General features: G+C 40.9%; 2 protein-coding genes across 5 annotated transcripts in view; both read left to right on the top strand.

Moving 5' to 3' along the window:
- Positions 1-10908: 10908 nt before the first annotated feature.
- On the top strand, positions 10909-41391 carry LOC122179393 (ras-related protein Rab-10-like). 3 transcript variants are annotated; one of them, XM_042870223.1, is made up of 6 exons: positions 10909-11107; positions 17340-17400; positions 18153-18291; positions 26884-26973; positions 32128-32229; positions 41034-41391. In XM_042870223.1, exons 1-6 carry the CDS (start codon positions 10948-10950, stop codon positions 41106-41108), a joined length of 627 nt encoding a protein of 208 aa, XP_042726157.1. In that variant the 5' UTR covers positions 10909-10947; the 3' UTR covers positions 41109-41391. The 3 variants fall into 3 exon arrangements, with proteins under 3 accessions (XP_042726157.1, XP_042726158.1, XP_042726159.1); XM_042870224.1 differs by lacking the exon at positions 26884-26973; XM_042870225.1 differs by lacking the exon at positions 32128-32229.
- A 7174-nt stretch (positions 41392-48565) lies between these two features.
- The window catches only part of GAREM1 (GRB2 associated regulator of MAPK1 subtype 1), a 95132-nt gene continuing 72113 nt past the window's right edge, over positions 48566-71584 (top strand). Inside the window, exons 1-2 of one of the 2 annotated variants that reach the window (XM_042870084.1) lie at positions 48566-48721; positions 68801-68941. In XM_042870084.1, coding sequence (XP_042726018.1) covers positions 48601-48721; positions 68801-68941 — 262 coding nt within the window. In that variant the 5' untranslated portion in view covers positions 48566-48600. Of the gene's footprint in view, positions 48722-68800; positions 68942-71584 lie in introns of those variants that run through there. The other variant, XM_042870085.1, reaches the window with a different exon arrangement.

Raw genomic sequence — 71584 nt, 5'->3', positions numbered from 1 at the left:
TTTTTTTTTTTTTTTTTTTTTTGTGTGTGTGTGTGTGTAGACCTGGATGGTGTTTTCATTTGTTTTGATTCTAAATCAAAGCAAACGTTCTTTAAAACAGAGCTTCTTCTTGTGCGAGGCATGTCTTCAAGATGATGAAGAACTGTTAGATGAAGATGATGAAGAACCGAGTTAGAACTGAGCACTGATCACTTCATACCTTTGTGACACAAATGCATCCCTGTTATGTCTGTCTCTTCAATGGGTACTAAATGTTCAAGTTCATATAGTTTTCTTCCCCTCCACACTTTCCCGCAAGGATTTTTTTACTTTTTTTTAGAGGGGAAGGGGAAGATAACAACTATGTTTCTTATGAAGCTGTAGAAGCCAGAAGACTATATATTTATTCCTGCTTGTTCTACAGTTACTGTTCAAATAGCTCATCAGAGAGTGTGAGATCCTTAATTACGTCTCACGTTCACAAAGTCATTTCATTTCAAAGAACAGTATGAGAATGTTGATACCCAAAGTAAGGCTAACCAGCCTGTGAATCAGTGTTACAAAAAATATGACATGGGGTGAACATCTTCATCTTCCACCTGCTCCCAAAGAATATTCCAGGCACTCTTACTCCAGATTCCCAAGAAAAGGTAACCAGACTCCCAGAATTTGAGACTTTGGAACTGAGGAAATCTGGGAGACTCTGGAGGTCTGGATACTAGAACTGCCTAGCCAAATTTCCACATTGTTCAGTTCCAAAGTTTCCTCTAGTCTGTTCCTGGCTATTTGAACAATCATCAAAAAGTCATCTACAGCAAATACTGGCTTGAAAATCTTTTTGTGGAAGAGGTCTGCCCCAACCCAGCTGGGGTTCAGTCCTTTTCTGTGAGGCTGGGCTTAACACAGTTGATGAGATCCAGCTCCTTGCCTCCAGTTGGTTGTCTACCCACCTCCTGTGCTCCCTTTGACAGCATGCCATGGATCAAACCCCTCAGAACACTGTGTCGTACAGGGATGCACCCGCAGTGTGCCCTGCCTACTGCAACAGTCCCTGCAGCAGTACCACCACATCATGACTGAGAGCTGCCTTTCTGTGGGGTTGTATTTCATGACCTGAAGAATGTCAAGGATTCAGCACAGTCCCCAAAATCAGGTCACGGCAGCTCAATCCCCTTCACTGATAGAACCCTGCAGTTACTGCCACAGTCTTGCTCTTAACTCTGGCAGCATTACCATGTACATCCTGCTAGCTCCCATTTGACAACCTGATGACGTATCCAAATGGGTCTTGGGAACAGAATCAGAAAGAAAATATTTGACATGGATGAATGTGTGCAACATTATTGCATTTCACCAGGGCAAGATGGAGGCAATCCCCTATCCCAGGCACTGGCTCTAGCCAGTACAGCTGCATAAAGGACAGCAAGAACAAAAGATGCTGGGACCAACTCTCAACTGTTACTGGAGCACCACAGTGGCTCAGCAACCTGCATATGAATCAGAGCCCGAGGCCTGTAACCCTGACAGAATTCCAAACACAAGGAGATCCCTGCACTTGCGCTGCTCGTTGCTAGCAACACATTGTTATGTGACATACAGAAAGCTACATCCATTTTGAAAAAATGCTCAGCATACCTACATTATTTTTTTTCAACTTGCAACTTTATGTCATTTTGTAAGTTAAAAAAAAAAATCTAAGACAATAGATTAACATTTAGAAATTACCAATAGATATTTTACAGCTTTGAGAAGCTTAGTAATTTGTTCTATCTGCTTCTACAGGTAGCTTTAAATAAAAATTACCTAGGAACTGAATAATGACTTTAAAATCAATAATGGCTCCCTGGGAAATACTTGCGACTTAAAGTTGTTTCAATGGAAATGTTATCATACATGAAGTGAAGTGATTGCGTTTGTTCTCGCTAACAAGGCACTGTCTCAGAAATATCAATTGTCCAAATGGTGCAGGTGGTGATTACAGAGAAAAACAGAACCCCCAGACAGCCAAACCTAACTAGGAAAGAAGGGAGACAATACCAGAACAAAAACGAAAGAGGAATTAAATATGTTCCACACAAATACAAAAATGTATTTCAAAAGGGGAACTTCTCACACCTAGGACCTCTGCTTCAGACCAGTGAGGAATGACTGAGGGATACAACTAGGGGGTTCCAGAAGAGTTAATTTCTACCTTTCTATCAGATTATAATTTCATTTTTACAGAACTGTCAAATTCTTCAAATTCCTCTGTGATGACAAAATGCATTTCTGTTTAGCTGAATCATGCAGAACAATCCCAATACGTCTTTTTTCCAGGGCTGGTTTTTGCAGCCAGTGCTTTTATGGGACTTAGATGAGTTTTTGGTGATTCATAGTACTTAAACTGCTCAAGAGCACTTTTTCAATTGGAAAATTCACTTGAAGTAAATGCATCATCAGCATGATTGTCCATGCGTGAAAGAACTACAAGCAAAACAATGAGCACCATTTTTTAAAACCTACACTTAAACCAAGAAAAACAGTTATCATGAACTATTAAAAGACCTTATTTTTCAGTTTTCATGAATCTCTCATGGAAAACGTGGGTTATCCTCGTCTTTGCATCTCTTATGCTGAGAATTCTAAATTGCAAATGAAAAAAAATGTAATGTGCACATTGTTTTAGAGTCGTTAAAATGATACATAGCAACATAAATTATATTATCTACAACAGATTTAGCTGCTACTGATTCAGCCTTATTCTTACAGAAGCCTTTTCTAGGAAGAACCTTACACTGTTCTTTGTAGAATGCAAAATAAACTGCTATTTTATTTTTTAAGGATTAATGGAGGATGCTTTGGTGTCTGCCAAGTGCACTGTGGATTTGAAGAACATGTCATACACTTATGTGAAAGCAGACTTCTGCATTCTTGACATTTATCTGAAGAAAAAAACTGCAAGAGTACTGTGTGTGCATGTGCCTATACGGCATTTTCACAGATGACTGGGTAGTGGTACTTCCAAAACATTTTTACTTCAAATACCATCAACGCAATCTTTCACTCTTAATCCATCGTGGCAGTGTTTATTTATTTATTCACTTAAATAGATTTATATGGTACGTTAAAAAGGTCTAACCACAAATGTGTGCTTTTGATATATAGGAAAATACAGTCCGACTGGTAAACACGGGCGTAAAAACAGCAGCCCGTATTAAATCAGAGAACAGTCACCTCAAAATAAAATGAAAAGTACTCCATGCTCCAGACAGCCAGACAGCCTGCACTGATCAAGACCACTATAACAACCTGAGAAGGTGACTTCAAATCACACAAGCTTTTGAAAAAGAAGCCCAGAAAACGCCAACTTTGAATGCACCCTGTCCAATCCCCGCTTTCCTCCTTCCCTTTTCACGACTGTCAAGGACTGGAGATGGGTGCAGCTGCTCTGACAGTTAGTGGAACCTGTTCCTTTCACCTTTGTGTGGTGCAGACCTAATGTGAGGTCTCTTTGACAGCATCATTTCTTTCTGGCCAAAAGTGAAGGGATGCGTGCTCATGTTGCACTTTGGGTAAAGTCTGGGGGCAGCTGTATTCTCTCAGACCCAGAAAGATTACCTTCTTGCCACCTGCTGACCTGCTTGTTACATGAGGGGCAGAGAAAGGCATCTCCAGTAGATACAGGCATCACTATTAGAAGAATGCTGCTCCACAACTGACAACAAAGCTGAGGCCTGCCACAGCAAAAGAGTCACCTTGAAGCTGGGGTGACAATCCATCTCAAGCACCACGCTGAGAGGACAAGGACCTGGCTGGCCTTTCATGCAGCCTCGGTTTAGAAGTTGGCTCATCCTGACCACGGCTTCCCCACCTCAGCTAGGCATCTCACCAGCAGCTGCCACTTGGCAGCACTACTGAGAAGGGACCTGGGCAGAGTACATGTTGCTGAGGAAGGGGACAACCAGACATGGCTGCTGGCAGGACTGGCCACAGCAGGGCACACACACTACAGCAAAATGCTGAGTTTGGTTTCACTCCTGCCAAAATCCAAGTGACAGAAACTGAAGGTTAGGTAACATTGATGGGTTAGACAACTTTTCCAATGTTTCTGATAAAAATATGTTACAGCGATTTCTATGATATATATAGAGGGTAAACACATTTTCTAAGGAATCAGCTTCTAATATGTAATTTTCTAAGTTTCTGTACGTAGGCAACAAAATTAATTTCAGAATTTCTGAAGATCCAGCAGCTTCCATTTAGCATTTGTGCAGCTGGATAACCTTTTAGATTCCTAAAATTAATTTAGAAATGAAACATTAAATAATGATTTTGAATTTTTTTTTCACAGCTAACTAATTAATGGCCCCCAAAAAGCACAGTTTAGAGATCAGGGAAGTCCACGTGACTGGAAGAAGAGTGAGTAATTGAAGTTCATATTTCTTAGGCTGCTCAGTAAGCAAGGCTGACAATGGACGACTGACAGCTGTTCATCACTGAGATACCTGGGCTACTGATATTTCAGTATTAGAGATGATGTAGGTGCAAGCTAATGAAGAAAATAACATTTGCACCCCTGGCATAATGTTGTGATTTTCTCTGAGTGAACTTCAGGTATAATCAGGATTTTATTACCTATACAGATGGCAGATATGATACTACCTAAAAATACCCCTAAAATTCCTTCTGCTGCTTCAGATTCAGAAAAAAAAAATCGTACAACACAAGAAGAGATGCAGAAGAAAGATCAACTTTTCCATCATAGAAAACGTAATACTTTTGTTGAAGAGAGGTGTTCTTGAAGCTGCTGACAGCAACTTGTAGCTAGCAACCTTTGTGGGCCCAAGAGCAATGATGCTGAGACAGACCTGAGTGCAACATTCTTTGGTTTCAATTCTGAGTTTTTGAAGCAGACAGAACCCCTGATGTAAGGCTTACAAGATTTTATTTTGTTCTGCTAATATTTGACCTTCTTATCACTAGGCAAGAAATGTCACTTTGAACCAATAGGTACCAAAAGTTAAAAGCCCATACAACTCCAAAAAGGGTCACGAACAACTAAAAAGAAAATGTACCTTATTGAAATCATTTCTTCAGCAAAGAGTATTCATCTGCAATCTCACACTTGAATTATTCCAATTCAGAGAGATGCACTCTTCTCTGCTAACATTCTTAAAATTACACTCCAATTATACTCCAGTTTAACACTGAATCCTGTCTCTTAAATAACGAAAATACTTTATGGTTGGCCTAGAAATTCATTTAGGGATTAGTGAACCCTGTTTTGCCTAACATGAATGATTTGCCTCACTTTTGTCCACTCGGAAGTAATTTTATCTTAACACTAATGAAACCAAAGAGTTTAACTTTTGTCACTTAACAGAATCTATTCAGTGAGTAATTTTGGCATGACCAGTGACTTATAACTGAGAATTTAAAACCCATATTAAACCTTACTCTTTCTGCTCATTACCGTTTTCAGCTTATACCATTCAGTTCAGGAAAATGTAAATGAAGATGCTACTAACAGTTTTAACTTAATTAGTATTCTAATATTTCACCAAAATAATGTCAAATGGAATTGTATTTAACCCCTTTGCAATATTTGGTAAGATTTATTTCATTAAGGAGGTCTGTGGCATCTGTAATGTATTCATCATGTTTCAGAATCAGTGCTTTACTTGAAAGCTGCAGTTTTCTGAGGCTTGGCTTATAGTTATTTTGGTCTCTTTCACTGTTTGTTTTTTTATAATGGTCACTTTCAAGAATATCCAAAGCAAGCTCAGAGACAAGATTATGCTGAATGATTGGCATGAAATATACTGCTGAAGAATATTTCCAGGTTCTTAATGCATTCAGAGTAATTTACAGTACTCTTCATGACTGCAGTGACGAGTGAATCCACTTTTTGCAGGGATTTGGTGATATGAAAAATCAGCTGCTGTAACAATTCATCGATGCATCATCAGAGTTTGGTGCTGGACTTCAGCATTGTCTGTCTTCCATTATATTCTCATAGGCAAGCTTGAAGTGTCGACTGGATGAGTGTACAGATAGTTTGATTTATTAACTGGCTGGCTGGCAGAGCTCAGAGGGTTATGATTAGCGGCACAGAGTCTGGTTGGAGGCCTGTAGCTAGTGGTTTCCCCCAGGGGTCAATACTTGGACTAGTATTGTTTAACTTATTCATCACTGACATGGGTGAAATAATAGAGTGCCTCTTCAGCCAGTTTGCTGATACAAAACTGAGAGGGAGTGACTGATACCCTGGAGTGCTGTGCTGCCATTCAGAAGGATCCTGACAGTCTGGGGAGATAAGAGATCATAGAATCATAGAATCATAGAATCACTAAGGTTGGAAAAGACCTAAAAGATCACCCAGTCCAACCGTTCACCTATTCCCAATAGCTCCTACTAAACCATGTCCCTCAACGCAACATCCAGTCTTTCCTTGAACACCCCCAGGGTCGGTGATTCCACCACCTCCCTGGGCAGTCCATTCCAGTGCCTGACCACCCTTTCTGAAAAGTAATACTTCCTCATGTCCAGCCTGAATCTCCCCTGGCGTAGCTTGAAACCATTCCCCCTGGTCCTATCACTAATGACACGAGAGAAGAGGCCGACCCCCAGCTCACTACAACCTCCCTTCAGGAAGTTATAGAGAGCAATAAGGTCTCCCCTGAGCCTCCTCTTCTCCAGGCTGAACATTCCCAGCTCCTTCAGCCTCTCCTCATATGGCCTGTGTTCCAGACCCCTCACCAGCTTTGTTGCCCTTCTTTGAACACGTTCCAGGGCCTCAATATCTTTCTTGCAGTGAGGGGCCCAAAACTGGACACAGTACTCAAGGTGCAGCCTCACTAGTGCTGAATATAGGGGAACAATCACCTCTCTGCTCCTGCTTGCAACACTGTTTCTGATGCAAGCCAGGATGCCATTGGCCTTCTTGGCCACCTGGGCACACTGTCGGCTCATGTTCAGCCGAGCATCAATCAATACCCCCAGGTCCATTTCCTCTACGCAGTCCTCCAGCCACACCGCCCCAAGCCTGTAGCGTCGCCTGGGGTTGTTGTGGCCGAAGTGCAGGACCCGGCATTTGGCCTTGTTGAAACTCATCCCATTGGCTCCAGCCCAGCTCTCCAGCCTGTCCAGATCCCTCTGTAGGGCCTCGCTACCCCCAGGCAGATCCACACTTCCAGCCAATTTGGTGTCATCTGCGAATTTACTGAGGGTGCACTCGATGCCCTCATCCAGGTCATCAATAAAGATATTGAAGAGGACAGGCCCCAGCACCGACCCCTGGGGAACACCACTCACGACTGGTCGCCAGCTGGATTTAACTCCATTCACCACCACTCTCTGTGCCCGGCCCTCCAGCCAGCTCCTTACCCAGCCAAGAGTGTACCCATCCAAGCCTCTGGCTGCCAGCTTCTGCAGGAGAATGCTGTGGGAGACAGTGTCAAAGGCTTTGCTGAAGTCTAGGTAGACCACATCAACAGCCTTTCCTTCATCCACCAGATGGGTCACTAGATCATAGAAGGAGAAGGATGAACATCTTGAAATTCAACAAAGGTAAGAGAAGGTCCTGCACCCAGGGAGGAATAACCACATGTGTCAGTACAGTTTAGGGGCTGATATGCTGGAAAGGAACAGTGAGGAGAAGGACCTGGGTGTCTGGTGAACAGCAGGCTGGCCATGAGCCAGCAGTGTGCCTTTGTGGTCAAGAAGGCCAATGGGATGCTGGGGTGCATTAACAAGAGTGTGGCCAGCAGCTCAAGGGAGGTGATCCCCCCTCTGCTCTGCCACATCTGTAAAGCCGTATAGAGACTACTGTGTTCAGTTCGGGGCTGCTCAGTTCAAGAGAGATGTGAGGCTACTGAAGAGAGTCCAGTGATGGGTTACTAAAATAATGAAAGAACTGAAGTTCCACTCCTTTGAGGAAAGGCTGAGGGAGCTGGGCTTGTCCAGCCTGGAGAAGGTTTGGGGGGAACTGATCAATGTCCACATGGATCTGAATGGCAGGTGGCAAGAGGAAGGTTCCAGACTTTTTACAGTGGCTCCTAGCAATAGGATGAGAGGAAATGGGAACAAACCAGAACACAAAAGACTCCCTCTGAACATAAGGCTGTATTTCTGTGCTGTGTAGGTGATGGAGCATTGGCGCAGGTTGCCCAGAGGCTGTGGAGTCTCTTTCACTGGGGTTATTCAAAAGCTGCCTGGACACAATCCTCAGTAATGTGTTGTAGGGGACTCTGCTTGAGCAGGGTGTTGGGCCAAGTAATCTCCAAAGGCCCCTTCCAACCTCAAGCAGTCTGTGATTCAGTGATTCTGCAATTAGTGCACATTCTGTCTAATAGGAGCTGAATTCCAAAACTTGTGTAAGCATTCTCAGAAAAAATGCCAGAAAACTGCTGTTCCTGTAAGAGTAAACTAACAGACTCCTAAACTGTACATTTCATATAAGAAAAAATATAAGTTCTGTGTGTACAAAAGTAATACTAACCATTCACAAGTATTCAATGAAAAATGTCATAACAACGTCATAATGTCAAACACAATGTCATAATAATCTCCTTATAAAACTAATTTCTAATAATTCTAGTCATTTTTCTGCGTTGAAATGAAAAAATATCCCATTAAAATATGACTACAATCCTGCTGATGATATTATTATTACTATTTATCATGTTACTGGAAAAAGAGAGACAAAGATATGCAAACAGTTGATATATATAAAAAAAAGATAAATAAGAAGCAAGGAAACCTTTTCCCAAGACTATATCAATGTACATCATGGTAACTTTGTGTTTTGCACTGATTTTCTTGTAGCCACACACTCATCATTTTCAAGTAATCAGCTTCATTAACTTATTTAGTTCTGTAAATTCAATAACTTCACATAGGTTAGAAAGATGGGAATTTTTTTGCAATCATGAAACATGTGTCTTAAAATAAATGAAATTTGATTCATTGAATGGTAGCTTTTCAAGGAGCTAATTTTTAAATTGCTGTAGTCAGTGGTAACAGATGGAAACACTGTCCCCTTGTGGATAGGAATATGAGGAAAGTGATATCGTATCTTACTGATAGCAACAGTTAACTTGGGCATTAGGAGCTTCATTAAGAAATTAATTAGAATTCTGCCTATATACTGCTCATGAATTAAAAAAAATGAATGTACAAAATATCTGGAGGTCCTTTTAATTTAAATTGGTTGCCCGACAAACAACACAGGGTACAGACTGAGCTAATGTCTCAGTATAATCTCTGATAATACCATCAGTCCGCACTGTCATCTAAACCTAACTGCTCTAGGCAGCTGCAGCGTTGCCCTCATTTGAAGAAGGCAGTTTTGTGAAAAACATATTCAGAGAAGAGAACTGGAGAGAGCTTCAGTGACTGGAGGGGTATTGATTCATAGCTGACTGGAGTCATAGCTGTTGTTTCAAATGTTAAATTATCCATAAATATTACAGATTGTCCGTACGAATCATCATCTCTGATCCATAAGAACTACCAGAAGATGCTAGAACTTTCATACCTCAGATCCGGGATAATCAACAGCAGCTTCACATTTCTGCATGAGGAAGCAGAACTTTCTAGAACTGCTTAGAAATTAGGGGACATTTCTCATAGGAAGTATTCTGGTTTACAAAGTCAGTCCTTCCCTGCAGCAGTCATAGCTTCCCTAACCAATTCATCATGTTATGTCTTTATCAAGATTTGTCTCTTGATTGTCTCAACTGAATGAACGTTCTGAAATGCCACTAGAAACCTCATAATTCATAGCTCAGATATATTCATGGTCACTGTATATCTATTCCTTCCCTTATTCTTTTGTTTAAATACCTTTTTCTTCTCACTGTTTAATCTGTGATAGACAGCAATGCTGTTCCTCTGAGCCTTCATTTTGTTGAAGTAAGTGAGCCACACACTTACAGCTTCATTGTACAGGAAGAGCTCCCCAAGTGCTTCCATAAAATTAATGTTTTTAGTCTTTTAGTCTTATCAGTGCACAGTATTTCTCTGTCCCCAATGGGAATACTTTGACCGATATCTTCTTTGGCAGTAGTGTTTTTTTTTTACACTGTAATGTCTCACAGATATCCTGAGATGAGCTAACCCACTAGTGATCTCACCCTTCATTTGTAGTGATTATTCACCAATTTATTGCGGATTTTTTTTTTCCCATCCATGTAGGAAGCTGCACTGATTTAGAAACAAGCTGATGCTATCCTTCGGAAATCTGCCACCACAAAGTCCTTTGTGGCTAACCAGTTTCATATTGAGATGCGGGTTTGTATGTGGCTGAGAAGGGAGTGATGGGGCATCTGATAAGAGGACTTCCCTAACTGTGATAAGTGGAACTTGCAGGGTTCTCCACACAGCATGTCAAATCCGCTGCTCTGTCTATATGAACTGATTGAAGAGCTGTTTGAAGGGTTGAAGATGGAAATGTCGTGAGAGTCATTGCAGAGTTAGACAAACATTTGTAAATATCTATTCATACTTTGAATTCAAATTATGCCCCATTCCTAAATCCCTCATGTCAGATGAGTTCAGAGAGCACATCAACAGATGGCTAGGGGACACTGTGGAATTCCACTAAAAACACCAGATACGGCAGATACACGTTCGTTTGGTTTTCATGCCACAGGTCACCGTGACAGTCAATTACAAATCAAAAGTGAAAAAGAGGAAATTCTTCAAGCTTGTTTCCTCTGTCTCGGTTTTTAGCGCTAGGAAGTAAAGAAGAAGCAGACTGCGTATTTCTGTGCTCCTGTGGCCTCCAGCCTCTCCGAGCCGCTCCCCGCCGCCGCAGCCCGCCTCAAAAGGGGAAGCCAGCTAGCCAACGACACGGCCTCGCCCTCTCAGCGCGGCCCCGCAGGGCTGGCGGCCCCGCGGGCGGAGGCGGCGCCTACCCCGTGACATCGGGGCGGCCGCGGTGCTGAGGTCCCAGCCCGGCCCGGCCCTTCTTGCCTCTCGCCCGTCATGGCGGTGCCGGGACAGGGCGCGGAGGGGAGGTCGGCGCTGCTTCTGAAAGTCGTGATGGCCGGGGAGTCCTGCGTGGGGAAAACCTCCATCGTGCGGAGGTACACGGAGCCCAACGCGGCTGCCGCCTTCTCCTCCTCCTCCTACCTGCCCACGATCGGTGAGTGCCGGCTCCCCGCGGGCCGGCCCTGCCCGCGCTCTCCCGCAGCCCTGGCTCCGTCCCTCCCGCTCCCCTTTCACTCCTCTCCTTAGGCTGTCCGTGCCTGCCCGGCTTTGCTGCAGGTGCCCGGTGCCAGCGTCGTGTGGGTGCCTGGAGCGGTACTGCCGGGTGGGCTGGCCGGGGTGTGAGGGCACACGGCAGTGCTCGTGCTTCTGGCTCCAAAAGCGCTTCGCTCCAGCTCCTGTCACTGTGCTTTTCCTGTGCGGAGGCAATTGTTTTGTGTTGTGCTGGTGCTCGTGGCTCCAGCTGGAGGCCTGGCTGTGGCACACCGCTGTGCCTGCAGGGAAAACTGCCTCTACTTCAAAGAGCTCTGGATTTCAATAAGACTCCCAGTTCCTCCGTCTTTCCTGGCAGAAAGACTCTTGACTTTGTGTTAATGCGTTTTGATGGTGTAAAGTCAAAGATCGTTTGCCATAAGTAGCTACATATGTCACTGCTGAAGCAGAACCACTGTTCAGTTGGAAATGATCATCCCCATTGAATGCAGAGGATGTTGCATTCCCCATCCAGCACCCCAGCAGTCCTGAGGTGGCGGCCAGCTTTCCACTGCCCCATCCTTTGTTACCCTCAGAATGGAGAGCTGACCCTCAGCATGCATGATACAGACATTTTATGGATTTCTGAGTGGGAAGTCTTCATTTTTTAAGTATATAGAGACTTCCTCACGTCAGGGTTTAAACTGCTTCCCATTCTCCTGAACCTTCTTACAAAGTATCTTCTGAAACCATCACAAACAAAAGCATAGTGAAATGGGTCCTTAAGCAGGCAGTCTATTATGAACTTTAACAAGGACTCTCAAGGAAGATCCATGAAAATATACATCAGCTTTAACAATGCAGTTTGTTAGAACTTGCATTCCTAGACTTGAGATTATTATTTTGAAACAGATTCTTTTTTACTTTTAATTCAGACGACCATAGAGTCAAAAACTCTGATGTACTGATGACGCTGAGAATATGTTTGTACTGTTGTAGGTTGAAAGAGTTTAAAGAGTAGCAAAGATAAAACTTTTGTGGACCAAACATAACCTTATGTAGTTTTATTACTGTTCCTATTACTGTTCCTATTGAGTGATTTAAAAACTTGTTTAGCATATGGTTATCTGAAATGGAAATTAATACCTCACGTGTCATATTTGTTACTTGCATGTGATCTGAAATACTGCATCCCTCCTACTTCCATTTTACAAAACACGTTAGAGCTTGGACTCTTAAACTCAGTGGGACTGTGGATGATGGTTTCAACAATAGTCATGTTGAAGGTAGAAGTTCTGTGCTCTCAAGGACAGACACAGCTGAGAAAATGGAAGTTTCAGTCTTTGCAGCACAGCTGTGGTCAGTAATGGTGTAAAGGAAGAAGATGCATTGCAACATTTCAGATTTTTTTTAATCATCGTGTCTTATTCCTCTTTGTCGACACTATCAAAATAAATGTTTTCAACTGCATGCCAGTTTCACACAGGCTCAGCCCAGTGAGCCCTATCTGCTGTGCAGCCTATTGAGTGCTCATATGATGCTTTCCTCTACCTGTTGTCCAGCTGGAACACTTTTAAGAGTAGCAGAAAGCTTATCCAGGCTGTTCAAACATCTGCATTTCCTGACAAAATTGTATGTCACCACCACCATCAGCGGCAAAGGGTCACAGCTAAAGAAGCTGAAAGGTTGTCTTGTGGCTGTGAAGAATCCTGTATTGTCATGACTCACGGGTTTGTGCTACTAGAAAAAATCTGAGTCTTATTGCAGGAAAAAAAAAAAATCCAGCTAGGCTCCAGTAGTGAAATTTTCTAAATTATGTATTTTATGAAAAAAAAAAAAGTGTCCACAGTAAATTTTCATTGAAAGCCCTTTATGTGACACTTAAACACTCAAGGATGGGTGCCCTTCCTCCTCCTCAATTATGCAGTTTGGGCAAATTATAAGCAGTTAAAGTTTTCTAATTAAACTTATACGCATCATAAGGCAGATGCATTGCATTGTGAATGGTAGGCTGTAGTAGGCTATAAAGAATAAATGTTTTTGTTTAAACAATGGCATTGCATATAACGCCGCAGGGAAAGTTTATGAACAGAAAAAGCCCTCTTGGATATAAGTGAATAGGATTGTAGGCTCATGATCTCACAGTCCGTAAGGCTTTTATTTTGCTGGACTGTGGTCCCAAAGGCATGTTTTCTGTGGGAAAGTCTGTAGAGGTGTAAATCCTCCCTAACCTACTGTAGGGAACCTGCATTAGCAAGGGGTTGGACTTGATGAACCCCTGAGGTCCATTCCAACCCCTAAAATTCTGTGATCTCTGTGAATACCTCAATACTTACTCAGGAAATAGAATTTGTCAGCAAAAATTAATGATATCCTAGTTGTAATCCTCATCTTAATTTTTTTTGTTTATTTTCTGATTGGATTTCTGCACTCTTTCTTAGCAAGCGGATTTCTGCACTCTTTCTTAGCAAGCTATCTTACCCCATGAGTTGTTTTTTCTTAGCAAAACAGTGATTTTTGGTGTTTGTGACCACTCAGATACTACTCACGTTCAGATATTCCTTGATGTGCAGAGGAAAGAAGTGTCTGGTTGAAGTGATGCACCAACATGGTAAGGGCTCAGTGCTGGATAGGAGAATCACAGTTGATACTCGATTCAGGTAAGGTGGCTCTGGGGCCAGAAAAGTGAGTCCCAGCTGTTTCATGGGCTGAAGTCCACCACCAGTCATGAGCACTCACAGCACATCTGTGGATTTCTTTTCACCAGCTGCTGTTAGATGATGAGATCATTACAACAGCAACTTAGTTATTAAGTCTCATGCTTGCCAGGAGCTTCCAGCTCTTCCTTTCAGCTCTACCCTTGCTATTGCTGTGCAGGACATCTCACCAGGATCTCAGCATTCTGCTGAATTGCTCAAACTCCCTTTCCATTTGGACAGGAATATTTTTGAGCATTTTATATCAGGACCATCTCAGCTGTATTAGGGTGAAAAGTGTGTTGTGGTTTTCATAGAATCATAGTATCTTTTGAGTTGGAGGCACCTTAAAGGTCACGTAGTCTAGTTCCCCTGAAATGAACAGGGACACCCACAGCTGTCATGTTGCTCAGTCATGTTGCTCAGAGCCCTGTCCAGCCTGACCTTGAATGTCTCCAAGGATGAGGCATCCACCATTAATTTGGGCAACTTGTTCCAGTGTCTCACCACCCGAACTGTAAAAAACTTCTTCCTTATGTCCGCACTAAATCTCTCCTCTTTTAGTTTGAAACTGTTACTCCTTGTCCTGTCATCACAGGCTCTGCTAAGGAGTCTGTCCACTTCCCTCTTATAGCCCTCCTTCATATACTGGAGGGCCGCTATCGGGTCTCCACAGAGCCTTCTCTTTTCCAGGCTTAACAGCCGCAGCTCTCTCAGCCTGTCCTCATAGGAATGATATTCCATCCCTTGCAACATTTGCGTGGCCCTCCTCTGCACACACTCTAAAAGCTTCCTGTACTGAGGGCTCCACATCTGGATGCAGTACTCCAGGTGAGGCCTCACCAGCACAGAACAGAGGGGCAGGATCACCTCCCTCACCCTGTTGGCCACGCTTCTTTTGATGCAGCCCAGGATACAGTCGACTTTCTGAGCTGTGAGGGCACACTGCTGGGTCTTGTCCAGCTTATCACCCACCAGTACCTCAAGTCCTTTTTGGCAGGCCTATGCTCCATCCTTACATCGCCCAAGTTGTACTAATAGCAGGGGCTGCCATGACCCAGCTGCAAGACCTTGCACTTCGACTTATTGAACCTCTTTAGGTTCATCAGAGCCCACTGTTTAGTAGGCAGGCTGCACAAAACCTCTTGGAAGAGGACTTCTGTAGACGATCAGAGACTGTTTCATAGATATTGAGGGAGGGGATGGGCAATTCACAACTGAATTCCTATATGGCTGACTATTTTAATGCTTCTTAGGCCTTGCAGTATTTAAAGTGCTTCAGTCCTCATGTGGGCATACTTAATATTTTAAGTATAAAGAAAATAAATTAATGTCATGGTTATAAAACTTGGACATAACAACTAGAATTTGAGTTTTTACCCAGTGTACCCATTCTTTGTATAATTTGACAGGTTAAGAGAAGCAAGTACAAGCTGCTGCATTCAAATTACGTTTATCTCAAGAGCAGTAATCAATGCTAGCATTGTTATGTTGTTCATCTTACATAGTACATGGGCTTAAATGCATCTGAAATCTGTGAGCTGTCTCTTTGGCATTGTATTTCTCATTTTTCTTTTTTGTCTTTCCAATTTGCTAAGTTTGCATAAAATTTCATATAAAGACATGAACAATTCATGCATGCAGAACGTATCGACTTCTGTTTTTCACTAACATTCATTGACCTTCTAGGTCAATAAATTTTGAAGTTGACTTAAGAAGTCAATATGCCTTATTTTAATTTAGATTAAGGTTTAGCCTGATTCAGCACTCTGCTTCCCTTCTTATAAACAAAAAAAAGCTTATATCAATTTATTATTAAAATGTACATCAAATCAGAACTGTTTCCTATAGGGCTGGGGATCCCTCGCTGGAATATAGTTTTTCTCTGTGTTCCCAATGCATCGTTTGAAAGTGACATTCCAGCCTTCCAGTGCTTGCTTGGTCCCTCTCAAGTGCTCTGATATCAATTGTAGAAAGCTATGCAGATAATTAAACAAAACTGTGCGAATTTCAGGAGCAAATGTTTTCCATAACGTTCAAATCTCAACTTACACGAGCACACAGACAAATCTGGCTTAAATTTCATTTCCAGCTAACATTCTTCATTCCATCAAGGAAGCTTTGTATGATATTAATTACAGACACCGATTATATAATTTCATCTTCCCTTGTCATTGAAGCTTCAGTAAAAATTCATCAAATGAAGGACATGATTATCATAATAATTTTAAACTCTTTTACCACATATACCCAAAAATGTTATTACCCTTGGAATCTTGTATGAGAGCACATACTTTTCAACATTTTGCACGCAATACGTTCAGAAATTTAAAAAAAAAAAAAAAAAAAAAAAGGAAGGGAAAGTATTTTTCATTGCATTTTTATTTTGTTGCCAGCAAAAGCCATTTAGCAGTAACACTGCTTTTTCAGTTTCTGTAGTTGTTTCGAATGGCATCATTATGAAGTTCTGTGGCTGTACTTTGACCTTGTGGATTCTTGACCATGGGGAAGGCTGTGCTACCTGCTATGGCAATGATACCTTACCTTTACTTAACGTAGCTGACAGAAATAACCTTCATAAATTGTAGGGGGAAAATCTGAGCAGGGAAACCAGTAAAAAGTATTTCAAAAGTATTTCAAATATTCAGCAGTAGAGTAATTGGAGAGGAGCATTGTTCCTCTAAGGCAGCAGTGATAGCATGCAGATTCCAGCCTTATTTTGGAGCTGCAACAGCCTACAAATCCAGGAATCATTTACCAGAACTGGAATAGTAACTGGATAGTAGAGTAGATGAGAACACTACAAATAGTAAGAAGTATCTTTAAGGAAAGGTGTGTAATGTATGTAGAGACAATGTGTGGCACTGTTTTAAAGTGCTAATGCCTGATTTTAGCATTAACACCCTGTATTTGGGATAAAGAGAGATTAAGACTGTAGAGACAGATGTTGTTGATTTGAATGAATTTCAGTGTATGCTCATCTTTGCATTTAATTAATACAGCTAATTTCTGTTCCTGTTCATGCTACCATAGATTATTTTTTTTAGGAATTTGTAAGTAAAAACAGAAAAATGGCACTTTGCATGTAACAGCTTTGTAAGCACTTATTGCTAACTATAGCTGTTCTGTGATGAAACTGGAAACAACTGAAATCACCACTGCATTTGCCTAGTATTAATGCGGCTAACCCATAAGGCTGCTGTCCTGCCACATGCCTATTAATGGAATATGTACATGTACACGTAGTGTCAGAATATCTTTTGCTTTGACAAGCCCATCCATTGCTTTTATTGTAATGTATTGACACACAACTGTTTTCACCACTGAATAATTTTCTTTCCGACTTCCATTTTGAATGCTTATGGTTCCTTATTCTTTGTTTGATATGATTCCTTTTCATTTTCTGTCTTAAACTGCACGATAACTAGAGTTGAGAAACATTCTTCAAATGGAAATCCATGCTATTATCAGAAATGTTACAGATTTTCTTCTTTCTTCTAGGCATTGATTTTAAAGTGAAGTGTATAACACTGAGTGGTACAAGAGTGAAACTTCAAATATGGTAAGTTTTAATCTGTCACAAATGAAAGCCAACTAATGTACATTACAACATGAAAAAATCTCGTCTGTTTTTAATCGCATGCCTTTGTAAAGCGCAACTATTGTGTTGTAGGTCATTTTACAATTTGAGTTTAGTAAGTTAAAAAGAAAATTGTTACTAGGCCGCTTTAACAAAATTCTACTTTTGCAGCATGCAAACAATGCAGATCTACAAACCACATTAATTATTTTTAGTTGTATCAGAACACTGTGGGAGTGAGAAAGCAAGAAAATTCTGTATTTCATTAATGAACAAGTGCATGTTCAAAAGACTGCCAAGAGAAAACTATTTTGATGGACCTTTGAGAACCTACACTATTTCTGTTTGTTTGTTTTGAAGTTTTTTGAAAGGGTATTTAGGAATGCTGACAGCCATGTCTACAGGCATCCCATACAGAAGACTACCTATATTTACAAGTATCTAACATCTTGAGAAGTAAGTGTACATGAATTCACCAACCAGTATTAGACCTTAAGTTGCTCCACCTCAGGTTTTAGTACAAAAATCTTGAAGGCTTGTTGGCAGCTTTCTTAAAGCATAACTGCAGATGGAATCTCTGCATCCTCTTACATTGTGTCTTTTTCCCCAAACTTATCTTCCACCTAAACCAGCTTCCTGTCTGTGTCACAGTTTACAGAATGCTACCATTCTACAGTTTGTTCATTGGTATCAAATTCATTTCTTTATTGGGGACTTTTTGTGATTTCTTTCAGGGATACTGCGGGCCAGGAACGATTCCATACACTCAGTACAAGCTATTTTCGTGGAGCACAAGGCTTTGTTCTTGTATATGACATCACAAATCTGGACAGTTTTCAAAGTGTAACAAGCTGGATGAAAGACATACATGAGGTAAATAAATCTAACAGTGGTCGATCTTTTAATGAAGGTTATCAGTGAGTTAATGCAGTTTATGTTTTAAGTGACTGCATGAAATTTATCATTATTCCTTCAGCTGTAAGTTCCTAACCACGATTTCTTACTTTTAACTCAGCATACAGTATGATAGTAGGATTACTGTTATGTGAAACTGAAAGACTGCGTAGATTATCCAGAACAAGCCCTTACTGATGCAGGAGTGCTTTTTTGAAATAAATTGAAAATAAATCTCTTAATCCAGTTTTGCACATACTGAGTTAAAGTGCTTTTGTCACCAGCGTGACCGTTCATAACACCAACAAGCCAATCTCCATGATCTCATCCAAGGATTTTAACTAGCTTCAGTGTCAAAATTAACCAGTGATTTCCCATTCCTAATTCCATTATTTTTGCATAGTTGCTTCATCCCAAAAATCAAATTAAACAAATCAAATGAAAGATCTTATTTCCCCTTTCTGGATATTCCCTTTCAGAGGATGGTTTCAAGGTGGAGAAACTGACAAAAAGGACCGTCGTTTTTTGGTGGCTTAGCTCAGCTACCTGTAGCACTGCAGCCAGGGAAATGTGGTTTCAGGTGACATAGGAAGTGATTCAACAGTACGTGGCTGCCAGACAAGGTGTTAGTTCCCACCTACTTTGTCCTGGGTCTGAATATTTTCTCCTGCTCTGCTTCTGGAGCCTGTCAGATCTCCCAGAGCTTCACTGCACCTCTCTAACGTGGTGGAAAATTAACAGCCAAAACGGTTGGGTAGGTTTCCACTGCATTACTGGGTTTATGAGGTTCACAGAAAGGTCTGACAGATATTAGACTTGGCATAAGGTAAGCAGGAGGAACAAGAAGGCCAGGAGAATAATGCGTGAGAACAATGTGAGGAAGGAACTGAGGAGGGAGGAGCTGACAAGCCTTCAGGCATCAGGTCCTTGAGCTGATCGTAACCCAGTATGCTGAGCCTGTATTACTCAGTCCCTCTTGATATGTTTGCCATTGGATAGAGACAGGTCCATTTTCTAAGTAATAACATGAAAATTTGTAGTTACTATGATTGTGTATGATTCCAAATAAGATAATGCTTGTTGTTGATTAAAATCAAAAAAACATGCAGACAGGTGTTTGTTTTTTTTTAACAATACAACCTCCTCTGTGACTTGGTAGGAGTATGATGTAATGATTGGAAGAGCCCATTTCAGAAAGCAGGTTCAGAAAAAAACCCATCAAATTGAATCCTTTTTTCTTGTCACCCATTCAGTATGCAGATGAATTAATGAACAACACACAGTCATATATCCAATAATATATACTTAGGATATTAATGCTGTTGGTAAGACATTGCATATACATTACTTCAGTATGAAGAACATTACTATGGTAATGTAGTGCATCATTATCCCTGACCTTACAGCTATCTTGGAAGTCTTAGTGTCAACAGAGCGTAACTTCAATAATGTGCTACAAAGGAAACCTGATGATAAAATATTCTTACTGGCTTGTCTGAATGCACTTCAACCTAAAACACGTGTTTTATCATTTTGTTAAGAAAAGTGCATGCCCTTCTGTCAGGCAAACAAGTCATAGAATCATAGAATCACAAGGTGAAAAAGGACCTACAAGATCATCTAGTCCAACTGTCCTCCCATTACCGTTGCTACCACAAGCTTGTGGTACGGTTTCATGATTAGCTACAATTTAACTCAGCATGATAGTAGCTGAAAGTGTAGATTACCCATGTATATCCCCTGACATGATATATACATATATAGTATGTATATACATAGCTATATTCTGAAAGTAATGCCTCCTATTTATTTCCATGGAAATAACAGATAGAAAGAATGCAGTAGCACTATTCAATAAAGCAAGTATTCAGCTACTGTAGGGGAACTGTTAGGTCATAACCTGAACTGATGATAGAGCACCTGGTGAAAGAGGTGGCTGGCCCAGGAAGCACAGGTGCAAACATTTTACCTGCACTTCCCATGTGACCAGAAGGGGGTTTATGGCTCTCCCCTCCCTCCCCCCTTTGTCCTAGGCTCATTTAAGGGCTATGCTCTGAATGGAGAACATTTCATGGATAAAGGTTGCTTTTTTCAAGAGTGTTTTACAGCCAGAGATCCTCATCACTAGCTGAGTGAGTCATTTTTTTTTTTTTTCCTTGTGTATGACTATTTGTATACCTAACAGTACTTTACCTTGTATTGCAGAGAACTTGTCAGAAGCAGTTTTGCTGCTTCATAGGATAGACAGCTACAAAACACTATTTTTTGACAGTTGCCACCACTAGCTCTGCATTTTCAGCAGTGATGAGCAAGATTCTGTATGTCATGCTTATAAAAAGCTGCACCAGTGGAGGTGGCCCACCATCACCACTGCTGAAACACACCACACACCACCTCACTGTGCTCACATCCACTGTTGGCTCTCCAAAAATACTCAGCGTCGGTGAATATCAGTAGGTGCAATTTTTTCCCCTTGCAGGACTTCAGTGACGTGTTATTGCTTCATACACATTTCTATATCGGTTGCTGTTTTGTCAGACTGCTCCTCTTCTGTCTGTCAGATGGTAACAAAATGTGACGGAATACTGATGGGAAACTTTGATCTCTGATGTCATGGGCCAATATAATAAAATAGGAGGTATTACTTTTGGAGCAGCCCACACGCGTATCGTATGAAATATAGCCCTGACTTCATGCAGTCATTGGAGGGGTCATTTTTTGTCCTATCATCTTTAATTACAAAAATGGAATGGTTGAGTCACTGGGCTACTACGTGCAAGCATAAACACACTACAGCTGGGCTATGAGGCTGGGGTGGAGAGAAGGATGGGACTGGCCCTCGTGGCCACAGTGCTGAAGAGGCTTAGATTAAATCAGCATAACTCAATCAGGAAATCATACCTGCGTGACCCTTTTTTCTGTTTTTGGTGCTTAAAAGCTTCCATGTAAGAATACTCAAGTTATTGATACTAGATTTGTTTAATCTTTCTGCCTGAAAGTACTACCTTAGTTTAAAATATTAAAAACATGCAGAAATACTCAATTTAGGCAATTTCTTGGAATGTAAATTGCATGATTGATTGTACCAATCTCAAAGCTAGCAATTAGTGAATGTTGTAATGAAGCTAGATAATAATAAAAAATTTAATTTAGGCCAAGTGTGATATCAATTTCTGAAGTGTCTTGGTGAAAATATATGGGACCATTCATTGCAAAAGAAGTGTTTTTAAGCAATAACTGTTAAAACACAGGGCGTATCATGAAAATTAATTACTTGCTTCAGGATGGTGATGTTCCCTGCATTTGCTTTGATCTGTAAATGCAAACCAGTATTTCATACCCCAGAAATGACCAGTATTAGAGTGGCTGCTGTTACAGCACCCTTAAAAATGTGCAAGGGTTTAAAAAAAAAATAAATAAATAAATAAATCAAGAAAGGAAACAGAGACCAGTTTTATTAAATGCCAGACTGATGAAGTTTACACCTGAACCAATCAAACAGGATTTTTTTAAACGAGTCAGTAATTACACTGCACTTTCTTCTTTTAATTCCATACACAGAGGTTTTAAATGGAAAAAAATTTTAAAAATCTCTTCAGTGCAAAAGCTGTTGCTATTTTCAACTGTTGGAAAAATCTTAGCAATTCACCATTCCTAGAAAATCCATTGATTTCTTAAAAACTTGCTAGTTTTTAATGCTTAGTGCTATGAGATTGCCAGTAATGTTCTCATAAGGTAAGGGGGAGGAACTAATTGAAATATGAAGAATATATTTTAATTATTTTAAATGTGGAATACAGCTCTTTCCTATTAAAAATGAATTATTAAGGATGTTCAAGACAGAAATACGTGGTAGCAGATGCCTTATTCTACCACTTGTATTCAGCATTAGAAGAAACTAATAGGATTGTTTATAAAAATGCTTACTAGAAAAATACTCTTTCAGCTGAGTATCTTAGGACTTCATTGACAAATCCAATACAGGCATATTAGATTCGTAATGCACTCATTAGGAGCACAATTGCTGTAGGAAAATTATTATAGAGCCTGAAGCTGTTCATTATTCATAGGTGATGTCTTATTTGTTAAGGTGTCCCTCTTGTCTGTTAGCATGGTTTTTAGCTATTGAATGCAGCTGTTCTAAAAGGCTGATCCTGTTTGGCCATTAAAAATCAAATGCAATTAACCATGTGCCAAATCAGTTGCAGAAAGCAGTTCTTTCCAAGTTGTGTTGGGGTAGCTTACATACTGCCAAAAAATTTTTATGTGGTAGTGGTCAAATGCACAAAGAGGTACAAGAGAGGATCTGGATCTCCACCCATGAAGATGCTGAAAACTCAGTTCAGCAAGGCCTTGAGCAACTGTCATAACTTTAAAGTTGGCCCTACTTTGAGCACAGAGTTAGACCAGATGACTTCTGTAAGTCCTTGCTAACCTAAATCCTCGCATGATTCACACATGGTGTCTGGGTCACCGGAAACTAACATAGATGAGAGGCTGTAGATGTTTTTCAAATTCGTTGGGCTGGTTTTCGTTGTGCTAATATGGCCATGAAGCTGGCATTATGATATCCTAATGATTACCACCATGCTGGAAATTTTCTGCAAGCACTTGCTGACGTAATGTACTGCTGTGGAATATATTAGCTTTCTTGTGGTTTCTAAAAGAAGTGACCCGTTAACCAGGGTATTAAATGTTACTGCTTATTTTGCATTGTGCCATTTTCTGCTTCTGTGCAATTCAGTGTAGCTGAGAGTTGGGATCTGTGACAGTATTTCTGCATTATGCTTAAATAAAAGCACTACAGCAAAGTGCTTTGCAAATATAAATTAATCTGACTTCAAACTGTTCTGAGTTTTAATTTCTCAGATGGGAAAGCTTGGTGCGAGAAGGATTGAATTGTTCCAATTCATAGGTGGGTTTTATTGTTAGCACTTTTAGTGGACCTGAAAATTTCTTGTCCTTGTCACCTTACTAAATTGGTATGTCTCTAAACCCAGATTTGTTTGAGGATAAATTGTTCTAATCAAGTGAAAGTTTACTAAGAGACAAATTCCATCACTTGTACAATTCCACTGAAGTCCTGGAAACAAGACATTTGTAATTGAGATCTTAATGTGGCTATTGGAAAAGTACACAGGAAGATGTATCTGTGAGAATCATGTATGAATGCTACGTGTGATGCTGTGGGGACAAGGTATTCCTAACAAATTATTCTTCATTAGTACAAAGGATGCATTTCTGGTGTCATTGTCTAGCGAGCCAGAGGAAGAAACTTCCAGGCTTTGTGACCTTCTCCAGCTTTGCCTTTATCTCGCAATATGCCAATATGTATTTCTATCTCATCTTTGTTTCTGAAAAATAATGCTGCACTTTTTCCTCTACTACAGTCATTAGATTTCGTAGCATTAAAATAGCATATTTATCAGACTTGCATTCTCAGGTTCACCATTTGCACCCCAAAACAAACTTCTGTTCCCATTTCAAATGTAATCAGTGATCATAAAAATAGCATGGCCCTGAATAACTGTGCTGTGGAAATATGGTGGAAGGCAAGGTGGTGTTTCTGGAGGAGAACCTCACTTCACTGAATGAGTTTTATACAAGGAAGGGTCTGGAGCCTATGGTGCTGCTCCCTCATGTGGCCACCCGTCACAGCAGCCCAGCAGCGAGCCCAAACCTGATGGATCCAAACTCCACCAAACTGCTCAACAAACATGGGCAGCCCCAAGGAATTTCACGACTTTCACTTTTTTTTTGGAGGGGGGGGAAAGCATAGTGCTGATATTGCCATTTTGGAAATTTTCCAAAAAGATGGGTTAGGTTTTTCTCTTTTTATAGGAAGCTTCAGTAAAATGTGGACTTTGAAGGTTAAAAGCAGAGTAAAAACTCAGGAAAGTAACCAAAACTCTGAGGTACTTTTGAGAGATACCAAGGCAAAACGTTTTCCTTATTTTTATTCCCAGTGTTCAAAGAAATGTAATTTTTTTTCCCTTTTTGCCTTGATTACATTTTTATACTTTTACACGACATGGGAAAAATGTTTCCTGACTCTGTTATCTTGGTGAATGCTGGAGTACCTAATAGCATCTTAATGACTGTAAAATAATCATCTTTTTTTTAGCCATAGATTCAGCGTTTGGAAGGCTTATTTCTGAGCTATAAATAAAAGAGGATGGAAATACACAATCAGCTTTTAGAAGCAGTGAACAGCCATATTTTTGGCCCATTTGAATCAGTGTACCTCTGCAGTTTTTATGCCAGCTGAGTACATGGTCAGACTTGTGCATAGTCATGCTGAGTTAATCTTTTAAGAGCTCACCTGCAGAATCAGTTTTCAGAATGAAGGTCATTTTGTGTATATCCTTTAGTTTTCTAAAAAGAAGGAACTAAATTTAACATCTTAAAAATCCAATTGACGTGGAAACTAATTATTAAATTTTATTAATGTATGAATATATATTTACTGAAAGGTAAGGCGTCTCTAGCCTTTAAATTTTGTTAATATTTGAAGTAGTGTAGAAGGAACATTCCTGCTTCAAAAATTCTTGCTCTTTGTGCAGAAATAAATTTGCAGTATGAATTTCATGTTTTTGTACAGAAAGGATGCCACTATTTCCCTTTCACATTTCACTTCAGAGTAAAGTCAAATGTCGCTGGTGAAGCCCTTCTGCTACATACAACAGTCTTTCAAATAAATTGTTGATTGCGTGACCAGATTAAATCGTCTATTTACTCTATTTTAAGGACTGATGTGTGTGTATATACATATATGCGTGTGTGTATCTATTGATGTAGGAGGACCACTGACCTTAATGGGTAAAGCTCCAATGCATTTTGATCGATTAATCCAGGTTAGACTGATTGATTATTTCAGGCCTGTACTTTATACTCTTATGATGAGCTTACTTCATTTTAATACTACATTATCTTGAACATCAGCTGTGGTTATAAAATGAGATTAGCTGACTCTAAAATGAGAGTGGATTAAAAAAATGAAATGGCGTTCCTTAATAATAAATTGTGCCTGTGCTGCTGTACTCCTCAAATGAAGCAAGTAGTTGTGAAAGAGCAAACAGACTAAAAATAATGATTCTGTCATCCCTTAGTGAATAGAGATCTTTCCTTCAATTTCTCTGAAAGGGGATACTTGTGTCCACATGCATCTGTGTGTGCTCTGGGGAACTGACATGTCTTCACCCGAGTTTGTACAGATTCTGAAAATCAGGTTTGAGGTGTTGAAGTTGTTCAGTCATAGCACAGGTGACAGCAGAGCAGTGACTTTCAGCCTGGCCAGCCTGGCCTGCTTCTGCAGCTGTAGTGATGAATTATCAGTGTGCTTTTTTTTTTCTTAGTTTGTTTTGGGTTTCTTTTTTTTCTGAGAAGAGGCATCTTCTGTCATATTCTGTGATATTGAATAGGTAGATGTGTTTGTGCATGTCTCTCCCTTTCAGTCTCTCCCCAGAAAACTTTTGAAGGTATGAGGTAGCTTTAATTCTCTCTGGAAGAGATACAGAGACACCCTACAGCTTGATTGGTGTTATAAAAATTAAGACTTTATTGGAGACCAGAGATTTCATCAGCAGCATTGCAGAGAGATCAGCAGCCTTAGATCAAACCTTCTGAGTCATCAGAGAAGCTGTGTGAGCATTTGCTTTCAAAGTACATTGTGGAAACAGATTATATTTGAGTTACTCGTCTCTAAACACAGACATTTTTTCCATTTAGGCTTCAAAAGTGGTTTTAAATACTATGTTTTTAACAGCAAACGTCAGTTTGCAATTTCCACTGTTCCATTTCCTTGTCATGATTGCAGTCATCTATAGTTACAATAGCTTATCTTAAAATAACACTGATGTAAAGCATCCAGTGCATTTCACAGTCATCCTGTATGTAACTGGATTAGTGGAACGAAGGGTGGAGACAAGGTCAGAATGCTAGCATTTTTCCTCCTTTTGAAGTCAATGAGGTTTTTAAAATTTTACTTCATTAAAAAATATATTGCCTTCTTCCAAGTGTCTCGGAATAATCCAACTTTATGCTGAGATTGAGCACTTGGACTGTAATTTTGCTGTCTGTGTGCAAAAGTGAAGTATGGAGAGGTACTCTTTCAGGTGTAGCAAATTCCTTAGTTTTTTCTTTTCAGTGCTGGGTGCAGACCTGACTAACATGCTAATCCACAATCTCATTACTTCAGGGAGGGCAGCGTCTGTGACTTTGGAGCATTTCCAGTCACTTTGAAGCCTCAACATCAAGCATTCATCAGAAGATGAAACCCATGCACCATATACTTTATTCCTCATGAAGGGTGTTCCAAATTATACCTTTTACTTTTAAGTGGCTTTTTCTTGCTCTTTGCAGTCCTCCCATTTTTCTCAGGATCTTGGTAACTGATGAAAAACATTTCTACAGATGAAAAGGTCAAGAGGAAACATAGCCTTTACTTTCAAGGGAATTGTGTTGATGGTTTGTGTGAGTTATGTTGTTTGATATATATATATATATTTTTATTTATTTATTTATTTATTTATTTTGTTAACTTGATACTTATTAATGCTGGTCCTCTTTTAGAAAGCAGGTGATGAAGTGGACATAGTACTGCTGGGCAACAAGTGTGATAAGGAATCAGAACGTGTAGTTCCAAAACATAAAGGAGAAAAGGTACCATTAATCACTGATGCTTTCTTTGGGTTCTCCTGAGTGTGTGTGACTATGAGCTGTTCACCTGACAATGAAAAAAGGCTCCTGAATTCCAAAAATTCTGTTAGGAATTGCTCCAAAAGAACAGTGGTTTTGTTTGTTTGTTTTTAGCATATAAACAGAAATACATTAAATAATGCCTGGCTGCTCTCTTCAGAGTACTGATTTTTATTTTGAAAGTTAAAATGATCTTAAATAGTTTCAGGCATTATAATTATTTTTCAAATTATAATTTCAAGTATTTTAAAATCTGCATTTTCAGAGCACTGTTCTAGTATGAAGTGCTAGCATATAATACATGGCACTTTTTGCATCACTTCATGATACCTAATGGCACTCATCAATGCCTTTTTTTTTGTTTTTTTTGCAACAGCCTAACCATATAGAACTATTGTGGCAGCTTGCACATTGTGATCTTAATTATCTATAAGTAATCCTGAAGAACACTGGACGTGTACATTTTGGGGACATCCAGGTCCTCTAGTTGAAACCATAGGTTACGCAGCTGAGGCTACAGTATAAATTAGACTATAGAAGTGTTAAGTGAGGAGTACTGTTTTAAAGGCAAATATTACCATCACTGAAAACCTGTGGAGATCCAGGAGCCATTCAATGGAAGAAGAAATTGTGATACTGATTAAATGTCACAATTGACATTTAGATTGTGTAGATTGTGTGTGTGGTGCTCCGGAAACAATGCCTCCTATATTATTATACTGGGCCATAATGCCAGAGGCAGATGTTGGTGGTATGGCAGTAGAGGTTGTCTTCTTGCCAGTATTCCATTATGTTTTGTTGCTATGATGGCTGATGGCAGCAGAGGGGCAGTGTGACAGAATGGTGTTTGACAAGGGAGTGTTCATGAAGCAAAGGTTGAATTCCGCCACGTAGAGAAAAATGGCACTCATTGGCCTTCATCGGCAGTTGCTGAATGTTCACAGAGCCCAAACAGTGGATGTGAGCACAGTGAAGGTGATATGGGTGATGCATTTTGGCAGCAGTGACAGCAGTGTGAAAGATAAGCCATGTTCAGGATGGACATGCAGATTTTTAGTGTGTGGCATGCAGGCTGGTTTTCATCACTCAAAAAAATGTGCAACTAAGCATGGTACCTCTTTTGAAAAACAGGAAAAATAATCTTGGAATGAGCCCTTCAGGTATGCAGTCAGATAGTTGAGTCAGGCACATTATACTGTGTTTGAGGATTAGCATGCTGATCATTTCTTTCTGATTATATAAGTACAGATCAGGAAAATTTTAAAAGTAGCATAAAGTGTAATGTGTATGTGTACATGGAAAAAGGTTGCTGAAAGATACAGGTATAGTTTCACTCAAAGGATATACTATCAGAAATCTGAATACTCACTGGACACGTGTGCACAAGAGGGCAGTATTAGGGTTTTGCATGTGGTATTAACAGTGACATTTTATGCATCCTTAATCACAATCAAAGCTTCTCTTTATGTAGTCGTCTTTTTTTTATTTTATTTTTTGAGGAACAAGTCTTCACCTCTTTACCAATGAGTCTGCCTTCTAGATTTCTTCTGTGTTCTGAGACAACTCCTCAGTTACACTGTTTTGTTCTTTAATGTGATTTTGAAATGCCAAAGAATCTTACTGAGACGGCTGGAGAAAGATTGCATTAGCAGAGAGTGAGCTAATAATCTCATAATCTCACTTTGAAGATGAAAATATCCATATTAAAAAGAAAAATGGTTTACAGCAAACTCTGCCACATAGTAATTCATTCCATGGTACCCTGTGAATATAAGCTGTGAGTATTGTTCTGCTCAGAGTCTTGCAAGGAAGATCAAAGGATTTTCTGGGAATCTTACTGTGTATATTGGCATTTCTATAGTAATCTGTTGTAACTGAGCAGCCATGATATGCCAGTATATAAACTAAAACAAAGAAATTACTAAAAAAAATTGTAATTGCATCATTTTGATTGCTCATTTTAACTCTGCAAGGGATTTTTTTGTATTAATAATTTGAAATGTTTAAACTCAGCCTTTATGAGCTCCTCCGCTCCTCTCTCCCCAAATCAATATATAAATGTATTACTTACTGAAAAATAAGTATAAATATTGAAGATTATATGACATTTTAGAATGTGTCCATTTTCCTCTTGTCACATCTTTCTAACAGAAATAGTCAAATAAAATGTTGGCTTTTGTTCGTTTTCCTTTTCTCATCTTCGCTTGCTTGACTTTACAACTTAGATTACAATATGACTGAAAAAGCACTCCACAGTGATACGGTGCTAGGAATATTCCAGATACATCTCTCTGATTCTACACTAAGGAACCATAGCAGGATTTTTAGGAAATAGTATATTTTGAGATAAAAACATTAGAATAAAACTGTGCTTTGGAAAAGATTATGGCGTTATTTATTTTCTTATTGTAAGTAAGATATAATCTTATTTCATGTGAGCTCTCCAACAGTTCTCAAGGATAATATAAAATTTCCAAGTAGCATTATTGCCTTCAGTTTGTACGTGTATGTATTTTATTTACAGGTATACACAACACACAGGTTCCCAAAGGCAAGAAAAAATATTCTTTGAATGTGCCTTTCCAGTTTTTTTGAGGTGAATTAGATAAAGCTGTGCTCATACTTACAACTGCATTAACACTGATTTTATTATTTTTTTCATCTATCCAAACTTGGAGATAACTTGCTTGCCACAATATTTACCAGTCTGCAAAGTGAATTTAAATAGTACGTATATTAATACATATATTTCCGGAGCTTTCCTCATTGGAGATACTCAAAAGCTGCCTGGACATGGTCCTGGGCAACCTGCTTTGGGTGTCCCAGCTTGAGCAGGGGTTGAATCAGGTGGACACACAGGTTCTTGTCAACTAGTCCATGATTCTGTGATTAATATTCTTTGTCCAACATCGTGCACAGATGGAGAAAATAAGAGTGCATTGATAGATGTATTTGACAACCTCAGAAGGCTCATGTACTTAATGTTATTTTTTTTCTTTTGTGTTGGTCTTTACATTGGACCTTCTTCCCAGACTTCTTTGTGTACTGGTGGGGCTTAGAGAGGAAGCAGATCAGCCATCAGCAGGAGAGCACGAGGTTAGAAACTGCTTAGGAAAGTTGAGTTTGTCTGTGGCATGATGAAGTTTACCCAACTGTGCTGAAGAAGCTGATCAATAAGATTGAGGCCTCTCAATCATTTCTGAACAATCATGATGCTTGTTAACTAGACAAATGCTAGTATGACATCTGTGTTTGAAACAGAAGGGAAAGAAGGAGGGTTCATAGGACTACGGTCAATCAGCCTTCAATCCATGAGAAGGATTGTGTCATCAAATCCTTTTCCATCCATTTAAAGGACAAAAAGATGATTTGGCAGAATCAACAGAGGGTAAATTTTGCGTTGCCAGCTGATTGCTTTTTATAAGACCAGAAAATGTGTGTGAACAGAGGAATAATGGTGGTATGTAATATATTTTGAATTCAGGCTTTTGTCACTTTCACATGGCACTTGGAAGCCAGGAAATGTGAGCAGGACAAATGGGCCACGAGATGGAATGAAAATTGGCTGGACTACTTGATGCAATGGGTAGCAATTTAAGGTCATGTGTCTAGTTGGTGGCTAGTAAAGGACAGAGTACAGCAGAGGTCTATGGTAGGACCCAGATTATTCAACATCAGTGACCTGATGACAGAACAAGATGTTCATTGCAGTCTACTTGAGTTTAGAAATAGTCTCTCTTAAGAAATGTATCAGGTAGCTTCTTCATTTTCGAAATTATATTTCATTATAGTATTTTGGAAAATAAACCATTTTGCTTGCTTTTTTCCTACCTTAATATCATTCTTACAATGTTTTAATTAAAATATTACACTCAAATTCTTGTACTTGCATGTCTTATTTTTGAATTCTCGTAAGGTGCCAGGTTTATTTTTATTTTTTTTAATTTTTTAGGTTATTTCTAAAGTTCATTGAAAGCAATCATAACTGGCAATTGTAGAATGGCTTAGGCTTGAAGAGACCTTAAAGACAATCTAATTCCAACCCCCTGCCATGTGCAGGGTTGCCATCCACCAGACCTGGGTGCCCAGGGCCCCCATCCAACCTAGCCTTAAATACCTCCAGGGATGGAGCATCCACGGCTTCTCTGGGCAAGCGATATTAGACTTTTTATCCTAATGAAGAGCCTTCCAAACAAATTAAGTGGTTAGTATACATTATGAGCAGTAGGAGTGTTTTCCTTGATTGGGATTGCTTTCTCTAGATGTGTACCAAGAGGGTATTACAAAGGCAGTAAATAGACACTCCCGTTATGGTTCTTCTGGTGGATATTCCTCCCACCTTGGTCTTCTCCCTTGGGAGGCAAGAGTCAGCTGTTTTTTCTCCATGTATTTAACTGTATAAATTAAAATAAGTTCAAGACCTGGAAAAGCTGTGATTTTTGTAGAGTTTTTTTTTATTCTTTATGCCAATATATTACCTAACCAACTGTAAGAGAGGAACACTGGAATTGAGTGAAAACAAGCAAATTAAATAAAATTAGCCAATATAAAATCTATGCTGCCAATTTCCTCTAAGCATTTTCATTATTCACCTATTACCATAATATATTTTCACGTGCACATCTGTTCTTTGCATGTTTGTTATCTCTGCCCTTTTCTCTCTACTTGGTGAAAAGCTGCATCTCTTTTTTTTTTTATTCCATCATGCCTGCTTTTCTGTATCTTTTCTCAAATTTTTACCTGTCCTTTTCTGCAAGCATTCTGTGAATTTCCTGTAAATACTTGCCTAGGAAGTGATTCATTTTCTAAACAAATGAAGACCTTGAGAAAAGATCCAGTAGAGAGTAACCTTACTTGCAAGTAACAAGTTTCAAAGTGAGTAACTCATTTGGAAAATACATAAATTAAAAAATATATATATTTAAGACATATCTGAAATTTATAAACTGAGAGTAAATACAGTGTAATTTATTGAGCTGACGTTTTCTTAGTCAACGTTTATTTTTAAGAACTGTCAGAAGCACCTACACATCTACTGCTATTAGTATTAACAATTTTTTTTTTATTTTTCTAAAGACTGTTCATCCCATTGCCAACTTTTTTTTTTTTTTCCTCCAGCTTGCTTGGGAACATGGGATACCCTTTTTTGAAACCAGTGCCAAAGATAACGTGAACATTGAGGATGCATTTTCAGTTTTGACTAAGGAAATACTGGAAAAGGTAGGATGAGAAAAAATTAAAAGGAAGATTTCAGGGGTGGAAGCATAGGATAGCTTTAGTGAAGAACAACTAGTGCTGGTTTTGCAGTGATATTTGGGAGGATCCTGTATCTGTAGACATACAGGGAGAGACATACAGAGAAAGAATTGTAAGAGAACAGAGGAGAACAGGTACAATATTGCTCAAGAAGAAGATGAAAACTCAGGAAAGCTGCATTTGTGGCTTTTCTTTCCATACTTCATACTAAGGGGTTACAGGATAATTCCATTTCTGTGCCAGGATAATTCCCTTTTTTCTTTAAGTTTCGTCAGAATGTGCACACTGTTATGAGGCAACATATTCATGAAAGGAGTGGACATTTTATGTTCAACAATTAAATGTTTCATCCAGAAATCATAGCTGTTTGTTTGGTTGATTTACACTAGTGCATTTGAAGTTACTAGAATCTAAAGAGTTGAGTTAATTAGTAGTAGAATCAATATTGTAGCTGTCGCAATCAGCATCTTTAACTACCTAGTTTGTGTTGGTGAAAAAGGTCCTTGCTACTCAGGGTTTCCGTACAAAAAATCTTGTGTGGGACTGAATTACTGTTAATTAGCTATGAAAATGTTTTGCATCACAATTTATTTTTAGACAGTAGAATATTATTTTAGACATTAATGGATGTTCTTCATGCAGTGCATTATCACTGCCATTCATCACCAATATCAGTTATACAAAACTAGCCTTCCATTCTGAATACTCTTGAAGTCATAATAAAGATAAACGAGCAAAATTACTGACAAAGTCGCAACTTGCAGTGTTTTCATTAAATAGCCATAGGGGATGGTCAGGATAGTAGCTGCGGGCTGGACTGCTTCTAAATGAGGGTCTTATTCTATCATACAATAACACAAACTTTAGTTTATTGGGTTGTTGTGTTTTGTTTTTGATATATATGATTTTGGTTCCCTTAGCATGAAAATAAACTTGGCAACTTAACTGCCAAGTGTTATTTAGATGATGAGGACAATGAAAAGTCTTTGAATAGCTGGAAAAAAATAAAAAATAAGATAACTGAGTTTTCTTGTAAATTAAAAAGATATTTTCTACTGTAAATAAATAATATATTTGTAGTATGAAGCATAAAAACTACAAACCAAAAGCTATGATCCTAGCTGCTGCGAAGACAAATATCTGTGAAGCTATAATCTCTGCACAGTGCATTTAGTAAGATCTGAGAGAATTGTCTGCAGCATTCAGAAATGGTGTTTGGGCATTTCTCACTCCAAGATTGCTTGCATTCATTTTACTTCAAGTGGAGCTTTAGTATTCCTACTAATCTTCATGAAAATCAATAGGGTTTTAGTGTGGCCATGCAAACACGTTTAGACCATTATACTCCAGCATGGAGTATAATTATTAGAACTGCTTGATAATGCAGTCGTACAGTCTACATGCATGCATTTGTGTTTGGAAAATACATCCTTGGGAATTTTTAAGTTTGTCTGCAGTAATATTTCACTCTAGAAATATTTGCAATCCATATTGGGACCTCAGTTACGATTACTTTGGTGTATAATTTGCAACTGTTTGTGAAAGGAATGTGTTGATTTAAACAAGAAACTCTTTAGCCCAGTTGGTTCTGCCACTGGCCTGAGAAGAATGAGTTCAGAGAAAAAAAGAAAAATCCATCATACAGTTTCATCATGGTTATCAGGTTCAACAAAATAATTTGCTTGTTCATAAAACTGTGAAATCTGAATATACCACTTAAATTTTAACTTCCTGTAACCGATGAAATTGTGAAGAAGAAAAAATGTGGTAGGAAGTGTGACTAGTAACTGTGAAAAAATGACACGACAGATGCCAGTCTAGATCACTTCAGTCACACGTTCACTCTGCAATAGTAAGATATGTTCATACAGCATTGCACAGCGCTTTGGCACAAGACAGCTGTGTCTTTGGTAGCAGGATACTGTATCTCGTTTACTTCTGCAGTAGGATCATCTATTCTAGGCTAATGAGATGCTTCAGTGGTGGAAGCTTGTCATTGCTTTACTAGTCCCATAGAGGAAACTTGTTTTAAGGAATTTCTTGGAAATTCAGCGCGGCCTTGCTTTTTGGAGGTAGGTTGAAGTCACTGAGAAGACAGGCAGACAGGCAAGCTGGCAGACAGTAAACCATTTTCAGATGCATTGTATCTACATTAATCTCAGGACATTCTGGATTTTTTATATGCAGTCTTGTTTGCTATCTACCATGGGCATTTTTTTAACTACTTTTAATAGCAAACGTGTAGATGGGGAAAATCAGCATCTGGAGTTATAGAGGTCATACTGAAATAGTGAGCTTCTTGATTCTTTTGAGATTTAGAACAAGTTGTGGTTCAAATGAGTATTCCCAATTGGAACTAAAAGGTAGATTTGTTTTATCATCATTTTGTGCTGCCTTTTTCTATTTGTAGAATAGATTTAAATCAGTAGAGCATGTTACTTTTATAAGACACTGCTATCTCTGCTTTTGAGGCTTTACTTTTATTGGGCTTAAGAGAGGAAGATTACTTCTGTATCTCAGTGATTCAGATAACTGAAGCACTATTTAATTTTTCAGATATTTATAGTCTGTGAAAACCATTCTCTGATGAGCCTCAATGCCACAGCTCTAAATTGCATGGGTAGCCTCATTAAAACAATCAGATGTTATTTGAGAACTTACACTGGTAACAGCTGTGGAGTTATACCAGATTTTGAGAATAGTTAGCTCACAGTTTTCAATCACAACAGTTACTAATAACTGTTTTTTTATTTTATTGGAAGGGCTGTAGTGGAAATGAATATTAATGGCACTTAAAGCCTTTCCTAGAGGTTTTCTTAGACCTGTTGACAAATAACATTTTAATTCATAATTCTTGCAAGTCTCAGAGAGGCCTAAACTTGCTTATTAATTGATGACAGCTGTTCCTTAGCAGTGCTTCTTGTTGCCAGTGAACTATCTGTACCTGTGATTCAGTCCTCAAAAAAAAACAACCAACCCCCCCAAATTACCACTGAGAACGCAGTTACTATTTGCACTTTAGTGTGGTTTGGCTTCATGGCTGACAAGCAGTATTCTTCTCAATCAGCTTTTTAAAAAGTCTTGCAAGCCTTTGTATTTCTCTTTGTGGGTGCAGTGGCTGGTATTTTTCTAAACTGGGAGCAGAAGGATGGAAACTATAGTCAACAAAAGGAAAAAAACAACCAACTGAAGTTCTTGCTCTCTTCTGAAGACAGCTATAAAACTAACCAAACCTTAAATTCTGTCTACCTCCCAAGAGTGATCAACTGCTAAGATTATTTTAATATTATATTAAATAAATACAGATCTTCAGAGTAGAGTCAAAATTCATTTAAGAACTTTCCTGTACTGTTTAGGTTAACATTTAAAGTTTAACAGTTGGATGTAATTTGAGATGAAATGAAAGTAGCAGACCTCAGTTCTGTTTTTCCTTGATCTCTTTAACTTCCCTTCCAAGGCAACAAGATTTTTGAGATAACGCAGTACATCCCAGAATACCCTGCAGATAGAAAGTCTCCAGCATTAGTTCATACTACATTAGACAGAGATAACTACACAGAGACAGAAAATTGCTTCAACCAGCCACTCCAGCTGGAGCTTGCAGCGCAGATACCAAATTTAATGCACTGCAAGACACAAATCCATAGGAAATCAGAATTCATTATTGCCATGGTTCTGGGAATTGTAGTTTGTCCAAAAGATCCCTATCTCAAGCAGTGCACATTCAGTATTTGTTTATTATCCTTAGTCATGTATGAAGCCCCTGGCTTTATTTGTCCTTTACTTATCTTGTACTGACCACAGAATATTAATTCTTCGTAAGGTTTTTCATAATACTCATAATGCTGTATTTTAGATCTATTTTAGATTTTTAGCTTCATAACCTTCCTAGTGACACTAAGTAGTATGTTCAGCATTGTACACATGGGAACTGTGGAACAGACATTAAAGCAAAAATGGTAAGTGGTACCAACTCACATAGAGTTGCAACAATGTAGGGCCTAATTTTACTATACAATCTTGTTTAATTCAAAAAAATCTGTTCTGAACATTGAATAAGCCAGACATTGTTCTGGAAACAGTAACATATAATTAGGCCATGTAAATCAAAAGTAAATCATAATGTTTGAGTATGCAGGATGAGATTCTTCTTAGTGTGCAACCTTAGCCAGCAAAAATGACTAGGCTGATGTAGTTGTCTGGAACCACCTACAGTCAATGGAAAGAAACATGTCAGATGATACTCTGTTCTGGAGGTGCCTTTCTCTCTCCACTGATAATAGAGAACTGTGTATAGCAGCCTTTCTGGTTTTGTATTATTAAAGTTAAATAAGTTCAAGACCAAACTAAAGTGAACACAGTTGACTTGCTTTTGGCATTGACTGACTCTGAAAGAATCATAGAATGGCCTGGGTTGAGAAGGACCTCAAAGATCGTCTATTTTCAACCCCCCTGCTATGTGCAGGGTTGCCAGCCACTAGAGCAGGCTGCCCAGAGCCACATCCAGCCTGGCCTTGAATGCCTCCTTGGATGGGGCATCCACAGCCTCTGTGGGCAACCTGTTTCTGTGCATCACCACCCTCTGTGTGAAAAGCTTCCTCCTAATATCTAACCTAAACATCCCCTGTCTCAGTTTAAAAACATTCCCCCTTGTCCTATCACTATCCACCCTCGTAAACAGCCATTCTCCCCCCTATGTATGTGCTCCCTTCAAGTATTGGAAGGCTGCAATGAGGTCTCCCCAGAGCCTTCTCTTCTTTAAGCTTAGCAAGCCCAGCTCTTTCAACCTTGACTTTGATCCTGACTTTAACCAAATGATCGGTGGTGTTGGAGTTTTTTAAAGCATAGTTTTTTTCTTAAGTTTGCAGAATAACTGCAGTACAATGTTGTCATAGTCACATGTTATTAACAGGAGAGGGAGATAGAGACCTATGCTTTGTTAGTGGGTTGGATGTCTTAAGCATTGTGGAATAGCAGGTTTTGGGAACAAAGACTTCCATTCCTATCTATTGAAGAAGGTGTTTTGCAGCAGTGTTGTCTTCTCTTTATCCTCTCCTACTCCTATCCCTGCCCCGGAAGTTATCACCTTCCCTGCTAACAATCTGATACTGCTTGTGCCTTGTTGGGAAAGGACTGGCTTGTATTTTGAACAATTTCAAGCCTAGTATTACAGAATACAGAGAAAGTAGGATGCAAGGAAATTGTAGGACTGATCTTAATAATTGAGCTGTTGTCTTCTGGCTGTGCAGGTTCGGAAGTCCCTTGATATTCATCACACAAAGTCCTCTGCCAGCTGAATTTTGTCAACCATCACTGTTAAATATAAACAGAAAGACTGCAGTCATTAACCACAATAATTTTGTATTTAGAGAGGATACATTCCCCAGAGTTTAGAGAAGTTATAAGAAGTAGTAGCTTCAGTTACAGTCTCTTCTGGTTATTTCTCTAAAACCAGTAGCTTTCCAGCAGGCACTCTGGGTTTGCCTCCACTCTGGGTGGGGCATTTAAATGTATACAGAAAAATTCTACCAAACCAGTGGTGAACTGTGTCTCCAAAATATATAAAAATACTGAGAACTGGTGCCACAGTAGGTAAATCCAGCTTGGCTTAATGCTGCTAATCTGAAAAGATTTCCAGCAAGGACCAGGCTGCTGATCTTAATTGAGCTGTATGAATTTATTATGTTAGAAACCATTCAAAGAACTTCCCTTATTTTCTGATTCTATTTCTCTTTGTATACAAACTTAGCTTTATTTACCTGATTAAAAAATAATAATTAGAGGGATACCAGTCATCACAGTCTATCTACAAGTTAGGTATCTATTGTAACATAGTGACACAACTTCTGCCTTAGAGCTGGTGATGAGACCAGATGGCTGTGGGGAGTAGCTGATCCTATCTGATTTTCTCCACTGATTCTGCAGGGAGCTTAGAATGCTTAAACAGATGCCTGTCTGTTTGGTGAGACACGTCTGCTGTGCTGAACTAGTATTTTAGCAGTAGATTGCAATGTCTTACTAGAATCACTACTGGGTAGAATAGCATCTATTTCTGCAGCTTTATTTTCAAGATTTCACTTTGTCCATGATGCTGAAGTGAAAAATTGAGCTTCATACCACTTTGGTTCCTTTCACCTTTCTGCTGTTTTGTTTGTTGGATGCCTTGCAAGGGAAGAGTTTCATTAGACTGAGCTGAAATGTGAGCTAGGAGAGAGCCCTGAGCGTGGAATGTTGCCTGCCTTGTTCTCTGAGATGGGCAAAATTTGCATACTTCCCCTCTTTAATTTCATGTGAGAAAAGTGCTGCAGCTCTTCAGGGCTCCTTCTCAGCACTATGTGGGATTGCACTCATTGCTTCAGCTCTTCATGCAGGACTCGTAGCATCTCTTCAGGTTATGATTATGCACTTAAATGTGTGCAAAGCACATCTGCTTAAATGAATCCCAAGCCCTTATCTGCCTGATGAAGAACCTGTACGAAAGGCTAATCAAACTGAAGTGATATTTTAAGTCTTCAACATTTACGTGCCTATTAAAACAAACGATTACCTATTCTTTATTTGTGGAGAGATAGTTCTTGTCTTTCTGTCCCAGGTAATTTGTTGTTAAGTACTAGCAGGTAATGATTTTACAGACAGTATGAACAACTTTGTTGTCAAGTAGGTTTTGCCGTTATTAATCACCTATAGTGCTAAGGATCCTTGCTGTATCTATACAGGAGTGGTTTACTGGCTGCCTAAAAGCACTATTCTGCAGTAAAATATTTGCAAATAAAAATCATAAGCATTCAAGGAATACACAACTTATTGTCCTTTAACTGAAAGCATTAAATGAAAACATTCAAGGCTAGACCGGATGAGGCTTTGTGCAACCTGATCTAGAGGGAGGTAGCCCTGCTTATAGCAGGGGGTTGGAACTAGATGATCTTAGAGGTCCCTTCCAACTCAAATCGTTCTGTGATTCTTTGAAATTACTTATAAACTATAACACTTTAAAATTATCTCTTTCCTTTAAAGTTAAATAAATTCATCATAAATTCAGAAATTGTTTCAGAATTTTTTTCTATATTTTTCTGTAACACTCGTACTACTTGAACTGATATTTTTTTTCTTAAGAAAAAGCAGGTGTGAAATGCAAGCTCCTCAGCTTGTGTCCGCAGTAATCAGCGCTCAGTATTGCTTCTTGGTCTCAACAAAAGTGCATTCTAAATTTCTTTTTGCACCATTATCTTCCGGATTTTTTTTTTCTCAGTGTCTTATCTCTGAACCAGAGTGACATCACGTTCTTGAGGTGACAAAGGGTTATGTTTGGTTTGATTTTTTTGGAAAGGATATCATACTTTGTATTTACAATCACTGCTCAAAGACCATAAAATACTGTCTCCATGTAGCACAAGTTCTAATGGCAGCTACTTGTATTCAAGCGTCTTACAAAGCAGGAAAAAAATGATTTCATGCATCTTCTCCAGAAGTTTAGGTCGTGTGAAGAACTGAAGGGGCATAAGACTTACTTTAACATTAGAAAGCATTTATTTTCCCCGCATTTAGATTCATCTAAGTAATTTTAGCTGAACCTTTCTGAATATAGTCAGATAATTCTGTGGCGTTGTATGTGTAATTACTGGATTTTAAATAATGACTAGCATTGGACTACATTATGCCACTTTCTTCTTCCCCCTTTTTTCCCTGCATTTTGGATATCACGGATTCCAGCTGGGACAGCTGTACTTTCTGGAAGCTTCTCTGTATTGTGAGAAGTGGTAGTTCATGACTGCTGGGTTTGGGTTGAGAGAGGAATGTGGTGATTCCAGTGGTTGCACTCACTTTTCTGTATATCACTGCATACTTGGTTAACCTACCAAGAGGGATACACAAGAATGGCAAGTAGAGTTCAGACTGTTTTTTTTTCAAGGCGGGTGACAATGAATCTTTATGTCATTGTGTTTGAGTTCAGGTTTCGATGTTCATATTTTTAGAGTTCAAAGTTGCAACATTTACTAGTACTGTATTGCACAACTGGTTTTGATTGTTTCTCTGGTCAGCAGCAGTAATTATCTAGTTGTGTTTATTGCCGAAAGGAAGAGTTCTGGTTTTGCTGATTTTAGTTTTTAAATCTGCTTTTGCAATCTGCAAATAAATGTTTTACCAGGACAGAGAGCTGCTATGATAATTCTATTGTGATAAAGACTGAGTTGCTTCCATTTGGGGCTATTTATGTTTCTTTTTTTGTAATGGATTTAAGAAAATACAGCAACTGTAGTGAATTTCACAAAATGCAATATATTTTTTATCAAGTAATAGTTTATGCCTTTTTCTAATGGGTACTCTTGACCTATATTTCTCTATTTATTTCAACTAGATCTTTGCATCTCATGCCTAATACTTCAAAGATTAAGGTAATTAATAACAAATCTGTGAAAATTAGTTCAGTCAACAGAAGAACTGGTATATCTTGACCAATTCATATAAGTATTTACATGATGGTTTCTAGCGTCTCCTCAGAAGACATTACATCCTCTGCCACCTTCAGAGTTAGAAGAGATGTTTGAGGCACCTGTAGAATGTAAATACACCAAGCTGTAACTTGCGGGAGCATCAGTCTCCCTTTAATTTATTAGAAAACTCTAATCTCTTATTTAAATATGTAAAGGGAAAGTGTATCTAGTGGCTTCATCAGGTCTTCTACATATTAAAATATGTGAAAATTCAAGTTTTTCAACTACTGCTTTCCAGTTATCTTAATTAAATGTTTGCTTTTATTTGTTTTACAGAAGTCCTGGGTATTATATGACTTAGATGTTGTGGATCTAAATGAAAGTAAGAAGAGAACCTGCTGTGCATTCTGAAATATTGTTTATTATTTCATTTCCTCTTCAGAGAATATTAACTATTACAAGGGAACATAAAAAAAAAATTTAAAAGGGAGTCTGTAAACCCAAAGCACAGAATTTAGGCATCCTTTTTATTGCAGAAATGTTGCTGGCAAATATTTTGACATGTTTATATTTTTTTATTTTTAATGTGAATTTAAAACAATCATCTGATGTTTGAATCATCTGCATACAAATGGTTGCACAGGTGAAATCTAAATGTACTATTTTTCTCGTATTAAAAACATGTACTTCAACATTTTTTGTGCTATTTGTATTAGATTTTTAATTTTCATGAACATCGGCATCACACAGGCAACCTTTCAATACATGAAATCATTTATACTGTCCATGAGATAACATATGTTTAATCAGCTTATACTCAGTGTAGTCCTGTAATTTTATGCAGATTTTTGGTTTTGTTTCTTTGGTATCCATTTCAGAAATGTATGTCTTACTGGAAAACTTTTGAACAGGGAAGTTGCAGAGATGATGGCTGAGACAAAAGAATATACCATACACCACAGCATCTGTGGGTTGCTGAGCCTCCCTTAGAAAGTAGAAAACATAAAACAATAGAGTGCATTCAGTAATAATTACCATGCTCATATAGCCTTATCGTTCCATAGAAACATTCACATTGGGGTTTAGCAGCATACCTGCATCTCCAAGAGTTCTTTTTGTCATAAATGATTACTGCGTTAAAAATGTATGCAGTGTTTGTTTGATTTGTATTATTTTCTTAGAGTATAAATACATTAGGGATCTGACTCTGCTCATTTGGATCTGTTTTATATTGATACATAATAGCTTTAATTTCAGGGGAGGATATCACATTTTAGTTAAATTTGAATGAGAGCAGAATAAAGATGCAATTTTCTTTTTCTTCAGTTAGAAGCAAGCAGGACACACAGAAAACAAATGCAAGCTGGGAATTGTTATGGTTATATTGTTTTTTTTTTGTTTTGACTGGGAGATGTGGTTCTTGATTATTAAATTTAATCATTCTACCACCATTTGCAGAAGAATAGTAGTACTAATAGTACTGTGCAAGACTGTGTGGTAAGCTATCCAGAATAATGAACTCCATTGGCTTAGTGTTCTGGAATGCCATTATGTGAAGTGGGCCTGCTTCCTTTCTGAAGTCTTTCTTCAGCTTGTCTTTTCAATCATATTTAGTGTTGAGACAGTGACCTCAGCTCTCAGGTACTTTCTGAAGGATGTGGGACCAAATATGCTGGAGCGTTCTTTCAGGTTACTGTGCCATCAGTTATTCAGTGTGCTTGCAGAAGGGGAGTGGAAGACAAGAAGGTTGACTTATTTACAGCTGATCCTGAGACTACTCTCCTAGCCGGTCATTTAAACTAGCATTTAGAGCACAATCTTAAAGAACAAAGGATAATCCCTGCCTTAATTACAGCCATAGCAAATGAAGAAAATAGTGCTGGAAGCGATTTTGAAAGGCTGTCTAGTTCCTCCTCTTATCTTTCTCAGATCAGCTGTCCCTGCTGTATTCCAGGAAGATGTTTAAAAGACCTGCGGTGAAGGAGGGGATTTCAATGTCTCCCTGAGTAATGTACAATCCTTACTGAACTGGTTTTGCAGGCAGGAAGTTTCCTAATAACCTCGCCTAACTGCTGCACATGGAAAGCAGGTTTTCTCTTTCCTCTCTATGTACGTACATACCTTTCTGTGTCCTTTTTTTAGGCCAGAGAACTCTTTTTTTTGCCATTTTCAGTGCGCTGCTTCTTATTTTTGAGTTGCTTTTCAGCTATCCTGGAGTGTAGAACTGAGAAGTTACCAGACTACTCCAGTTTAAATAACCACAGCTGGTGAGGTTAAACTGATTTTTTTTTTTTCATTATCTTACCGAAGATCTCCCTACTTATGCATTCCAGTACCAGCATAATGTAAGATAGCTTAACGTTGCTAACTGTTTAGCATGTGTGATGTGTAATCTGTCCTCTAAGTAACTGGTTTTCTGTCCTGGCACTTATTTGTGCAGTGGATTATTCCTCTGTGTGTGTAGAACTTTCTGTTTCTCCTTATTTAGTGTCATTTCATCTTTTCCAATTTGCCAGCATCCTTCTCAATTGTCATGCTGCGCTCCAGCATGGCTGGAACCTTTGCCTGTGTATAAAGCCTTTGCATGTGAATAAGTGTATTCTATTTAGTCATCCAAGATGTTGATGGAAATATCAAATAGCTCTGGATTCAAGACAGATCTCAGTGAAGTCGCAGTCAATACATCCTTTCAACTTGGGAGTACCAAATATTTCAGTATAATTATGCACTCATGCTGTATACTTCTCTAGACCTTATTTTTTCCTTTCAGTTAAGAGCAACTTACATGCAGCCCTATGACCCTCACTTTTTCCAGCCTATTCACAAAGCCTGTTACCATCTGCTAGAAGTGATCTAGGTTGATCTGGTGTTGGTTGTTACTGACAAACCCATGCTGTTACTTCTCATGTATTTACTTTCAGTATGCTTAAAAATGGTTGGATTGCCTGTTCAATTTTTTTCAAATTTTCTGGGGAAAAGGAGGCTGAGGGGAGACCTAATTGCTCTCTTCCAATATCTGAAAGCTGCTTACAGCAAGAGCAGGGCTGGTCTCTTCTCACTGGTGGTAGGTGACAGGATGAGGGGAAATGGCCTTAAGTTCCACCAGGGAAAGTTTAGGTTGGATATCAGGAAACACTTCTTTACAGAAAGGGTTGCTAAGCACTGGGATAGGCTGCCCAGGGAGGTGGTTGAGTCACCATCCCTGGGTATGTTTAAAAACCGTTTGGATGTGGCTCAGGGACATGATTTAGCAGAGGGTTGTTAGAGTTAGGGTAGTTCTGGTTAGGTTGTGGTTGGACTTGATGATCTTTAAGGTCTTTTCCGACCTGAGCAATTCTATGATTCTATGAAACCAGGATTTTTTTTAAGAGTAGAAATAAAGAGAATCAGCTTGTAGTGCTTTTTCCTTTCCACATTTTTTCCTTTTCCAGTTTTGTGGAATCTCACTCATTCTGTATTTATTCTTGGTGTTAATCATTTGCAGCTCTAACACGGCTTGTACCCTCCGGGAATTTCATCATATCCACTCTATCAAAAATCTTTTATTTATACAAGTATTTTCCATGATATTTCTTCATTCTTCTGCTTAAGCTGTTAGTCCTTTGTCAGTGGTGCTAGTAGTAAAATCACATCTGCCTTTAACTGAAGACAAAGGTTTAAGACATTAGGGTGTCTCAGTGTCATCAGCGATTATGTGATAATTAAATAGATTTCTCCCTCTGTAGAATAACAGACCAGTTATTTCCTTGGTCTTCTCACTGCACTTTTTCTTCCAGCTTCCTTGTTATCTTTTAATTCCAGTTGTTTAACATGTTTATTCATAATTCAGTAATTTGACCTGCTTTCTGTTTTCTTTCATGTCATTGAAAAATCTCATGATCCAGCTGAGTTAGTTCACTTCCTTGCCATCTTCTGTACCGACCAAATTCTGCAGTTCTGCCTTCAGCAGTTCTGAACTTTAAGCTGACCTGAACTCACGCAAGTTTTGCTACTGGTTCTTGGAGTTTGTGTCTCTATTTGGTTCTTCATCCTCTTCCCAACAATGAATATAAATCAATAAAAGAGGGTCAGGTTGGGCAGTAGGGGTTTTGTTGTTTCTCTGTATAATAGGAATTCCTTCCATACGTCATTTAATTTTACTGGGTTTTCTGTTACATTGGCTTAGGTACTATCTGGTCACTGGCTCATCTTAGGGAGGTGAAATATTTACGTTGCCAAACAACAACAAATGTATCAGGTTGCTCAAATCTCTTCAGAATACTTTGCATGAGGAAAGATTTTTATCAGTAGAGCAGGAATAGCATTCTCTTTCAAAACAAGAGATTCACAGTTGTCAACTATATCAAATATTGTTCTCTTTGAGCTCCCCGCTCACCTCAAAGGTTGGCATTTAGGATCTGATTCTGAAATGACCAAAGCATCTCCTATTGTTTTCCACCATACTTGTAAATTCAGCTAATCAGGCCTTTGATAAAGGGGAAAGTCATGAGGGAAGAAGGAATGCCATTTCATAGGTGATGAAAGAAATGCTGACATAAATGGCTTCACACGAATCTTACAGAATGAGGCTTGGAAATCCATTTAGTGTATGCTTTCTACAGTATAAAGCAAGCTAGAGGATTCACGCTAAACTTTGTTTAATACAGCTCCATTTCCATCGTTTGTGTAGATATGAACTGATGATCACCCTAAATGCTTCAAAAATCATTTTATTGGCAATTGAATAAATACTGTGGTGTTTTTTTTTTTCTTCCTGGTACATGAATATGTTAAGAAATCAACATGAGATCCAGTCAGTTCAGAATGCTTTGAAGAATAGGTTTTGGAGTTTTTGAGTCCCTTTGCCACTCCATGTGGCTTTGTGGCTACAATTTTCCATACATACATAGAAAAAAAAAATGTCTCTGCTGCCTGAAAGGTACATGCACAAAAACTGTGATACAGCATAACTGAGGCCCCAGTCCTGGAGCAGATGTGACAACATTCATTTCTCTAAAGATCTGGCGGCTAAAGATTTTGCAGCACCAGCAGCAGACTTGGGTAAGAGATCACTGAATGACTGAGGCATTGCTAAACATCAGAGAAATGGTTATATCTGAAGTGTTAATTATGCATAAGGTACAGTTAACACAAGAAAGAGTTGTGAGATTCTGTGTTCTAGTGATTTGAATACTTTGTATGCAGTAGTAAAACATACTTCAAGAAGGTTCAGCTGCAGTACAGGTAGGACACATTACAAAGTCAATTTAAGAGCTCCAGTAGAACAGTTAAATAAAAATAGGCTTTACAATTTATTTTTGCTTATAAATAACTAAATGAAATTTAAATGGTATCTCTAAGTTGCATTTAAAAATATGCATCCTGTTCCAATGGAATGGGTAAGAAGTCGGGTTTCTACTGATGGAACAAGACACTGGCATGGCTATATATGAAGACAGGCTTAATAGATGTATGACACACCTAAAACTGAAGGAGAAAGTAATCTGTAAAGAAAAATTAGCAGTAACCAAGGGGCAACCGATTGTAGGGAACCTGCTTTAACAGGAGGTTGGACTTCATGATCCCCAGAGGTCTCTACGATTCTGTGATTCTGTGGGAGAAATGTTTCTGCCCAAGCAGCAGTGCTGTGTGATGTCTGAGAGAAGCCTGTGAGGTGAGGCTGTGTCTGTCCTGAAATTAACGTGGGTTGCTTTTAGAGCCACTTCTTGACAGACCCGTGCTCCTGGTCTCAGTGAATCCCAGTCTGACCTGATCTGCTTCGCCTCACGCATAAAAACCTTGGCAAACCTAAGCAAGTTAAAACCATACTTTGGCTTTCCATATTTTGACAGCAGTGCTTTTAGCTATTATATCACTTTGCACTTCAATAGCTTAATTCACTGAAGTAGTTCAAAGCGTTCTGCAAACTTCATAAAAAGGAAGCGACTTTGAAAAAAAATAAAACCCATTGTCTCATATTTGTGAATCTAGCAATTCCAGTAAGTGGAATCTAACATCACCAGGACCGAGTTCAGAGAATGAAGGACTTTCATAGGGGTGGGAAACCCCTACCCAGACCCTTTTAAAGCAAGTTAAGTTTGTGTCACTCCCTCCGGCTTCCATAGTGGTCATTTCATCTTAGAGCATGGACAAGTCTGTCTGCAGCCAAGCAGAACAAGAGCGGATCTGTCTCAGCTCTCCTTGTTCTTGTAGTACTGCTGGCAGCAGCCACATAGCATGCAGCTATGGCTGGGCCTGATGCAGGACAGGAAGAGCGAGGGGTGGGGGGGCTGCAGGCAGATAAGGAGCTGTGGGGGGTCGAAAAACATTTTCTTTTATCAAAAAGTATCCAGAGTTGGGAGGGATCCACATGGATCACTAAGTCCAACCCCTGGTTCCACGCAGAACCACCCAAATCCAAACCCTTTGAGTGTGTTGTGCAGCACTCCTTGAACTCTGGCAGCTCGGTGCCGTAGCCCTGGGGAGCCTGTTCCACTGCCTGACCACTCTCTGGTGAAAAACCTTTTCCTAACACCCAGTTTGACCTTGTGGAGATCACACAAGACTTCACTGCATCACAGAATCATTAATGTTGGAAAAGACCACTAATATCACCTAGACCAACCGTCATTCCCACCATGCCCACTAACCACGGCCCTCAGTGCCACGTCCACACAGTTTGTGAACACCTCCAGGGACAGTGACTGCACCACCTGCCTGGGGATCCTATGCCAGTGCTTCAGCACTCTTTTGGAGAAGAAATTTTTCCTGATATCCAACTTGAACCTCCCCTTGTGCAACTTAAGGCCATCACCTCTTGTCCTATCACTGTTAACCTGGGAGAAGAGGCTGACTCCCAGTTCCTGCAACCTCTTTTCATGGGGCTATAAAGAGCAATAAGGTTTCCTCTGAGCCTTCTCCTGACTGAGCAGTCCCGGTTCTCTCAGCCGCTCCCCATCACACTTGTGCTCCAGACCCCTCACAGACTCATTAGCCTTCTCTGGATGCACTCTGGGGCCTCAGTGTCCTTCTTATGAGGGGCTCAATCACAGAGAGCATTGAGAAAGGAGAACAAGCAGCTGATTTTCAGTTTTGTTAAGAGAACTGAATAGGGTACACAATACCTATGCCTGCAGTGACAGCGGTATAAATACACCAGAGATCTTCTTCCAGTGCCTGCGTACTGCTCTCCACTCTTGAAACTCCATTTATGGTTGATGAGTGAAAAATAAAATAATAAAGTTAGTACATAATTTTGTTTGTTTGTTTGTTTTTTAATGTAGGATGGAACTTCGCTACGCTAAACAGGCGGACTGATAACGAAGCATAAACGCACACGCAGAGCCCCGCGGTCTGGTGTTAGCTCCGTGCCTGACGCGAGCCCCGAACCCGCAGCCTTATCGCCCCACGGCTCTGCGCGGCAGTTCCAGGTGCGGGGTCGCCCAGCGCCCGCGCCCACCTGCAGCCCGCGGCGGCCGCCCCGCCCCTGCACGTCGGACGAGCGGTCGGAGGGTGGAGTGAGAGGGCCGGGCTGGGCGGCGGCGCGCCCCGCCGGGCGGGCAGCCCGGCACTTTCCTTTTCGGAGCGGGGAGGAGCGGCAGCTGCGCAGGCGTTGCTCGCACCCTGTTGATTAGTCAGTGCTGGGATGGCGCTTCCTGGGCCAGGCGCGGCGGCGGGCGGCCCCAGCCGGTGCCGTGGGGCGGCGGGAGCAGCGTCGGCCGCTCGGCGGGCCTCCCCCTCTGCTTAGCCCAGCATGTCCCGCGGCGGTAGCCGGCGCTGAGCGCGGCGAGCTGCTTCCCCGCTTCCCTCCCTCCCTCTCCCTCCCTTACGCCGCCGTCCCGCCGGGTGGGAGCGACCCCCGCCTGCGCTGCCCGCCCGGTTCCCTCCCCTCCGCGCCGCTGCCCTGCCCGGGCCAGGCGGGAAGATGGACCCCGGCTCCTCGCTGGGCTTCAGCCTGAAGGACGTGAAGTGGAGCGCGGTGGCCGTCCCTCTGGACCTGCTCGTCAGCACCTACCGCCTCCCGCAGATCGCCCGGCTGGACAGCGGTGCGTGGGGCGGGCGGCGGGGCCGCGCGGGGGTCGGGCCGCTCTCAGCTGTGCAGGGGGCGGCCGCGAGGCCCCGGGGCTCCGGTGTCGGCAGTGCCGGGGGCTCGGGCTCGCGACTGAACGAAGCGTGACGGGGTGCGGGAGGCTGCTCGCCGCCAGCCCAGGTTAGAGCGGTGTGGGAGGAGAGCCGGTGCGGTGGCGCGATGCTGCAGCAGGGCCGAGGAGGGGGAATATCGCACGGCGGAGCCGGGCACGTCGCCTGTCACAGCTTGCTAGGAAAGCGGCGGAGCTGTGAGAACCAGGGGTGACGCGAGGTGCCTGCACGGCTCCCGGACAACTTCGTACTGCTGTTCGGTTGGGCGCCCACCTGCACCAATCGGTGTGCGTGTGCCTCCAGCCCAGGGGATGAGGAGCCAGCCTGGGTGGCGGCGGTGCCCGCTGAGAAGGCAACGCTCGGTGCTTGGGCAGCGCAGGGGTTTCTCCGGAGGCTCGCAGTGCTGCTTCGCGATGGCGTTGCATCGTGGCTCCCTGAAACCGTCCTGCTTTCCCATCCCTGACGGAATGCAGAGGATAACTCAAAATCTGGAAACGTGTCTGGGCTGTGCGTTTTGTTAGTATATGAAGTGGCCTTGTAGTTGCTTGCTGGAACAGATCGGAGCTCTCACAAAGTTTTCCGTTGGTTTGAAAAGTGAGAAAGGAGCGTGAGCGCTGTGTGCTGTGACTCCCCGTGTGCTAGGCAGGACTGGGACTGGGTTATTGCTTAACTGCAGTTCCCATAACCCTGCAGCAATCCCAGCCAGGGCTTTTTGACTTTGTCCCTTGGTTCTGCGGCACGCTTCCCAGCCTTTGCCCAGAGCTGCCATGCTGGAGCAGGCTGGTGAAAGCTGCTCTGCCATTTTAGCTGCAGCTGGCTGTTCTTCGTGCTGCCAAACCGATGTTGTCCTGCAATAATGGTAAAGCTGCTGTGTGAAGGAGTTCCTCCTGTGGTAGTACCTCCTGTCCCTGAAGCAGCCAAGATGGCCTCCAGTCACTGCACTTAAGGCTATCAATTCACTTGCAATTCCTGGCAGCGGTTCAGGCTCTAACAGGGCACATGTATTGATGACTTACTGATTTCCTTCTCTGTATGTCAGGCTCCTTCTCAGCCTCTCTGCTCCCTCTAGAATTGCTCCCTCTGGAGGGAGATGAGAGAGCTCTGTGGATGTTCAGAGGTGAGCAATCTTTTCCCTTCCTCCCCTACTTTGGGTGTGTTTTCTGGGGGGTGTCTTGTGCCAGATGAGAAGAACATTGCAGAGACAGAAGTACTGCTGGCTTTTTTCAAGGGCTGCTTGTCACCTGCTCACACCTGAAGCACATCACTACGTAGGTGGACGTGGGCAGTTCTGGGCTCTGTGTGACCATGTCCTGGGATGCCCAGACAGAGGCAGCTGTGCAGGGAACAGACAAAGGCTCTCAGGCCTGCCTTCCCTCATCGTGCAGATGTACCTTTTAACTTAAGGGACTGCAGATGGCAGACAGATCAATATTTTATAAAGAACTCAGACGCCGGTCTCAGTGGTACGAAGAGGATGCTTTTCCTATCTTCAAGGGAAGCTGTCTTGCATCAAGAGGAACAAGAGTCATGAATCAGTGCATGGTGTCCTGAGGAGATAAGCAGGGAACATGCAGTGTGTTGACAGGTAACTTGAGCAACTCTTGTCCTGGGAGCTTGCCTTGTGTGCCTGTCTTTGTCCTGCAAAGCTGCCAAGTAGAGCTCTGTCAGAATTTCTTGATGTGGTTCTGAAGGAAGTGCAAAATCTGTTCCAAATGTGTGTAATCCTATGCCACTGCCTAAGGCAGGTTAGGGTAGAGCTCTCATCTCCACGTCTCTGAAGGTACAGCTTGCAGGTAGTCACCAGCACATTGGAGCAGTAATGGTGTGGAAGTGGCCTGTTCTGTTCCTGAAGAGCTGAGCTCCTGTTGAGGTTGGTGGGAGCTGCATGCACTGCACATGGTAATATCTGTCTTCAGGCACCTTCTGACTTTGACAGGAAAAGAGGAGGCAGTTTTAAACTAAAAGAGGGGAGAGTTAGATTAGATGTTAGGAGGAAATTCTTTTCTCAGAAGTGGGTGAGGTACTGGCACTGGATGTCCAGAGAAACAGTGCATGCCCCATCCTTGGAGTTGTTCAGGTCAGATTGGATGGGGCCCTGGGCAGCTTGAGCTGGTGGGGGACAGCCCTGCCTATAGCAAAGGGGGTTAGACCAGTGTGATCTTGGAGGTCTCTTCCAAACCAAGGCATTCAGTGATCCTGTGTCTTCATGGCTGGCTGCTCTGTCCTAGCAGCTGATTGTTTTTCAGGCTGGGTATCTGATCATCGTGAGGTGCTGGGATGGAGTTCATTTCTTGTGTAGCACCAGGAGGTAAAGGGGGGCTGAAATGCTGGAGGTATATTTTCTTCACAGGAGACCAGCTTTGCTGCATTGTTTCTGCATTTTTTTAATGGAGGTAGTGCACCATGGGTAATGCTCTTACATTATATTCATACAAGATCTCATGTTTTTCACTGCTGCCTCACCTTCAGGCCTTGTATTTGGAAGGGGGAGAAAGGCTATGATGAATGTGGTTTCATGCTTGGAGTTAAGATGTGCATCCTCCTGGAAGAGTGCCCTTAAGTATTTCTGTTTGATTTCTTGACAGGATGAAGTTATGAAATATTGATGTGCACTAAATTCGGTCCTCTGCAAGAAGGGAGGATTTTTCTGGATGGCATGGGATAAAGGAGGGCTGGAAGGAGGTAGTCTCTTGCTGCATCAAGGTGGAGCAGTTAAGCAGCAGTGCCTACCTTATCTATCCTTAAATGATAACTTTGTTAGTATCTAGTTCTCAGGTGGAATTCTAGGACTGTTTGGTTGGGTTCCAGTTATCCTTTTGTATGCCAAGTTAAGTTTTTGAGATGGCCATTTTGAAGATGTGTGTTTGCTTTAGTCAGCTTTGTGTTTTAATATTTTTCTGGTGATTATTGTTAACGTTGACTGAACAAGTAGAGCAAATGGTGTTGCTCCGAGAGGAATGCTTTTCCAGCCTAAATGTTTCCAGAGGGCAACTCAAATACAAAGCTACTGAAAGAGTACTTAGCACTGGGAACCTGCAGCAGAAAAGGCTCATGTCTGAGCCTGGCTGTAGCCTTATGGCTAGAGGTGTGCATAGTTGGACTGAGAACATGCAGGCGGATGCACAAGGAGGCTCGGGGTGGCTGTTTTTGGATAAAGAGTAGTGAAGGCAAAAACTGAAAACATGACTGTTTTCTCCTAATTTGTACAGGTGCAGTGATGCTGAGTGTGATTATTTCAACACTTTGCTTTCCTGGTGATTGTTTTTCTAGGATAACTTTGGAGGGTAAAAGAGAAGTGCTATCCAGGTTAAGATCTGGAAAATGCTGTTTTGCATAGAGCTGACCTTCAGGCCGAGCATTCCTGTGTAAGCTCACTGCTTGCTCTTGTGCTTGGTGGGACTCCCTTTCACCCTGCTGCTGTGCAGCCAAGAAGCAGGCTGCCAGCAGAGAGCTGTGACCCACAGTTTGGCTGCAAAGAGTTCACAGAAATCCAGGCCTCGTGTATGAAGACTGAAGTTTCTGGGATTAAGAGGGCATGTGATCCTCTGGTGCAACTTCTTTTTTTTTTTTTTTTTTTTTTTTTCCACAAGGAATGAGCACATTTGTGTGTGCTTTAATAATGTTTTAGGGAAATGTGCTGTAGAGATCAGATGTGGCACTTGGCTGGGTTGGGGGAAGCCCTCAGCTGGTGGAGAAGTGATTCCCTGCTGTGTGCTATGTAAAAACAACAGTGATCTTTTTCTGGAGGATCATTACAAGCCATTAAGACTCAGAAGGGTATTCTTTTCTGTAAATGTGTGGTTACTTTAAAGTGAAATGACAGAAATAGTGGCCAGAAAGAAGGAAAGATCTATGTAATAGGCAGCAATCTTTTTATAAAAGTGATCCTTAGTCCTGGCAGAACTCTGGTGAAGAGCAGTGGTGGGATGAACAGTGAGTTTGTGCTGCTACTGCTCCTGGGGACAAAGATTTTATTTATTGTAAGTATTCAGGTACTCTTTTTCTCTCTCTTTTTACGGCCTTTCCCTTTGACATCCTTCTGCTCCAGCAGTCTCAGTGGCCTGTTGTTTCCTGCAGCACATTACTGTGGGGCTTATTCCAGTTGTAAATAAGTTGAAACCGAGCGCCCTTGCAATTTATCAAAGACGATCGTACTGGAGAGAACATCTTGGCCATGTACATAATGACAATTCCATATTGCGTCACTCCACAAATGCGGGTTGTCTGTGTGGCCAGACAATGCTTGGAAACTACAAAGAATCTTGTTCTTTTTATTCTGGGTGCTGCTGCCCCTGCTTTGATTGTCCTGAATGACCTCTTCCTCTCAAGAAACTACTGCAGAGCTCCTCGGTAGCCTGCTGTTGGTGTGAGGGGGTGTGAATCATGTGGGGGTGGGACGTGGCTTTCAAGTAGACCAGAAAAGGGACTTCAGATGTGCTGAGGCTTTGAGCAGATGCTGTGATCTGACCTCCCACTCATGGTATGGCTGGCTGCTGTGTGCTGTGTTGGTAGGTTACAGTTGTTGTGCGCTATGCAGGTAGACTAAATTTTTTTTTTTTTTTTTTTTTGTAACCTATCCATCCTGAAATATGTTATAGCCACATGGCTTGATTTCTTCCTTAGGTGCTGAGCAGCTTTGAAATTCCAGTTGCTTGTTCTGTATGTTCTGCCACTGTAGTAAAATATCAGAAACATCTTGCTTTCTCTTGTTTCCTCCTTTGCCTTATGGTCTGCTGTATTTCCACCAAGATAATCAAATGAAGATACAATTGACAGGTTGCTAACCACTGGTACTGGTTGTTGTCTTTTGTCATTGTTTTTCTTTTTCCCCTGTTGGCAGAGGTGTGTTCCAGGAACGTTTTAGTGAAAAAGCTTTTAATTCATTTAAAATCTGCAGCTACCAAACGGTGTCTGTGAAGATTACAGTGCCCTGCTGGAGACGTAGTCCAGTAGCTTGGCAACACCTGCTCCCAGGAGTACCACTGGCTTCAAATGAGACAAATAACAGTTCAGCAGCGTACCTGCTTTACACCTAAAATCCAATTTTTTGGGTTTTTTTAGCTACTTTCATATTTTGTGGTGGTTTTGTGTATATTGTGTGTTCTGTGACCTGTATGCTGTTTGCACTACACTAGAGCCGTGGTAGTGCTGCTATAGGGCAGCTAAGATGCAGGTAATTACCATCCCCTCATTTATTGCACACTTAGTAAATGTTCAGATTTCTTGCTACTGTGCATGACGTACAAATTCTAGATTGTGGTTCCTGCTTCTAAATTTCTGACTCTGTTAGGCAAAGCTTCTGTGTACGTAGCAGAGCAAACTTCCTGTGCAGTTCTGTAGTTCAGGTATTAGGTGATGAAACAACATCTGTCTTTTTATAACTGGAATTCAAGAGCTGCAATTTTAACCACAGGGGCAGAATCCTAGGGGAATCTTAGTGTCTTGGCTTTTTAAGCTTCAATTATGTGTAGCTTTTAGATATGGCACAAGATGTAGATAAAATCAAAAGAATTAAGATGTCCTAAACAATGAAACTCTTGATCTTAGAAGAGAGGTGCAGTGAATCACATGCTCTTGTTGCAAAATGTGGTATTGAGGAATGAGTGATACATGTGTAAGAAAGAAAGGCTTTGTTTCTTAAGCTTTGTAGGTGCTGTTCTGGGACTAGGTGTTCCTGCTGCAATGACTGCATGGGTTGATGCTCTCTGTAACAGCACTGTGAAGGCAACCCAAGGGAGCGTGCCAGGAAGCAGTGCAGAAGGAGTTGGACAACGTGGTGTGATGCCCCAGGATTCTGTGCATGTTGTGAGCAGTTTGTTCCCATCCTTCCTGCAGTGGTTTGTCAGCAGCACAGGGCATGGGTGTTACTGTGTTTCCTCTTGGCATTAGGAGTAACAAGTCGGCTGGTTTAGGAAAGCTTAAGTTCCTCCCCTATAGGAAAGTGTGCATCATATTAGTGTGCATTGCGTATGACTCAAAGAGCAACCTGCCTAAAACTCAGTGAGTCAATACTTTGAATCTGAAATTTGTGCTCTGAGTGGTTTTCTCCTTTGGAATGAATTTCATGTAACGTTTGCGGTCAGTTTTCTTCATGTCATTTGTAGAATGAAAAGTCTGCGGAGCTCACTTCACCGTGCCTTCATCTGTGAGGCCCATCTGCTGATTTGAGCAACTGACACCATAACTTAAAGACGTAGCTCAACTTTATATTTCTGTTCTGTGTGAGCACATTAAAGAGTGCATCTGCTGAGAACGGGGCCATGTCTGCCTTGGGGTCTTTGTGTGGGTGTACATCAAGGTAAAGTTCCTAACACTGTGGCCTTGCCGGTGCACTGGCACAGGAGGCTGAGGCCTAACACCAGCCAGCAGAGCTGCCCTGCCTCAGTGCCTCCGGCATGGCCCCATTGGGACTGGGGCTGAGGGGCCCTGCTGGGGAGGGCTGAGCGTGGAGGCCTGCCATCTCCTGTGCTCTGTCTTGGTGTTTGGTTTGTTTGAAGGAGGAATGAGAAGGCTGACATCTGGTTCCCAGACCAGGTCCCTCGTGTGGAGAGCAGTGAGTCTGAGCCTTGTGAAATGCAAGCGGCCCCTGGTTTGAGCCACGGCACAGGCCTGCACTGAGCCCTGGGACCTGCTGGGGTTGTGGGTTTGGGAGATCTCAGCAAAGGAACCCGTGGTGACTTGCCTGTGAAAAACAGCAAGCCTCATTGTGGCAGGTGAGATGGTGCACAAATCGCTGTCAGGAGTTCTGCTGTAGACAAGAGTAAGCAAAGGCCTGTGCTTTCTGCTCTCCAGGCTTTGTAGTGTGGGAGGATGCGAGTCAATTCCCCTTCTGGCATTGTCTGCCTGTTTTCATCCCCTGCTCCCAAACTGGCACAGGCTACCCGGAGAATCTGTGGATGCTCCATCCCTGGAGGTGTCCATGGCAAGGTTGGATTGGCTCTGGGCAGCCTGAGCTGGTGGGAGAAGGTAACTTGCTGGGCAGCAGTTTTAACAAGGCACTTTAAAGCACTTTTAACAAAGATGACCTGAGTCTGTGGCATGAGCAGCAGTGGCCCATGTGTGGTGCTGTGGAAGGGCATGTTGTGCGAGGCCTTGGCTCCTCTCTGTATCCTAGAGCACCTGGGGCAGTTGAAGGAGTATGTAACTGACTGGAGAGCCTAGGGAGCAATGGCCATAACCTGTTTATTCACAAGATGTTTTTTGCACTGCTGATATGGGAAAAAAAAAAAAGGAATAAGCGATTTTCTTCTGAAGGATAGCATAGGGATTTGTTGTGAGGCCTTGAGAATCCGGAGAAGATAAAATAATGTGTTCTCTCACTCTTGTTTTTGTTTCTTTTCTTGGGTTTTAGGTTGCTGTTTGAGCAGTGCATAATAGGTGCCTCTCAGGGACAGGATATTTGAAGAGTCATCAACCAGAGTGGTTGAAAGAGTTGCCTGTTATCTTCTGGGCAAGTACTATTAACCACAAGGAGTGACCCATAACTGTGTAATAGCTCTCATTCTCAAGGGCAGTTCAAGAACATATTCTCAACTCTTGCAGGTGGAGAGTGAATAGCTCCTCTGGATTATAAGAGCAGTAAATTAAACTATTCATGTTGTGCGCTATTGCGGTCTTGGGTCAGGTGTTTGTGGAGGTGCTGTAGTGTTGCGTGCTGCTGGCGTTTTTACAGGATGATTTTTCCAGAGCTCACTAGAAAGAGACTGAAGAAATGATCAGCTTCTCAGACTCAGAGAATCTTCTCGCAACATGAATTTGCCTTTTAAAAATGTTTGCTTTAAAACTTTATTGCCTCTTTCCTGAAAAGAGGCTGCATGTCCAAGATTGACCTGAAAGTACAAGCGGAGAAAGGTAGCTGTGTGTATCTTAGGCAGTCACTTCCAAGCTGTTCCTGCTGGCCTTACTGGGAGTCTGTGCCCTTTGCTCAGCTGTTGAGCCTCCCATTGTGCTGTTGGACCTGAACAGAACACCGGTTATCTGGAGGTATTTCCAGGGATGTTCGAAGGTAAAACACCCAGGACCACCTAGCAATAGCAGATGGTGCTATCTCCAGGTTTTCTTTTATCCTCCCTTGTTTGGAAATAGTACAGTCCTCCCTTCTGCCTCTTCCAGTGTTTCTGGTGCACTGCTGTTGTTTCTGTCCTGTTGCTCCCAGACAAATGATTCTTCTTTCTGCTCTAAGTGAAAAGAACCTCTGGCTATGAGGAAATTGGGGATGGGAATCAAGAACTTGTTTCTTAGACCGGACAGCATGTGGTGTTTGGCAGTATGCGTACCGGGAGTGATAGCTGAATTTGCCACCAAAGGTGAGGAAGCAGGCAGGGACAGCTGTGTTGGACACTGAGACCAGAAATTCAACACGCAGCTAGTTGCTGTGCAATGTAAGCAGGTGTTTTTGGACCCTGATGCAGAGAGGAGGCATGTATCCATGCAGGTAGCATGGGATCTCTCTCATCCTGTACTCTTTTTCTTACGTTGACATGCTGTTGGTTTAGCTTTGTTGAAGTGGGTTTTGCTGGCAGGACTTGAACATGATTTGGTAGGTTTTTCCTCTAATGCTTCCTCTTAACTGGTGCCAGATTCTTGCTTGACTTACAGAGGGTGAGTGAGCTGGTAGTAATCCTTGTTTGGGAGGTTGTCCCAAAGACATCCCACTTGTTATGGGATGTGACTAGCTGGGAGAAGAATTCAGTGTGTGTCTGTCTTAGCTGAGAGATTAGTTACTAGAACATTAGATTATTTCTTTTTCTATCTTAACAGTCCTGTTCAGGCTTCTATTTAGTAAGAAGTCAAAATACCCCTTTTTCTCTCTAAAGGAAGCTATAAAAATGTGTACTGGCTAATTTATGTGATCATGTCTGAGATATTTATCATTTTGTTATGGCAGGCTTTTTTTCTACCCTGGTCTCCAGATATGACTCTACATTATATTCATAGGAGAAGAATATAGAAAGCATTGGTGTGCATGTGAATCAGGGAGATATTAGGGTTCTATATGAATAAACAAAATGTGACTTTTTACATGTATATTATTGCAATCACTGAACCCAGGATGTGGCTGGAGATGAGTAGCAAAGCTGCTATACCATTGCAACTGAATGTAGGGCAGTCCAGAGATCAGATCATCCCTGTTGTGCGCTTTATGGGTTGTATTGTCAAATATCATTTGTGTTCCTGTCAATATGGAACAAAATATCTTGAGACTGAATAGCCTGTGGGCAAAGATAAATTATTCCTCAAGGGGAAAGTGAAGCATGATGGGTTTTCCTTCACTGTCATTTCTGTATGCTGCTCACTGAAAGCAGCTTTCCCTCTTTGCGGGAGGTGCTTTCTTCTTTTTGTGCATTCCTAAGACGATAAAAGCTATTATCAAAGGGACATTACCCTCTTATCCCTTATGTGTTGTTTTTTCTTTTAAAACAAAGGTGTTCTTTTTGTACCTTTCAGTTTGTGCAGATTTCCCTGAAACAATGAGAATTAATTGCACTCAGGATTAGGATTGTTCTTGGTCAGGAAGAAACAAGGTGCAGTCCTGCTTGCATTTCTCATGTTGATATTCCCATACTGCTCAGATTCTCTTGCTGTACAGAACGTAACCAAATCAAGCATGTGCCTAATTACCCTTGAACACCTACAGTTTCTGTGCGTGTATGTGGTCAGCCTGTGTTTGAAGAGGCCTTACCCTGTCATTAGTGGCGCTTGGATTTTACAAGGTGGAACTGGAGAGGTGGCACTGCTGGAGCTGCCATCCAGAGAGCAGCCCCCCAGCATCAATTAGTGCGCATCAATTAGCGCCTGCTCTGCATCTGACAGCGTGGGGAGCCGAGCCAGGCAGCTCGGAGAGCAGCCAGCGGGCATCCTGGCTGGAGAGCAGAGCTGAACTTCTGCTTGCTCCCAGCTGTTTTTATTATGTCCCTACCATGCTGCAGAAATCGCAGGCAAATTAAAGTGCAATGATGAGCTCTTGCAAAGCCAAAGAAAACTATCCTTGAGGAGCTCCTGCATTTTTGGCTACTTTATTTTTAATTGGGAGTTTGTCCAGGATGCCCTAAGTTCAGACAGGGATCACTGCCATGCAGCACAAAGGAGTACAGTGTCTCTTTAGGACTTGGGCAGTATAATGAGAAGGCTGAGCATGCTTGCTTGGCTACTGTTTAAAAAAATCATCTAATTATAAATCATTGACAATAGGCAGCTCCCCAGCTCTCATGCTGTGCCCAGGAAAAGTCTGAATGAATAGGCTGCTTTTCTGTCTGCCAGGGCAATCTAGAATCACATTCTGGATCTCACAGCTATGGGGTTGGCAGGGTCAAAGGTTTTTTTGTGGGCATCTTGAATCTAGGGAGCAGCAGCCAGACCTTCCTGACCAGACTCCAAACGACACACCTTGGAAGAGGGGCTCCTTGGTGCAGCTAAAATTTGGCTTGTCAGTTAAAGCAACCATTTTGTTGCTGTGCTTGGAAATAAACAGGAGGCCAATAGAAGCACACAGTGCAATGCTAACTGCTGACTTCCCACCTTTTAAGTATTAAGCTTGTCCAGCTAGGCAGCTGATGTTAAACAGGTTCTTGGAAGTGTATCCTCTGGTGGCCCTCATAGTGTTTACAGATGCTTCTGAGAAGGAGCTTTTTAGCATAAGGAATGCTTGCCTCTGGTATGGGAAAGCCTCAGCTCTTTTACTGAGGTATATAAAGGAGCTGATTTGGATGGCAGCACACTGCTCAGAAACCCCATTAATGCTTTGGTTTTCTTTTGATCAGGTAGTTCTGTTATTCCCTTTATCACTACCAAGCAGTTATTGGTCTTAATTTCTAGGCTTGGTGCTCTGGTCGCAAAGGACAAATAAACGCTTGAACCTTCTTTTCCGTGACTTTGGCAATGAGAATTCAAAATGGAAAACAAACTGAATCTACGCATTATTTCCTGTCTCTCTACAGTAGCACTAAAGTAGATTGGAACCTGTGTTGCCTGCAGTGAAAAGTTAAGCTTTCTCATTCGTGGTACTCCGGATTTGTAATCATTCTAAGTGTCATTAATGTGAGATTCTTAGAGCTTCAGATCTGTGTTCTTAGGTCACTTCAGAATGGATTTATTTTCCATGAGAATCTCAGTTGTTGGTTTTTTTTTTTTTAATTAATGATGATTCTCTGATCAAGTATCTTTTTTTCTCCTTTCAGATACCATGATAAATGAAAAATGATAATGGGCACTGTTTCACATGCTGTAGGGTACTGGAGTAGTTTAAAGAATTGTCGGGTCTTTCTGCAGTGGTTTGTAAGTAACTGGGTTAATGGATTGTCTTGTTGGACCAATCTTACAGCTAAATCTATAAAGTGGATAAATCTGTAGTTACATCTGATAATGTTCAGCATTAATAAGAATAACTATAACAGTGACAGAAAATCGCTGTGTTTTGGGATGCAAATGTGAAGGTACTGTTGTGTTTTTCCCCTGTGTAGGAGTGGAGAGCAGGCTGTGTTGAAAGATGTGCTTTGACTTGCTTGGCTTGAGATCATAAAAAGTAAGGTTTCTCGTTCTGGGTTGTTTGTTTTGAAGGCCTGAAATGAACGCAAACAAAGCTCAGTGAAATCTGAGTTGTTAGCCTTATTCTTTTTTTCCCACCAACTTTCATATGAACACGCATCAAGATGCCAAAGTTGCGGAAGTCAGTGGAGCATTCCCCGTTGAAGGCAGTGGCACCGTTCGGCACTGACATAAAATATTTGCGCTCCTCCTTCCTGCAGTGGGTTGAACAGGTTTTCTGAGACTGCTGAGATGATGTCTGTGCATTGGCAGCTAGAGAAAAGCTTGTATTGGAACAAACCGGATTTTTCAGTGGATTAATCTGTCCCATAGCCTTATAACAAGATTAGGGTTTATGCTGATTTGTTGCAACAGTACTGGTATATCCAGTTGTTCCAATGGCAAAATCTTAATCCTAAAGAAATAAATCTGTCTTCTTCCTGGCAAGCATAGAAAGGATAGGGGGATGGGAGTTGTTTCTCTTGCTGGGTATTGGCGGATGATAGCTGGAGTTCACCATCAGATGTATTGAAGCAATTTGATTGTATCTGGCTTTTGCAGAAGGATTGAAATTGCAGAAGGATTGAAATTACAGAAGCAAAGGCTTGTCTACTTTCTCTTGATTGTGAAATACTTAGTGGTCACCCAAAGCGGTGTTTGATCACAGTGCTGTGAGGCTGAAGGATTGCAGAGATGAAGAAAGCACTGCAAGCAGTGATTCTAGTCTGTGGGCAAGGCTGTCATTGCCCCTTGTTTGCAGATGTGGTCAGTTAAGCAAAATGGAAGTCCTGCTATTCAGTCACCACTGAAAACTCAGTTCCAGTGTGGTCAGTTGTAGACAGCAACAGTTGTTTCATCTGGAGAAAACTTCTTAGAGGGAGCTGGTAAGGGCTGTGCTGTAGAAGGGCAGGACTGGTGACCCAACGTTGTGAGCTGGGCTGATCCCATTGCCCATGGCCTCTGGAGGACAACAGGCTGAATCTTAGCTTGGAGACAGCACACTTGTACTAATTTTGTCTGCTTTCCCCTGCTTGAGTTGCTATTTTTACCTTAATTTTGGTAAAGAAATGAATTTGTTTTAAAAATCAAAACTTTCGTACTGTCTGGTAAGCCTTTCATCTACTGGAAGATGTGGAGTCTATTCAATTGATGGTGCTTCAAATCAATGTCACATTGTATTTCTTTCAAAAGAGGATCGTTGGGGAGTTTCACTCATGCCAAATACTGGCTCACCCGGGTGATGGGAACCAGCACCAATGAATGTGCTGCTGGAATTAAACAGTTAGAAACATATTTAAAACTACTCAGCAAATGGAGAAGTAAAACTAGAAAGTGAGATGTGTTATCAGTAGTCTCAACTGTAACTGTGATTTTTATTCCCAATCTTTGTGTCTATCCATAAAGTTGTGTAGCTGTGGACAAAGTCTTCTACTTCCATCCGCTGTGCTCAGATACAGATAAGACCACCGTTAGGCTTTCAGAATGAGTGGGCTCACTTTAAATTAAAAATTTAGCATACTGTTCTGTATAGCCCAGAGATGATTAAATGTTAATGCTTTTTTTTTTTTTCCCCCCACGTTGCTCCTAGAGATTACAGTATTGACCCTTCTAAGTCACTGGCTGCCTGCATTTAGGTTTCGTGTGATCCACCCCCGTGCAAATTGTTTTGCTTTTCTTTAACCAAAGAAATGTTTCTGATCAGCTAGATAATTCTTATGCTGTTTTTTAATGTCTGTATGGAATGACATAGTGAGACTGATAACGTGGGGAGACCTTCAAAGAAGGGCTTTTGTGTGCTTTTCTGGCAGTCGCAGTATTTTCTACAATTCAGTGCTCTTTTTACTTCTCTTCCATTGCACATTTTATGCAACAGTAACTCTTCCAAGCATCTGTTCAGTCTTAGTGACAAAAGACCAACATTTTCAATTATTGTATATCTGTTTTGTTACTGTAAGTGTGATACTTCACATGTCAAATTGCTTGCGAGGTTTTCTTTCATTCATTGGTTAAGAAAAATTACAGTAATCTTTTTTCATACAAAACCTTTGCAGCTTCACAATGGAAAATTTGGATGTTGTTCTCATCCTGTTGAACTTCTCTCTGACCTACATTTAGACCAGGGCAATTCTTATTTTTGCTGAAGCAATAGCACTAGCAGGCTGAACAGCTCATTGAGATTTGACTCAGTAACCAAACACACCACAAAAGGATAAGCAAGCAAATGACCCTAGCAACACTTAGTTTTTGACATTTGCTGAGATATCTCTGTAGGTGTGTACCCAACAGATACTCTGGAGTACGATGCAGCATGCAGGGGAAAAGAAAAAGGTTTAATTTCTTCCTTCACCCTCCTTCAGAGTTCATATGCAAGTTACTTGCCTGAGGAGGACTTTGGGCAGGCTTGCATGATCTGATATATAAAAATAAAAAATAAAGTTCATATTTAGAGTTAACAAGAAGTTTGTGTTTTATTTCCTGAAATGTAAATTCCAGACTCAGTGTTAGAAGAAAGCTTTAACCTGTGGAAGAAGAGGCAGCTGTTCTGCTAGGGTAACACAACTGCAAGTTGGAGATGAAAGACCAGATGGTGTTAGCACTGGGGCAGGTCGTGGGTCTGGTGCATCTGTTCTATGCGCTGGTGCAGCTTCAGTCTGTCTGAAACAGAATGACTATGAGGTGATTTTAGGTGAAGCTGATACTTCTGATGGAAAAAAAAATTGCCCATGTGTTCCCTTCCTGGCCTTGATGACAACTGTCTTTGGATGGTCATGCGTAACAGCAATGCAGGTATTTGATTAACTAGTAGAATGTAATTGAGTTTGAGTTGTCACATACTCACTTCCTTTGCTTCTCCTCCATGGCACATATTAAAACCAGGGAAGATTGTTTAGGAGTGCAGCCTTGTTTCCTGAGTGAAATAATTCATACTGCTCTTAATTTAAACTCCAGTTTAGACTCCAGGTGCTAAGCATTGGAGGTACTAGAAAATGAACTACCTGGAGTTCCATAGTTTAATGATGGTCATCTTAAAGGCAAAAGGATGCTGTGCTCATCACCTGGCCCTAAGAGCTGCTGATACTTCAGAGGCTGCATTGGGAAGGCTGCAGCCACCTGTGATGCTCACAGGTCCTCTTTGCCAGGCAAGCTGAAGTCTCTGTGCATAGTGCCAAAGTTAATGGGTGTGCTGGGGACAGTTCGGTGTTTCAGTTTCTGACCTGCCCTTGTCTCTTCAGGTGTGCTGTCTCATCCATGTTGGGCCCCTCTACTTCCCATTTTTATACATGAACCTCTGTGCTTGTGTTACAAGAGGAGCTCCAGCTCATACCTACTGTGAATCTTCCAGCAAGCTAAAAAAGTACTTCACCCTAGGATGCTACCCCTATAGGAACTATGACTAGCAAATGTTTGTAGAGACATAAGTTGTCTTGTTTTTGAGAAAGTCAACTCTTACTAATTGACTAGTGTAGTGTTACAGATTCTTTCTTTTAATGTGGAAGAGCAGTGTTGGCATTTATTTGTGTTAGCAGTGTGACCTCCCTCTGACCTGAAATGTCTCCCTGCACAGAGCCATGAAGGCCATAACACATAATACTGTCTTTATTAAGAATGGATTATAATTTCATTTCATCCTGGCTGGAGCTGTGCTTACGGTAGGATGATGTTGAGGTGTGTCTTAATGCATGGCTTGTTTGGCCCTCAGCCGGGAAAAGAATCTGCTGCTTGTGCAGCAGATACCACATAAGGAAGGCTCCCCAGTGCTGTGATATCATGTTGAATAAATAAGAACCTCACTTCTCTCTTCTCCAGTTTTTCTCATAGCTCTGCTTTCTGTTAGCTTCTGGTCATTGCAAAGCAAACCTTGTCTGCTAGTCTTCCCTTGTCTTCCCTTTTAAGACCAGCCACGTGCTGACAGGTCTTCCTGCTCCTTCCACAGAGCTCACCTGCCTGGGCAGCTGCCTCTGCTGCTCCTCAAATTAACCCTTCATTCTTAGCAAGCATTAGTACAAGCTTGAGTGGGAGGAAAGTTGAAGTTACTCATTTGTGTGGGGCTTTTGTAATTACCTTGCTGAGTGTCCACTGAAAGGATTTCTCATGTTGCTGAGGTTTTCCTCTGTAATGATTTGTTATGTGACTTAGAACATTAGGTGGGATAATTAAAGCCCACCACCTGCTTAACTCATCAAGGAAGCCTGGGTGATGCACTTAATTGTACAGCAGCTGTTACCTGGCTGCAGACAGTTCAGACTTGATGAAAACACATGGTATGAAGTCTTGATGAATTGTCTCTGGGGTTCAGCAGACATCTTCACCAGCTATTTCACAGCAGCAATCTTACTTTTGGCATGAGTTTAGTTTTCTGTATTTTCTTTTTGTTCCAGGAAGAACAAATTCTGCTTGCTTGATCTAACGTGCAAGGGACTGCATTTAGTTCTCTTTACAGTCTTCTGTAATGAATGGGATAAGAGGAATGTCTCCCTAACCATCCTCCTGGCAGGAGGAGATGGTATCCAGTTCATCTAGAATGTGCGAATGGTATCTGTTACGTTGCTGGAACCTTGTGTGGACTTCCTCTTTCTATTCTTATCTCCCTAGACACAAAGCTTAGGCTTTAAGGGAGTGATACAACCTCTTAACCAGGATGACAAAGTGTGTGGCATTTTAAAATGTTTATATTCCTGTAGATGGCTGCTTATTTTTAGCAGTGTAGTTTCTGTGAGTGAATGAGTCATGTTGGTCTACATGTTTTGCAGTAACTTGAACATCAGCTTCTCAAAACTAGAATGAGAATCCTGAAAGTTTGTCTTGTTTGTTTTTTTTCCATTTGTTTCATTATTTTTCTTTAGCGGTTGGTGTTGAAAAGTCACTTCTATCTTTGGCAAATGAGAATATGTGGAACCATCTTGAATTCTCTTGTATGGGAATGAATGGGCCAAGCTTTAATTGTTGATCTAGGAGGTGAACAGGAGATGGGAGAGCTCAGTGCCTTCAGAACTGGAAGGTCTACAGTTATAACAGGGTCTTTACCTTAGATGTTTGAGAACTGAGAAATGGAAGTACCCTTTCTCAGGAAGTGGTAGTGACAGCTCATGGGGATGTCAGTCCTTGCTTCAAGAGAAGTGTGCCTGTGTGCCATGGCTTTGCCATGGATAAGCTCTGTCCTGGCGCATAGCCAGCCACTATTTTCTCATCTGGTTTTGGAACACAGCAAGTGAGAACAGAAATTCATCTCTGAGCTTGTAAATTGAGGTATCCTGCTTCTGGCCTTGCTGCAGTTTTTAACTGTTCATCTGAAATTGGAATGTGCACAGTGACTGAGCCAAGATTGGATTACAAGTTCTAGGACTAGAAAGAATTGTGAAAGGAGTATCGGCATTTAATGTATGTGGCATTTAATAAGCATAAGAATCTTGATTAGGCAATTATCTTTTTCTTGTATTTTAACTACCAACATTTGCAGAATTTTCCTTTTGTTGTCATCATTCTCTCTGCAATTGCTTTTGAACAACAGTGGGCTTTTGTTTGTAGTTCTTAAGAGTTGCATGGATATGAAGTTTTGCCAATCATGTAACTGAAAAATGATGATATCTGATTGAGAAAGAACACATGAGTAGCTGTTAAAGCACTGCTTCAGTGATGGGTGGTGAAGTAGCCTGTGTCTTGGTCACAGTTCTCACAGGATGACAGCTTGCTTAGGAATACGCCGGCTTTCTTCACCATTTAGAGGTGTGAGGCTTTTATTGTAAGGTAAGGAGGGGTGTCAGTGCTTTATTAGGATTTACGTGCTGTTAGCAAAGCATGGGTTTCTTAGTCTTGGGCATTATTATGAATAAAGTTGACTCATGCTTTGGAAAAGTGTAATGAACTTAGGGAGGTGTGAGGAAACGTGATAATTCCTTGCTTCTGACTTTTATTTAGGGGAAAGAATGAACTCAAGTATTTACCTGTAGATTCTTTGTAGTGGTATAATTACATTGCAGGCATTTGGGGTGGGGAGGAGAGGGCGAGATACAGCTAATCCATATTTGATCACAAGAGACAAAATTGTTAGTAAAGACGAGTGACCTGTATTCTGTTTTCTCATGGAGTTTGATTTTATGTAAGCAGTAGTGTAGGAGTATGTTGAATAGGTGAGAGCCAAGATGCATAGTTTGTGGATGTGAAGGCTGCTGACTTCTCTCCCACATAGCTAAAATGTGATTAATGAAAGGCTTGCATAACCTGTGTTACTGAGATGGGGGAAAATCAGATTGGATGCATGTGGCTGTGTTGCAAGGTGTGGGTTGCTGGGAAAAGTATGAAGGGCTACATCTGGGTGTGCTTGGGCCAGATCCTGAGAAGCATAGCCTGGTTTGAACGTGTCCCCAGCCTGAAGAGAGGAGGCTGGTCTAAAGGCACTGGACAAGTCAGTGGAAGGAATTAGAAAGAACGTGTATCACCACATGCTGTTCTCATTCATATTTGATGCTTCCTGGTATTTCCCCACAGTGTGGAGGCTGTTGTTAGCCAGGTTTTTTGCTAATCCATTAATCCCTACGAGGAGCAGCTTCGTCTAAAGCAACCCCAGGAACTCTACTCACCCTAGGCTACAGAAGCAAAGGACATGCAGGTGCCAGGCCTGCCTGTTGTGTACGTCCACCTTTCTGCTCTGCTCCAGCTTCCAGAGAGAAATACGGAATTTGTTTCCAATTTAATCTCTTCCAGGGAATGGTTGTTGTAACAAGAGTTGTGGTTTCCAAGACTCTGCTTAAAAATTACTACTTCCAGCTGCAGAGTTAATTAGGTAGTCACTGTTAGGCCTGCCTTCATAATACCTTTTTACACTCACCTGTCCCACCCAGTTTTAGGAGTAACCTGTTTAACAGATCATGGCTTGTGAGCCATGACTGGAAGCTCCTTTTTGTTATGTGTGTATGTTATTTATTTTTACTGAGAACATCTTTCTCAGATTCCTCAAGAACGATCTATACTGTAATTATTTCCCTGCAAATCCTGGATGTAGAATTCGGGCTTTCTTTAGGTAATGGTCTGAAATTATAACTACAAATTGTAAGGCACAGTAGAACATATCAGTGGTGCTTTGGCTTTTCTTCAAAATCGGTTAGCTATTGTCAATGAAACTAGTAAAATACTAGTTCTTCCCTTAGGTGTCATTGTTTTTATTTTGCTGTGGGATGGAATAATTGCTTGTTGCCATGGGCTATAGAAAGCATGAGTTTAAGACTGAACTGAAACTTGAGTTTCAAATAGACCATATATTATCATTATGTTTCCCTCCAGAATTATAACTGTTCGCTGGAGTAAGCTGAAGAGAATTTTTGTGCCTATTGTGAGTTGCCTTTTGAGCAGAGAACAGAAGATGCTCGAAGTAGGAGCTGGTGCTTAGCAGACTGCCTGCCTGGCCGGACTGCCTTGGGACTTGGAAACCAGTTCTTGAAATGCTGTGCCTACTTGAAAGTGTGCCTGCTTGCTGTCAAAATACTTTTTTTAAAATGGATTTAACAGCTAATGGGGCAGTAGACCACGTGAGGTCCATCTCTTGGGTTCATCACAGGGGGTTGGAAGGGACTTCTGGAGATAATCAAGCCCAACCCCTTGCTAAAGCAGGTTCCCTGCTGTAGGTGACATAGGAAAGTGTACAGGTAGGTTTTAAGTATCTTCAGAGGAGACTCCGCAACCTCTCTGGTCATTCTGACTTGTGTTTGGTGTCTGCTAGGTGTTGCTGATAGTTCATTTGACTGCTTTCAAGACACCTTGAGGAAGGCTGTTGTCTCTGTGTGTACAAACAGGACTGTATGAATGTAAGAGCAGCCTGCTGTGAGTGATGATTGTAGTGTATTAACTTTTTTTTTTTTCTTCACAAGCAATAGGATTACGTTTATTTGTACAGGAATAGCTATTTACCTAGTAGCTTGCAAAGGGATAAAAAGAGCTGAAATCTCTATCTGCAGGTGAAGTACTCAGGTGCTTAATAGTGACAAGCAGAATTTGGCCTTAGGTGGCTTTAGGTTGCTGGTCCTTTAACGTATGGAAATGTGCTTTTCTCCTGATACCTCCAAAGTGTAATAACTGATTTGTGTGTGGATTTCCTTTATTTAAAGATTAAGAGCTCTCAAGTATGTGTATTAAGTAAGATAGGCAGACATAAACAGGAATGTGAAAAATCTGTTTAAGCAGAAATCTGAAAAAGCAAGTTGAAAGCCACTGCTGAATGATCAACAGCACATCTCTGGTACTTTGTATTCAGACACTGGGTTGGTTTATGTTTGTGTTCTTTAAGATAAAGTGCTTACCTTGCAAAATGAATACTGTTTAGAATTGCAACTTAGTTAACTGGATTTCTTAACTTATTTAAACTGGATTTCTGAAAAGTAAATAGTAGTAAGAACACAATGCTTATTGTGAAGTCTTCCTAATTCTGTAGACAATAAGTGTAATTTTAAAATCATATGTCTGTTTTTCAGGAGAAACTGTAGAAGGCCTTCGAGAGAGTGATTACCTCCTGATTCATTCGTGTCGGCAGTGGACAACAATTACAGCTCACAGTCTGGAGGAGGGCCACTACGTCATAGGGCCAAAGATAGAAATCCCTGTACATTATGCAGGTAAAGCTGCTGTTAACCTGAAAAACAAATTTCAAGAGAATGAATTGCCTACCACTTAAGTTAATCACTTTAGTGGGTAGAGTGAAACTAAATCTTCAGTATCAGTGACTGTGAATTATCTTTTTAGTAACACTGCAGAGCTCGGGATAGTGATATACACCCAGGGCTATTAAACAGATGTTTCATTGGGCAGCATGTTGACAGAATGCATAGCGATGTAGAAGAATCTCAGTTTTGAGTATAACAAATTGCCAGCCTTTGTCATCTGTGAACATGGTAGGGGAAGTTTGAAAATGCTTTGAAATGATCAATCAGAGATGGAATGAAGTTTGCACTTAATTACATACTCAAGCTGGAGGGAGGTTTTAATGTTTCTGTGTTGAAAGCCCAAGAGCTTTCAGAACAGCACTGCAGTATTACATTGGTGCTTTTCATTAGTTCTTTGTTGCTGTCTGCCTTTTTGGATGATGCAGTAGTACCGTTGTTCAAAGTAGGCAGGTATGGTTAGATATATGGCAGAGATATAGCTCATCAGTGTTTATTTTGTGACTTAAAAAATTAGCTTTACTTTCCAAAGAAAGTATTTTTTCATTTTTATTTTAGTACTGTTTCTCACTGCTTAGTATCCTTATTCACATGCTAAATAGAACAGTACTAAATGAATGGGAAGTACCTACCCTGCTGCAGTTACAATGCACACTTGAGCTTTTAAAATTTTTGTAAGTAAAAGAGCTGGCTATAAAGGAAATATGTGGGCTTAGTACTCTGCTTTCACTTTGTCTTCTGAATAGCCACTTGTCAGTTGAGTAATCTACATAGCTCTGTTACTGTCTCATTTTAAATCTTGCTGTAAAGAGGTTGGGCTGAATTGTACAAGAGTTGACTGAGATGTTTTAATCACAGTGCTGCTACAACAGCACCATATTGCAGTGATGGAACTTAATGTTGTTCCGTTTTTGAGCTGACTTCTGGAAGCTTAATTCTAAGATGTCTGAAAATTTCAGACCAGTGAATTTATTAATTAATTAACACATTTAACTTCTTCAGTATAAGTAGTTTCTAGAGCTTGTTCGTAGTAACAGCGTTTTTTACATCTCCTGACTCCATAAACTTCAGTGCCATGGCCAGATAAACACTTCACTTCCTTCAGACTGAATGGTGCTTTATAAAATCCTCATTGGCCTATGGAAGGAGAGCAGCAAATATCCTGGTTGTTGGCATGGAGGAAGATTGGACTCTTAAAAGGTTTCTTAAGCTTTGTTATTAATTTTTAAAGATATCTATATGAATTCAAAACCTGTCCCCTACGATACTGCAAGTGCCTTGATGTACTTTTCTTCTTGACTTTTGTTAACACAGGACAAGGGTGTGTATTTAGTTGACAGAACACATTTTGCTGTCAAACAATCATCTCTAGAAGGTTCTGTGACGTTAAACACCTCACTAATGAGATGAAAATACAGGCAAGTTCACAAATTGCTGTTTAGTGAAGATACTTAGTAAATATCTGATGGACTCTGCTGCCAAGGGAACTTCACAAGACTGATGGGTGCTAACTTGCAGTGTCAGAGCTCGTGAAATAGGTTAACTGTGAGAAAGGAGAGACTTATATAAGGATGTGAAGGCTTAGCTAGAAAAGTACTTCAAACTAGTGCTTGGATGCTAACATCTAAAAGCATTTTGGGAGATCTTCTGTGTACCAAAAAACAAATTTATGCTGACATGATGCCTGATACAGCTGTGTGAGGCGGCGCAGCGCTGCATTGTGCCTCATGGCATGCTTTTGTAACTCAGAACCCCACGTGAAGGTGACATTCTTCAGTGTTAGACTTGTACTCCCTGATGCAGTTATACTTCCTGCTCAGGAACTACCTTGGGTATCTGCTGTGCTGTAAGCAGTTTAGAAGTCTGGGCGATGGGAGCGCTCCAGAATCATTAGCTTCTCAGAGGAGGATGTGCTGCTGCCAAAAGGTAGGCTGTTCAGCTGGCCAGGGCCCTAGGAACTTGCTGGCACAGCTCTCCATTTGCATCCAAGAACTTTCCATCTTTGTAGAACACACAAGTAGAACAACTGACAGACTGTATTTATGGAGGTCAGCCCTAAGTTTTTGGTTTTACAGGTAGGATTTTATTTGTAAACTTCATTGCTGTCTGAGGACATATTTACTTATTTACTGACAAGTTTTGTATTGTATTGCTGCTGCTTCTTTTCCAGGTAGTAACTTTAAACTTCTGTCAAGTAAGACAATTTTGTGAACATGTAATTGGCATTGCTTCTTATACTGCCATCCAGAAAGGTCTGTGGAGTTTGAACATAACTGTTCATGAAAATGATTTTTTCAGTTTTAATGAAATAAATTTTATCTTTTCCCCCACAGTGAAGTTTTAAAGTAGCAGATTTCAGCATGATTTTGGTTGCTCATGTTGAATAGAAAGGGAATTTGAAACTGATTTTATTCTTCTGAGGTTTGTGTTTACATACTGCAAAGTCATCACTCACATATATGAATACTAGTATAGCATAAATCTGATTTTGCTACTTAATAAAATCAGATTTTGATACACTTATTAAACCTAAATGCAATAAAGCCTAGTTAAAGAAGGAAAAGGCTGTATTTTACATTTATGTGAAATCTCATTACT

The sequence above is a fragment of the Lagopus leucura genome, unplaced genomic scaffold, assembly GCF_019238085.1.
Source record: "Lagopus leucura isolate 7727_CA_CO unplaced genomic scaffold, USGS_WTPT01 Super-Scaffold_100002, whole genome shotgun sequence".
NCBI classification, from domain to species: Eukaryota; Metazoa; Chordata; class Aves; order Galliformes; family Phasianidae; genus Lagopus; species Lagopus leucura.
Note: the sequence above shows the minus strand (reverse complement) of the source record. Positions and strands in the feature narration are given on the sequence as shown.

Bases quoted from the DNA above. Each gene is read 5' to 3' on its own strand.
- LOC122179393 (XM_042870223.1), top strand. From the start codon at position 10,948: ATGGCGGTGCCGGGACAGGGCGCGGAGGGGAGGTCGGCGCTGCTTCTG. The intron at 17,401-18,152 runs GTAAGTTTTAAT...GATTTCTTTCAG, and splicing joins AGAGTGAAACTTCAAATATG to GGATACTGCGGGCCAGGAAC. The intron at 18,292-26,883 runs GTAAATAAATCT...GTCCTCTTTTAG, and splicing joins GGATGAAAGACATACATGAG to AAAGCAGGTGATGAAGTGGA.